Here is a 72,089-nt window from a genome sequence, read left to right on the forward strand (position 1 = left end):
CTTCTCGGAAGCCTTCTACTTAGCTTCCCAAGAACCCGCCGCCTTCTTCGCCACCGCCGCCTGGTTCACAGAGTTGGTAAGCTCATCGCACAGCAGAGAACACTGCCTATGCACGGCCAAAGCGGCCTGAGACGCCTGAAAAAATAAACATGTCATAAGACAACTAATGACACACGACCAACATACAAATATCACGCACTAAATAAAATAACACGCAAAGCAAATAAACGTACCCGCAGACTAAGTTCAGCAGCGTCCGACGCGACAGAGAGAGGCACGACCTCGTGATAGCGCTGATACGTCGAAGGCAAAATCAATCGATCAGCATACGGCCAGACGACGGCACCTTCGCCATCGCCCAAGAAGTTTGGGGGCAGAGTGACAACCGTATCCTCGAAAAAGCTCTTGTCCGCATGACACTTCTTGGCCGACGCAGCAGGAGGCCTAGTAGCAGCGACAACTGTCGACGACACCTTAAACGGCTTCGGAGGCGACGACAAAGCAAGAGGATGAAAACCTTCACCCCCTATGACAACAAGCGTCTCAAACGACGCACCTATCTGAGAGTAACGAGGCACAAGAGGCATCGCCTGACTACTAGACGCAGCCGACGAACCTTGCCCACCAACAGCACTGTTCGACCTCAACCGTTTCCTCGCCCGTTCCATCATCTCGCTTTGCGACATCCTCGCCACCGGCTTGGACGAAAGCGTATGTTCTTCGACAAACAAAAATCGAAACCATTAGGAACCTACCCCAAACATTAAAAATCCCAAACTCAGATACCAAAAAAATAAAACAAAACAAAATACTTGAAGTGTCAGCCATGTCACCCTCTTCCTCCTCTGCAGACGACGAATTCGCGACTACCTCCTCAAACAAGTCCAACTTCCTCCGACGACCAACTAAACCAACTGTCTCTTCCTCAGCCTCTTCCTCGTCAACGTCACCAGCCTGGCTCCCCTCCTGACTTTCCAAGCGACCTCCGTCACGACTAAACGACCTATCCTCAACAGAGTAACCCAAAAACCTTAAATACTTGTCGCGAGAATCCGAGTTCAAACCAGCCTACGATGTGTCGACAACTGCAAAAACAAAGCCAAGTAAGACAACGTTCAGTAAAATATCAGAAGCCTAGAAACAAAAAACATAAATTACCTTCCGTCGTCCACCCTTCAACTAAGAAACTCCCTACTTCTCCCAAAGACGCCTTGTTAACATAAACAAAATGACTCTGCCAGCCTCTATCATTCACAGCCAACCCAATACCCAAGTTCTTTTTCCCTTTCTTTGTCACCAAAGTATAGTGACTACAATCTTTCAACGATAAATCATAAGTATGCATCAGATCGGCCAAATCGAACGGCACTCGCCAACCCGAAGTAACCTTATGCACCACAGTGAAAATACGCCAGATCTGAGGCATCAAATGACCTGGACTCAAATGGAACACCTCAACAAAAGACCTAGCTAAAGGCGTAAAAGGAAACAAAAATCCCAGTGTAAACGGGTACTCATACATAACTACATAGCCTTTTGGGAAATTCAAGGCTTCGTCTTCCGGGCCGGGAATTCTTACTTCGGCCGACGGCGACATACCGGCAAGAGTGATGAAAGCCATCGGATCTTCCACAGTAGAGTAGATCGGGTTGAGCGACTTAACCCGATCAACTCCAGTCTCCCCCTTATCCTTCACCGCAACCGACTTCGCTTTGACCATCGTTCTACTTATTTCTACAAGAAAATCGAAGAAAATAATCGGAAATTACCTGGGTTTGGCTAACTCGAAGCAAAGGAAACGATTCTTCTCCCTTTTCCCTCTCTTATGCTCTAGATCTGAAAAGTTTATTTTGAAAAATTCTTGTGGAAATTTATTGCATGTCTCTAACTTCTATTTATTGCCTTTAGATTTCCGCAGTGGTTTTCCCACGATCGAGGTGGTTACCGTCAGTTTATTTTTTGAAATTTAAATTGCTTCTTTTCCTCAGCACGACTTCGCAAAATCACAATTGGGGGAAACTGTTATCCCACTTTCCGTACTAACAACATAACTACTTCGTCGTTTTTCTATGTCGTGTCAATCAGGTACATTTATGTCGCAGGTAATGCCGCGTCGGATGAGTGAGTCGAGAGTTATGTCGTGCAACAAGGGATAGGCGACGAGAGACTGACGATGGCGAACGGACGATGGAGGAATGGCCACGACAAACAGGTTGGCAGCGATAGGTCTAGAATCTAAGCCCAAAGTCCAAGTTGGGCCGCGCCGTCACATCATTAGAACAAGTCCAAAGGATGGTAGAAGATTAGGGAAACGGTTGAAGACTGAAGGAACGTGTAGTAGGAAACTCCTACCTTCTAGGGATTCTCTCAACAAACACGACCGTTAGAATTTATCTTATAAAAGGGGAAGACGATAACCCTAGAAGACACAAGTTAACAGAAGCTCTCAATACTCAAGCATTATTTACATTCATATTCAAAAGGAATTCCTTGTATTAGTTATTTCGATTAAGCATAAACACTCATAGAAAATTGCAAGACATACTTAGTGGATTGATAGCCTCATAGCTATCCGCGGTTTTTTACCTTATTCCTGGGTTTTCCGCGTCAACACTTCTCTGTGTCGTGTCTCCTTTAATTGCTTTATTAGTTCATTGCTTAGTTAGTGTCGACCCTAGCCGAAAGTCGCCCCTAGACGAAATTTGGCATAAACACAAACCCCCCCAATTAATGTAATGGAGTGATTTATTAGGAGGATCTGGAGGAACCTGAATGTGGATAAGGTTGTAATGGTGAAAAAGGGTGTGTTCTTAGTTCGATTCCTATCTTTGGATTCAAGGGATAAGGTGATGTCAGGCCATTATTTCTTTGACAGTAAACCTTTGGTATTGAAGGCTTCGGATGTTGATTTGGATATGGAGAAGGAAGATGTGAAATCAATCCCCATATGGGTTCAACTTAAGCTGAACTTTAAATACTGGGGGGAAAAGTCTCTGTTTAAGATAGTCAGTCAGTTGGGTAAACCTATTAAGAGGGATAATACAACCTGCTGTAGGGAAAAACTCCAGTATGCTAGAGTCATGGTAGATGTGTCCTTATCACAGGAACTTCCTGAGATGATCACATTTAGAAATGAACTTGGGAATATGATTCAGGTTGTAGTCCACTATGAATGGAGACCAATTGTTTGTGGGAAATTGTAGACACCTAATTTGTGTCTCCCCTCTAAGATGATGACGATACCATTATCCTTACTAGGCGGTTGGAATAACTCCGTGCGGAAATCCCAATTGCTAAGAACATCTCCAAAATACAAGGTCCAAACTCCAATCCCCGAGACCGTTCCCCTCCCGGAACTCGGTACAACATACAATTCTCAAAAACCAATTTCAAAATCCAAGTACAATCTCATCTAGTAGACCATTCCATTGGTTTTACTAGGCCTTTTCCACTCAAAATCATATAAGGCAAATCAAATTCGGGCGCCGACCCACAAAACCGAGCAAGCCGGGCCCAGTCCCGTACAGCCGGAATTCAAAACCCGCGACGGCTTTTTTTTTTACGCAAAATCAAGTCTTAACCTCCAAGAAAGCACTACGTGACAAGCATCGTACTATTCGTACGAAGGTACATCAATACAAGACAAATCAAGGACTGAGCCCGCGTCCTTGATTATGGCAGCACGCATGCCACGTCACCAGCGCCCAACGCTAGTTTGGCGTGATGCGCTGGCAATGGCTGGAAGTTTCCAGCCATTTTTCCTATAAATACCCCCTAATTTTCAGCATTTAGGGAGGTAACTTCAATATACAACGTCGTAATACAAAAATTACGCCTCAAATTTAAAGTCCAAAAATCCTTCAAAAACACATACAAACTTCAAGTTCTAAGCAATTGGGAGCTCTAAAAGGAATTCTTGCCTAAACCTAAATAGGTAATTCCGAATCCCACAATATCCAATCATGTTTCTTTGATTTTCCTACTTCAAAAATGATTAGATAGTTGGCATTTTTATTACTAAAAATGTCACTTGCAACAATCATACATCTTTTCAAAATCCAAACTTTTCAAAATACAAAAATGCAAACTTTCAAGATTCAAGGATGTTCAAAGTTGTTTCCAATCACTTCTTTGAACTAGAATCACTTTCAAGTATGGAGTAATCAAAGATGACACCTTTCTAGCTTTAAAGGTTTAGTCTTTTGAGATTCAAGACTTCATTTTTCAATATACAAGTTCAAGTTATCAAATTTCAAGATCCCACAATGTTTAGGGTTGCTCATGACTACTTCCCTAAACTAGGATCCTTTCAAAGTAAGAGCACATCAAAGATCTAACCTTTTCAACATTAAAAGGCCCGATCTTTGAGATTCAAGTCTCTTAAGTTTCAATTTTTCAAGTACAAGTTCAATATTTCAAGTTCAAGTTCAATTACTTCAAGTTCAATAATTCAAGATTCAAACTTTCAAGTTCAAGTTCTATATGCAAAATCTAGGATACTTTAGGGTGAGCAACTTCTCCCAAGTTGAGATTTTTGGCTTTGAATTCGTGTCGGGCGCACTTATTTTTAAGGAGCCGCTCGGCGTTCAAATCTCATGTGCCCAAGTACAAATTTCAATATCGCAATTTCGATTATGCACCTTTCAATATTGCAATTTCAACATCGCACTTTCAATTCCGCAATTTCAATATCGCACTTTCAATTCCGCAATTTCAATATCACACTTTCATTTCCGCATTTCAATTCCGCATCTTTACTTGCCTAGTCCTTCTAGGCAATGTGGACCTACTCCCTAGTCCTTTTCTAGGGGTTCTTGTATTTACTAATTCCGCACTCATTTACAATTGTGATGTTTCTTTATTTGCTTTATTGCTTTCATCGCCATACATGCTAAATACAACAAAATGCAATGTCACATCACACTTAACGAAGATAATTTCTTGGACAAACCGGCCTTAGGTTCCTTTAAATTACCTTTAAAGCAAAGTGACCACCATACAATTAGAAGTTCTATTCGCTCTAAATTTCAAACCCACATAGTCTAATCTAGGGTATATTTTCGAAAATGCTATGTCACGTACTCGAATAATTTCTAAAGCTCGCGAAATAAGCATCTCGTTCCCGTGCCCGGATCTCACCCATCCGTTTCGAGGATTCAAAGCCTTATCCAAAATAGAGTCACTTGCGGTCTTTCCAAACGAGACTTTAAATAATGTTTGGTGGCGACTCCTTCGAGGTACAAAAATACAATGGTTTTCTAAAAAACCGCCCCTTGTAGGGAATTGCAATACATACGCAAAAATACAATGGTTTTCTAAAAAACCGCCCCTTGAATCTGGAAGCACGCTCCCAAACCTCGTGAACGAATGTCGAAAAACGAGCTTTACAAATACAAATTCGAGTACGATTTCAAATTTCAATTTCTAGGCATTTCATGCATTTTTCGAAAAACCATATTGTGCAAAATGAATTTCTACCTTGCCCAAACGGATGTGTTCTACATTCGGGCTAGCCCCGGGGGCAACGAAATGGTGACTCTCCATACGGTTCCCGACCAAAGTGTGTGACCATTTCCGCGCCTACCAAAACTTGACATTTGCTTGACATTCCCAACGTCAAGTATGGAGGCCGTCTGCCGACACATACGTCCCTTAGGCGGATGTGCAAGTTGTCGTCGGATCCGTCTCTTAGTCAAGTACCTTTTTGACACCCTAAGCCGACCACTTGCATCATTCAAAACTTAGACCGACCTTAGGTTGAGAACTTTGCATGTCGCATTCATATTCATGTTAGTGTGACAACGTGTTATTTGTGCATTTTGTGGGCGTCTTTGCACGCGTGAATGGCTAACCTCGAGTTCTAGCTTGCCAAAACCAATTAGCCTCCAACTAGGAAAACCAAACCCCTAGGAGCATCATTCAAACCTCATGCATCTAAAATTGCCTATTTAAGGTCTTTTAGGAGTGACACTCCATTTGATTCAAAACCCTTAAACACGCCTCACGTACAAATGCTAAATTCAAAATTCAATCCAACGGCGTCATAATGCCGGATTTTCGAGTCCAAATTCCAAGTTCCAAATTCAAAATGCAAATCCAACGGCGTCATAATGCCGGATTTTCCATTTCAAATCTCAAATTTCAAATTCAAGTTCAAATCCAACGGCGTCATAATGCCGGATTTTCCATTTCAAACCTCAAGTTTCAAATTCAAACTCAAATCCAACGGCGTCATAATGCCGAATTTTCTAGTCCAAATTTCGAGTTTCAAGTCCAAGTTTTCTAATCCAAACCTCAATTTTCAAGTCTAAATCCAACGGCGTCATAATGCCGGATTTTCCAATTCAAAATTTCAAGCTTCGAGTTTCAAGTCAAGACCCAATCCAACGGCACCATAATGCCGGATTTTCTAATCAAAACTCCTATTTCAAGTTCAAAACTCAAATTCAACGGCGTCATAATGCCGGATTTTCTAGTCAAAATTTCAAATTCCAAGTTCAAAACTCAAATCCAACGGCGTCATAATGCCGGATTTTCTAGTCAAAATTTCAAATTCCAAGTTCAAAACTCAAATCCAACGGCGTCATGCCGGATTTTATAGTCCAAATATCCAAGTCTTCAAACCTCAAGTTCGAGTTGCCAATGCCAATCTCAAAACCTCAAGTTCAAATTCCAAATTCATACCGTCGTAATGCCGACTTTTCCATTCCACATTTCAAACCTGAAGTTCGAAGTTCAAAAATTCCAAACCCTCAAATCTCAAGTCCTATGTGCGAAAATTTCCGATTCCAAATCCATGATGGCATAATCTCCCTCATTCAATCTCCTTTTCAAACACTTCAAAATTCCAAGTCGACAGCGACATAATGCCGCACTTTCAAATTCCCAAATTCAATGTCTCAAATTCATGGCGGCATAATGCCGGATTTTCCATATTCAAAGCCTCACATTCTATATACAAAAGTGCGTCCTTTCCAGTTCAAAGTTCAAACTTCGAATCAAATTCCAACTTCAAACTCATTTTCGAGCTGCAAATACTGGCCTTCCATTGCTCTCAAATTCAAAATTCTAAAACATTTCCAATGGGTTGAAAATCCCCTGAAATAGTACAAATTCAAATTCCTATTCAATGGGTTGAAAATCCCCTGAAATATTACAAATTCAAGTTCCACCTTCTATCAATGGGTTGAAAATCCCCTAAAATAATACAAGTCCAATTGTCCAATGGGTTGAAACTCCCCTGAAATAATACAAATTCGACCCCTCAAAATACTTCCAATGGGTTGAAAATCCCCTGAAATAGTACAAGTTCAAAACCCTCTTTTCCAATGGGTTGAAAATCCCCTGAAATAGTAAAAATTCAAGTTCCAATGGGTTGAAAATCCCCTGAAATAGTACAAGCTCAAATTTCGCATCTTATTCTCGGGTAGAAATTCCCTTCAAATTTTCCAAATCCTATCAACGGGTTGAAATTCCCCTAAAATATTGACGGGTTGAAATTCCCTTTAAATAATACAAAATCAACTCCCTTTCAATCGGGTTGAAATTCCCTTCAAATATTCCAAGTCCGATGGGTTGAAATTCCCCTAAAATATTGACGGGTTGAAATTCGCTTGAAATAATACAAAATTCAATCTCCTAGTACAAGTCCAATTTTGAAATTCTCAATGGGTTGAAATTCCCCTAAAATAGTCCAAGGTCCAATAGGTCGAAATATTCTTTCGACATTCCAAGTTCTAGTACAAAGAGTCAACTTCCACAAAAGAATGAAGGCTCCTCTCAAACACTTCCAACGGGTTGCAAATCCCGAGTACAAATACAAAATCCAAAATCCCGAATCTTCGGAGTGGCACTTAGAGTCAAGTCTAGGTCTCATTCATTGCATGCATATCATATCATGTGTCGGGAAGTCCAAGTTCTAAACCATGTGGTGTGTCCTAAATAGGAGTCCGAGGATCCTGTGGGTTCGCCGAAGAGGAGAGAGGTTGAAAAGAAATCCATCAGCCCTAGCCTCCCTCATAGCCGGCATCGAACGAGCAGCCAGTTCATCTCCTATAAATCAAACTTCCAGTCCCTTTCAAGAATCATTCCAAATGTCTGCCTCCGATCAACTCACTCAACTCCTAGCAGCTTTCACTAGCCTCAGCGCCAATGTAGAAAACATAAGCAACCGACTGGGTGTTGTGGAACAGGGCGCGCCTACTGATGACTTAACCAAGAAGATCGAGAGTCTGGTCAGTAAGGTCACTAATCAAGAGAACTACTTTGACACCTCAATAGAAGATAACCTCAAGGCGAAGGCAAATCTGCCAGACAAATTCTCCGTCAATGATATTCCAAAGTTCAAGTCCACCGACAATCCTAAATACCACCTCAAGAACTTCAGAGCTACAATGGCCATCAAGGGGGTCAAACTTGAGCTATACCCTGTGGTATTCCCCATGTCTCTGGAACCAGTCTGCCAGAAATGGTACTATTCACTCAAGGAACATCAAACATGTACATGGGAAGCAGTCGCTCGAGCATTCATGGAGCAATATCAACCCAACATTCAACTTCAAACCACTCTAAGGGAGTTAGAGGTTCTCAGGAAGGCTTCACTACTTACCTCAACCGGTGGAGAGAAATGGCATCCCAGATGGTGACTCGACCTTCCGAGAGGGAGCTAGTCAAGATCTTTATACTGGTCTTCTTCCGAAATACAATACTCACATGAAGTACCTAGGCTTGGAAAGCTTCAAGAGAACTTACGACATCGGGGTCGACATAGAAGATGACCTGATGAAAACACCAGAAGCCCCGGCTCCACAAGCCGAAAAGTGGAAGGGCAAGAGACCTGAAGCAACACACAGAGTTCATGAGGTCAACGCACTAGAGGCTCCTCAAGGTCCAAAGTCAAACAACTTCAAGAGCTGCTAACCAACGCAACTATCAAGGCAGACCACAAAGGGTCTTTACAAACCTCGGGATGTCCTACATCGAGGCATTCGATCGGTTGGTTGAGAAACAAGTCATAACACCAATCGGCCCAACACCTGATCCTCTAGTCGACAAGAGGTCGAAAAGCTGGGATCCGGCAGCCCATTGCAAGTACCATCAAGGGAAGGGTCATAACATTGAAGACTCCTACAAGTTTAAGCACTTGATCCAGAACATGGTCGACAACAAGACCTTACCCCTACCTCCCGGAGCCAAACAAAATCCTTCGGTCCAAGCCATCTCCTGTGGCTGTGAAGATGAAGAGGAGGAATTTCCATGCAATTTGATCTCTATAATATACAAGCAAGGTTACGAATTGATGGTCTCAAGCTTTTGCCATCTCCTTCCAAGTGCTCAAAACTGGGTGATCCCCGAACCTAGGGTAACCACCGACATTCAAGAGAACATCTGCCCTCTCGCTACCTTGAAGGCTTTGGGGTTCTCCGGGTACGATCTCATGCTAAGTGCTCAACGAACTGTCAAACTCCAGGAGGTCACATACAAGGTCCTGGGAGTCCTCGAGCTAGTCTACTCCTCCGACACTTATCATAGCAATGCTGAATTCCTAGTTGTCGATGTATCTGCCAACTTCGACCTACTATCCGGACAACCGTGGTTTGAGGAAATATTAGATGGCCCTGCCTGCCTCACTCTCAAAGGTTCCAGCTTCCGAGACACTCTCATCAAACAAAAGCCGGCTGTACGCCAGGAAAAAGATGAGTGCATTCAAGAATACTACTACAGATGGGCAACCTTCGCTCGTACAATGAAGCCCGGGCTACCAGAGGGAAAGATGGTGAGAATGTTCCTTCTAGGGCTCAACACTTCATGCAAGGGCAGCTTCGCCGCATTTTCTTACAGCACGTGGGACCAGGTCTGGGTTCAAGCCTTGAAGATCTGTGCATGTAGCCCCGTCTACGATGATTATGACAATGATGTGGATGTCTGGGAATACCCTGAGAACTATCTTTACGATTAGTGTCTTTGTCCAAGTCCAGAGTCTGTCTTTCAATTTTCGAGTCTAGCAATGAGTCTAAGAGTCTAGAACTAGAGTCTTGCATCAATCAAGAGCCTCTAAAGGCCGAGCTTCAAGTCAAAACAGTCGATGTAATGATTGCTGATTTCAATAACACTTTAATTTCTACTTACTCTTTGAGTTCTAATTCAAAACACAATCCTAATCCAAATAACTTTGCTTCACAAGAAACTTACTTTGAAATTCTAAAAGCTATCGAAAATCATGAAAACAGGACGCCCATAATTGAGGAAACAGAAAAAATCAACCTTTCTAACAACAGTGATTCAAAACTAGTTCATATTGGTTTGACTCTATCTCAAGCAGAGCGGGATGATCTTATCAAGCTACTTTCAGAGTACATAGACGTCTTCGCATGGTCCTATCACGAAATTCCAGGGGTTGATCCAGGCATCGGTCAGCATACAATTCCCCTTATTCCAGGTTCAAAGCCCATCAAGCAGAAACTTCGTCGCATGAAACCGGACATTTCCCTCAAAATTCAAGAAGAGGTTTCCAAGCAGCTAGAGGTCGGGTTTATTCGAGAAGCAAAGTATCCAGAATGGATTGAAAATGTCGCCCCAGTTCCAAAGAAGGATGGCAAAGTACGAATGTGTGTGGACTACAAAGATCTTAACAGGGCCAGCCCTAAAGACGGTTTTCCATTACCCCACATTGACATCCTGGTCGACAACACCGCAAATCATGCATTACTCTCTTTTATGGACGGGTATGCTGGCTACAATCAAATTCCCATGGCAGAGGAGGACATGGAGAAGACAACCTTCATCACTCAGTGGGGTACATATTGCTATACAGTTATGCCGTTCGGAATGAAGAACGCAGGAGCAACCTATCAAAGAACAGCCACACCCATCATGAGCGATATGATTCACAGGGAAATTGAGGTATATGTCGACGACATGATCGTCAAATCCAAAGAGCGACACGAGCATACCTCAGTACTTCAAAAGTTTTTCAACAGGCTCAGGCAATACAACATGAGGCTCAATCCGCAAAAGTGTGCATTCGGGGTAACGTCAGGCAAGTTGCTCGGATATGTTATCAGCTCTCGGGGCATAGAGGCTGATCCTTCGAAAATCAAAGCAATACTCGAGATGCAACCACCAGCGAATGAAAAGGAAATTCGGGGTTTTCTCAGCAGACTACAATATATCAGTAGGTTCATTTCAAGACTCACAATGATCTGTGAACCGGTATTTCGAAAGCTCCGAAAAAGCGAGCCCAAAGTGTGGGATGACGACTGTCAGCGTGCATTTGACGCTATCAAGGATTACCTTTCCAACCCACCAGTACTAAAGCCAGCCATGCCAGGGATTCCCCTCAGGCTCTACCTCACAACCATAGATTCAGCAGTAGGGGCTATGCTCGCCCAGGAAGTTGAAGGCAAGGAGAACGCCGTATACTACATAAGCAAAAAACTGATTAAGTACGAGGCCAAGTACACTCAGCTCGAGAAACTCAGCATCGCCTTGGTTTGGACCACAAAGAAACTACGGCACTACATGCTCTCCCATACAGTACATGTGATCAGCAAAGCGAATCCTCTAAAGTACCTACTCGAAAAACCAGCTCTTAACGGACGGCTATATCCAGGTGGTTGGTCATGTTAGCAGAATTCGATCTCAAATACATCCCGCAGAAGTCTATCAAGGGTTCAGCAGTCTCAGACTTCCTAGCCGACTGTCCCGTCGAGGCAGAAGAGGAGGATTACGACTTACCCGACGAGCAAATCCTAATGACCAGTGATGACAGTTGGTCAATGCATTTCGACGGTGCTTCGAATCAGAACGGGTGTGGTGTTGGAGTAATTCTAGTAGCCCCAGACGGCACTCACATTCCTATATCAGCAAAACTGCAATTCAACGTCACAAACAATGCGGCAGAATATGAAGCATGCATCATGGGCCTGGAAGCCGCCTTAGCATTGGGTGTTCAGAAACTTCGAGTGTACGGGGATTCTTCCCTAATCATCAATCAAATTTCCGGCAAATGGAAAGTAAGGGGCGAGATCTTGGCCCCATACCAGTCCTACCTTGAGCAGCTGTCTGAGCAAATAGAAGAGCTTCGCTATACATACCTCCTGAGAGAGGAAAACCAATTCGCCGATGCACTGGCAAGCTGGTCTCAATGATCAACATCCCAAATGGCATGGCTGAAATGCCACTTACAATTGAAACACGTCAAGAAGCAGCATATGTCCATGCTATTGACAACGTCGAGCAAGACGGGGATGAACCTTGGTTTACAGACATTCAAAGGTATCTACAAAATTCAGAGTATCCCCCGCACTTTTCAAGCAAAAATCAAAGGACTCTATGACTACAATCAGCCAATTTCGTCATAGAAGGCGACATTCTATACAAAAGGTCCCTTGGCGGTCCTAACCTCCGATGCGTTTACAAGCACGAAGCTCAAAGAGTCATGGACAACATACATGCTGGAGTCTGTGGCACCCACATGAACGGGAAGATGCTAGCCCTCAAGATCATCAGGGCTCAATACTACTGCACTACCCTCGAACGGGATTGTTACTTCTTTGTCAAGAAATGTCCTACCTGCCAAAGGTGTGCGAATCTAAAGCACGTTCCTTCATCATTGCTATACTCTCAATCATCATCGTGGCCATTCTCAGCCTGGGGTATCGACGTAATCGGCAAAGTCACACCAACGGGCACCGGGGGTCATGAGTTCATACTAGTTGCTATCGACTACTTCACCAAATGGGTCGAGGCCAGATCATTCAAAGTGTTGGGTTCCAAGCAAGTGGCCCAGTTCATACAAGAAAACATCATATGTAGATACGGCGTTCCTCACGAGTTCATCAGTGACCAGGGAACCCATTTTCAAGGAGAGTGTGAAGATCTATTCACCGAGTACAAGATTCAACATCATAGATCTTCGCCTTATCGCCCACAAACCAATGGGGCAGTCGATGCAGCCAACAAGAATGTCAAGACCATCATCATGAAAATGACTACCAATTACAAGGACTGGCCCCAGAAGCTGCATTTCGCATTGTGGGGGTATCAAACCTCAATTCGCACTTCAACTGGTGCAACTCCATTTTCATTAGTCTATGGAATGGAAGCAGTACAACCTATCGAGCTGGAGATACCTTCTCTAAGGATAGTCCTCGAACGCAAAATCCCAGAAGCTGCATGGGTAAAAGCAAGATATGACAAGCTAGTCATGCTCGATGAGGGCCGGCTTCAAGCCGCTCACCATGTACAAGTCTATCAGCGCCGAGTGGCCAGACATTTCAACAAAAGGGTCAGAACCCGAAACATCAAGGAAGGCGAGCTTGTCCTGAAAGCCCTCATCAAAAGCACCATGGACCCAAGGGGAAAATTCAAACCCAACTGGGTAGGCCCATACATTGTCAAGAAGATCCTCTCCGGGGGAGCAGTCGAACTAACAGACGTCGATGGAACACAATTCAGATCTCTGACCAACCTCGATCAACTCAAGAAGTTCTATGTCTAAGTTCCATGTTCAAATTCAAGAATCCAATTCAAAGTCCTGTAAGGTAGTCAGAACTACGTCCGGCCTGATTCCCTAACGGGACACGTAGGCAACCTCATTTCGAGGCCCGGCCACTTTAATACAAAAAAAATTGAAAATTTCCTCAATTAAGGGCATCCTAAAAATCAAATCAAGTTTCAAAACTCAATTGTTGTTGTCTTTATTCCAAATGTGTTAATTCAAAGCAAAGCATGTTCAAGTGGAATTTAACACAATAACTCTTTATTTGGCTCTAAGGCCTTCAAAGCTAATACAAAAGTTAGGATCAAGTGAAGCAAAGTTCAAAGCCTTTTCACTTGCTAAACACATTTTCTAAACACATCTTCCAAACACATTCTAAACACAATTCTTTCCAATACAATTTCAAACACATTTAGCCTACAAAGATCTAGGGTCGGGCGACTATGCTCTCGAGTCTTGGCACCTTGATTACTATCCACTAACTCCCCCCGCAATCAATCATCAATCTTCCCCTTGCCCAAGCGTCGGGAGAAGGAACTTGCTAGCCTTCCAAGGCGGGAGGACGACGAACCTCCTTTGGACTCTGAACGGTCAAGCACCGGACGGACCACACTCCCGTCACCTTCTTCATACAATGTACCTCGGACTCTAGCTGGTCCGGAGAGAGAAATGTCCCTCTGGCTTAGGCCTCTCATCCATACAATGTACCCCGTAGACAGAGTAACTGACTCAGGTGGGAACTGGATACTCATGAATGGTTTGGCGACCCAATACCGCCTCCAAACTTCAAGTCGATTGGCATTCAGCGCAACAGGTTTCGGGTTCTCTTCAGCACAGTCCGGTATCTCCTGTTTCAAGCCATACTGTCTCATCACTCTAGCAGGCGAGTAGAAGACCATCGTTGTGAGGCTTGGCAACCTCAGAGCAGTAGAATCAGGGGCATGTCTCATGGCAGCAATTCCCCACCAAGGAACTACCCACATTATACAAGATTCAATTCCAGAGAGTGCACGTCGCCACTCATCCAATGAAAGTCGGCCATACATCATGGGCCGCACCGTGAACCCTTTCCTATTATAGCTCTCCATGTTCTCCGGTGGTGCCACCAGCATGAGCCTCTCCATAAGCCAAACCTTGGGGAGTATACAAGAACAAATTTCAAAATTCAACATTTAAAATTCAAATAAAATTACAAATTCAACATACAAGAAAGCTCCAGATCCTTACTTGGAGTAACACCAGACTTCCTGATGGCAAAGAAGGGGGATTCGACTTCAGCAAGTCAAGGCCCAACAATGTTTCGCTAATCACAAGCGGCATTGGGTCCCGACCATTAGCAAACTTCTCTACAATTTCTATTGGGGAGGCATCACCATTGCAAAATCCCTGCATCGAAAAGAGGAAGCGAGCAAAGATACAAAAACTCAAGGCCCTCAAGCGGAAAACTTTGGGAACATCAAGCCCAGCAAAGTAGGCGACAAGGAGGGACAAATCCACCCCTCTGCCATATACAACAGCACTCTAAAGTGGGGGCTTCAAGCCCAAATATCTTTCAAAACACAAGAAAAAGTGTTCTTCAACACTGGGTATGCACGGCTCCGGCATAATGGGCCACCCCAATATGGCACTAAACTCTTCAGGGAGGGGACATACCTCATTATTCCCAAAGCGGAAGCCTCCAAAGCAGCAAGAATGAAGTGCACATCCATTTTTACAAACCGGAAGGAGGCGAGCACCCCAAGATGCATCCCGTCAAGCTCCCTTTTCTCCAATTTGCCTAGCGAACCAAGCCACGAGTTCAAGGCATTTTCAAAGGACATAGCCATTTTCTCTCTTTTTTTTCGTGAGGAAGCAATATACAAGGAATAGCAGGGAAGGATTGATGCAAGAAATGATCCGAAATACTCCCTATTTATACAAGAGTCGTCTTGCACGACAGCATACTGGCGCCAGGCGCCATGTCCTGCGCTAGGCGCAGGGGCCTGCAGCAAAGGACGAGGCCACCATCCTCTTTTATGACTCCGAGTACACACTCTTTAGTGTTTCGGACAGCAAAGTACAAACCTCCATTATTCAAGATTCCAAAGCCGCAAGCCGCGCAAAATTCAAGCAGTCCGGATCAACGCTTCGGGCAGTTTTCGGGTCAACTATTCAAAATTCGAGCATTCTAGTCCTAGATCGGCGTCCTAAGTCGAGTCTGCATATGCATAGCAAAAGTTGAATATACTTTGACTTGCGCTTTTCCTAACCAAAAAACCTCAGTCAAAGTGGGGGCTTATTGTGGGTATATACACCCGAGAAAAAATGGGCAAATTTTTTTCAAATTTTTTGCAAAATTATCATGCATGCATACAGCTACAAGTTTCAAGGCACACACAACGCATACAATTCCAAGCCTTCAAACATACAAAAGTCAATCTTCCAAAAATTTCAAAGCCATACAAAAATTCAAGTTCCAAACCATACAAATCCATACAAATACAAACCAGCCTATTAAAAATCAACCCAGACAAGCTGGAACTCGCTACCATGCAGGGTCAGTCTGAGTCATCATCAGCGGTGACGTCCACCACAGGCTCCTTGTCCCTGTTTCTCCTCCTGAGGCCCTCTAGATCCCGATCCATCTCTGTCCCAGGGGTACTAGAATCCTGCTCCGAGATACGAAGTGTGCCAGGAGAGGGATGGACTCCCTGCTGAGGAGAGGGATGCTGATAAGGCGGCGGCATCTCCATGTACTGGTACGACCCAAACATCTGATCTTGACGCATCTTCTCCATCTCCGCATAGTAAGCCCAGGAATCTGCACCCCAAGGCTGAGGACCACTCCCTCCGAAGTAGTAACCGGGAGGAGAAACAAAGGGCCTCGAACTGCTTGCACCTCCAAACGAATGCCTAGTAGGATCAACATGTACAAAAGAGGCATCCCTCTGATTAGCATCCGAATGCCTCTGATGAGCTCCAGCACCGGACCCCTGTCCTAGGTCCAAGCTCGGTCCCTCCTGCCTCAAGGACATCTCCGCCTGGGGATCCCTATCAACGGAATCTCTGCGGTCTCGACGGCGCTCCTATACAAAATACAATTTCAAGAATCAACATTCAAAGTTCAAATTTCCAGAATACAAATTTCAAGATCAAGTAAAGCACCTCTCTGTCCCGGCCAGAAAGCTTCCGGGTCAGCTTGGCATAATGCCTCTTCCAGGAATCAATCAAGAGCATCCAGCGACGCACTCTCGCCCGAGGCGCCTGCATACAAAATTCAAGATCAAGTTTCCAGATACAAGGTTACAATCAGTTTCAATAAAATACAACAGTACTTACAGCGGCATAATGCTCAGGTACAACATCATACGATCTCCGGTGCGGAGGAGAAGCTACAGGAATGGTCACCTCCACCTGTTCCCCGTCCGAGTTCTCTTAGCGGAGGATCCTATCAGCATGAGGAATATCCTCAGGGTCAACCTCCTCCTCCTACATACAATCATACAATCATACAATCATACAAGAATACAAGATACAAAGTTCAAAGCTCACCGGCAGTACAAAGCGTACTGGTGGAGCCAGCCTCCTCGGGAAGTCGTCATAGCTACCCTTCCTCTGTACAAAATCCCTCCAAGAGCGGCAAACCGCATCGCCCCTAGCATTCACATAGAGCCGGGCAAGATCTTCATCCGGCGCCAGCATGGACTCCGGTGGGTCCTTGGGGACAAGCCTGTCCCCCGAATGGTGCTGAAGGGACACACGCTCCCCCAAATACCACATATGGCGGTACACCCCTGGAAGCAAAACCCGCCGTCCAGACAAGAAATGGGCGCGAGCAGCCGAGGCAGGTACAGGCACGTTGGCAAAAGGACGCCACACCACCTACAAAGCAGACGACTCAGGCGTTCGACTCCCAACGGACCCAAGCTCTAAGAAAGCCATCCGAAATGTCAAAATCTTAAGAGCCTGTAAAAAGCTCTTATCCCTAGCAAAGCACATCCCCAACGGATCAACTCCGGGTATTCAAAATTCAAAAATTCAAAAATTCAAGATTCAAAAATTCAAAATTCAAGATTCAAGATTCAAAATTCAAAATTTTCGATGCCAAGCTCCGTCCGAACCGATGGCGGAAGAACAATACAAGTACAAACCAGAGTCGTCACAACCGAACAGAGGTAGACTCTATCCTTTTTTTCTAACGCCTGTTTTGTGCAGGTACCGGCGTACAAACAATGGTCTTGATTGCAGAAAATCTTGATCATTCTCCGTCCCTTTCGAAATACTTTGACTTGCGCTTTCCTAACCGAACGCTCAGTCAAAGTGGGGGCTTCTGTAAACACCTAATTTGTGCCTCCCCTCTGGGATGATGACGATACCATTATCCTTACTAGACGGTTGGAATAACTCCGTGCGGAAATCTCAATTGCTAAGAACATCTCCAAAATACAAGGTCCAAAATCCAATCCCCGAGACCGTTCCCCTCCCGGAACTCGGTCCAAAATACAATTCTCAAAAACCAATTTCAAAATCCAAGTACAATCTCATCTTGTAGACCATTCCATTGGTTTTAAGAGGCCTTTTCCACTCAAAATCATATAAGGCAAGTCAAATTCGGGCGCCGAAACACAAAACCGAGCAAGCTGGGCCCCTTCCCGTACAACCGAAATTCAAAACCCGCGACGGCTTGTTTTTTAATGCAAAATCAAGTCTTAACCTCCAAGAAAGCACTACGTGCCAAGCATCGTACTATTCGTACGAAGGTACATCAATACAAGACAAATCAAGGACGGAGCCCGCGTCCTTGATTTTGGCAGCACGCATGCCACGTCACCAGCGCCCAGTGCAAGTTTGGCGTGATGTGCTGGCAATGGCTGGAATTTTCCAGCCATTTTTCCTATAAATACCCCCTAATTTTCAGCATTTAGGGAGGCAACTTCAATATACAACGTCGTAATACAAAAATTACGCCTCAAATTCAAAGTCCAAAAATCCTTCAAAAACACCTACAAACTTCAAGTTCTAAGCAATTGGGAGCTCTAAAAGGAATTCTTGCCTAAATCTAAATAGGTAATTCCGAATCCCATAATATCCAATCACGTTTCTTTGAATTCCCTACTTCAAAAATGATTAGCAAGTTGGCATTTTTATTACTAAAAATGTCACTTGCAACAATCATACATCTTTTCAAAATCCAAACTTTTCAAAATACAAAAATGCAAACTTTCAAGATTCAAGGATGTTCAAAGTTTTTTGCAATCACTTCTTTGAACTAGAATCACTTTCAAGTATGGAGTAATCAAAGATGACACCTTTCTAGCTTTAAAGGTTTAGTCTTTTGAGATTCAAGACTCCATTTTTCAATATTCAAGTTCAAGTTTTCAAATTTCAAGATCCCACATGTTTAGGGTTGCTCATGACTACTTCCCTAAACTAGGATCCTTTCAAAGTAAGAGCACATCAAAGATCTAACCTTTTCAACATTAAAAGGCCCGATCTTTGAGATTCAAGTCTCTTAAGTTTCAATATTTCAAGTACAAGTTCAATATTTCAAGTTCAAGTTCAATTACTTCAAGTTCAATATTTCAAGATTCAAACTTTCAAGTTCAAGTTCTATATGCAAAATCTAGGATACTTTGGGGTGAGCAACTTCTCCCAAGTTGAGATTTTTGGCTTTGAATTCGTGTCGGGCGCACTTATTTTTAAGGAGCCGCTTGGCGTTCGATTCTCATGTGCCCAAGTAAAAATTTCAATATCGCAATTTCGATTATGCACCTTTCAATTGCAATTTCAGCATCGCACTTTCAATTCCGCAATTTCAATACCGCACTTTCAATTCCGCAATTTCAATATCGCACTTTCAATTCCGCATCTTTACTTGCCTAGTCCTTCTAGGCAATGTGGACCTACTCCCTAGTCCTTTTCTAGGGGGTCTTGTATTTACTAATTCCGCACTCATTTACAATTGTGATGTTTCTTTATTTGCTTTATTGCTTTCATCACCATACATGCTAAATACAACAAAATGCAAGGTCACATCACGCTTAACGAAGATAATTTCTTGGACAAACCGGCCTTAGGTTCCTTTAAATTACCTTTAAAGCAAAGTGACCACCATACAATTAGAAGTTCTATTCGCTCTAAATTTCAAACCCACATAGTCTAATCTAGGGTATATTTTCGAAAATGCTATGTCACGTACTCGAATAATTTCTAAAGCTCGCGGAATAAGCATCTCGTTCCCGTGCCCGGTTCTCACCCATACGTTTCGAGGATTCAAAGCCTTATCCAAAATAGAGTCACTTGCGGTATTTCCAAACGAGACTTTAAATAATGTTTGGTGGCTATTCCTTCGAGGTACAAAAATACAATGGTTTTCTAAAAATTTGCCCCTTGTAGGGAATTGCAATACATACGCAAAAAACACCCCCTACAGAAATGTAAACTCATTGGTCATGGCGAGGAGAAGTGTAGGAGAGGTAAATCCAAGAGGATCTTGGTTAGGAAGACTGCACCAGCAACTGAGGTGATTGAAAGAAGTATAGTTGTGGTGAATGAACCAGTTGTAGATCCTCATGGATTCCAAAGAGCTCTTAGACCAATAAGAGTTAGGAATACACTTGTGCAGCCAACTCAAATCACTAATGGTTTTCATGTTTTGGAGACTGGTGTGCAGATTGAGGTGGAGAACACTGTGGGTGATTCTGATGTGAACCAGGGGAATGAACAGGGGAGGGAAGTAATTGGAAGGGGGGACCCTTCCTCTTCTCAAGGATAGAATTCTAGCATGGAATGTCAGGGGACTTAACATATCTCATAAGCAGGGGGAAGTCAAAAGATTCATTCAAAAGTATGAGGTGGGCTTGGTTGGTCTCCTGGAGCATAAGGTAAAAAAGCCTAATCTAGGTAAGCTTTACCAAAAAGTGTTTCAAAATTTGTGTTTTAGAAGTAATGCTAGCTATCATAATGGTGGTAGAATTGTAGTTGCTATCATAAGTCTGGAAGTTTCAATGTCAATATTACAGCTGCATCTAGTCAGTTTGTGCACTGTCATATTACTCCTATGAGTGGTTTTTCCTCTTTTCATTGTACTTTCGTTTATGATTTTAATGAGAATACTATGAGGAAGGATTTGTGGAGAGATGTACAGCTGCTGAATATTCAAGGGCCTTGGGTTTTATGTGGTGATTTTAATTGTGTTATGGCTATTGAGGAGAAAATAGGTATGCCTGTTAGACAAGCTGATATTGTTGATATCAGTAACTGTATGCATGTGTGTGGCATGGAGGATATAAAGAGTGTAGGGAATATTTTTACTTGGAATAATAAGAAACAAGGTAGTGGTAGTCTTTTCAAAATTAGATAGATTCCTAGCAAATCAGGCTTGGAAAAGAGAGTATTCAGATGTTGAAGTTTTCTTTATGCCTGAAGGACAGTTTGATCATTCTCCTGGATTGCTCACTTTCTATCCCATAAGTGATGGAGGAAGGAAACCATTTAAATATTTCACTATGTGGAAGTCATCTCCAGTCTTCCTTGAAATTCTCACATTTCTTGTAGCAAAATATTTGTTTTGGCCACAAAATTGAAGAAAGTTAAGGCTTCTCTCAAGGAGTTGAATAGAGTTGGGTTCACTAATATCCAAGCAGCTGATTTGAAGGCATATTATGGTATGGTGTCAGCTTAGGAGGCCATGCATCTGAATCCTAATGATAAAGAGTTAGCAGATCTAGAGTTGCAAGCAATTCAGGATTATAAAATCACTCATAAGGCTTATTTAGATTTTCTCAAGAAGAAAGCCAAAGTGGATTGGATTAAGGCTGGTGATGAGAACACAACATTATTACATCAAAGTATCAAAAGCGGGAAGTTGCAGAATCAGGTATACAATATCTTTGATAAAGAAGGTGTTTGGAAAGACAAGCCTTCTGAGGTGTCAGAAGCTTTCCTAGCTTACTATATAGAGTTATTGGGGAGGGTTCAAGATAATAGAACACAGGTTATTAAGAAGATAGTTCAAGCTGGTCCTATTTTCCAAGATCATCACAAAGCCATTCTCAATGCTCCTTACACAGTTGATGAGGTCTAGTCTGCTTTGTTTTCTATTCCAAGTGTCAAATATCCAGGTCCTGGTGGTTTTGGCTCTTGCTTTTACAAGGATGCTTGGTCTATATTAGGGGATGAAGTCATATCAGCTGTTCTGGATGTGCTTCACCATGGTAAGTTATTAAAGGAGATTAATCACACTGTGATTACCTTGATCTCTAAAGTTTAAAATGTGGGTGAGTTCAGACCTATTTCTTGCTATAACACCTTGTATAAATGTATTACTAAGGTGTTGTGTGGAAGACTTAGACAAATTCTGCCTGATTTGATTCTTGAGAATTAAGGGGGATTTGTCTATGGGAGATACATTGTGCATAATATCATGGTTGTTCAAGATCTTGTGAGACAGTATGGGAGAAAAGGGGTGAAACCTAGTTGTTTGATGAGATTGACCTTCAAAAGGCATATGATACTATTGATTGGGCTTTTCTGAAGGACATGTTGAATAATCTGGAATTTCCTACACACTTTGTTGATCTAGTCATGGAGTGTCTGTCTACTCCAATGTTTTCTCTCATGCTTAATGGCTCAATGCATGGTTTCTTCAAATCTCAGAGGGGTCTAAGACAAGGGGATCCAATCTCTCCTCTCCTTTTTGTTATTTGTATGGAGTACTTGTCAAGAGTTCTTCACAAAATGAGTGATATGAGTCAGTTTCAGTTTCATCCAAGGTGCAAAGAGCTTTGGCTTACACATTTTTGTTTTGCTGATGATATGATTTTATGTTGTAAAGGTGATTTCCCTTCTTCTTATCTTCTTCTACAAGCTATTAAATTGTTTTCCACAACCTCTGGACTAAAGGCTAATCAGCAAAAGTCTTCTATTTACTGCCATGGAATGAATAATGATGTCATTCAGAGAATCATTGATGTTTTTGGCTTTACTAGGAGTAACTTGCCTTTGAAGTATCTTGGTATTCCTATCTGTTCCAAGAGAATTTTGGTTGCTCAATGTGGTATTCTGCTGGATAAAATGACAGCTAGAATTAAGATATAGAGTTCTAGGAACCTCTCTTATGTAACTAAAATGCAGCTTATTAATTCTGTGCTTTTGAGATTGCACATGTATTGGGCTCAAATTTACATTCTCCCTAAGAATGTATTGTAGGAGATCACTAAGATCTGCAGGGCTTTTCTATGGAGTGTTTATGCTTACAGCTCAAAGCCTAGTAGTGTAGCTTGGAATAAAACTTGCAGCAGTAAGCAAACAAGTGGTCTAGGCTTTAGAGATGTTGTTCTCTGGAATACTGCAAACATGGGTAAGTATGTGTGGGCATTGGCCACTAAGCAAGACAATATTTGGGTTAAATGGGTCACTTCTGTTTATTAAAGAATGGGGAATGGTGAGGATATCAGCCAAGCAATTCTGCCAGCTGGTAATGGAAGAAGATTTGTGAGATAAAAGAGTTGCTGAAGCAACCCTATTTTGAGGTTGAATTCTGTACTATGCCTCATTATTCTGTGAAACATGTGTATGAGAAGTTAGTTGAGAATAGACCTAAAGTGCACTGGGATAGACTAGTATGGAATAGACTTAACACTCTAAAGCACATATTCATTTCTTGGCTTGCAATTCAAGCTAGACTTCAAACTGCAGCGAAACTTGCAAAATTAGGGATCAGTAATTCTGCTAGATGTCTGATTTCTGGTCAAGGTGATGAGGATCATGACAATTTATTTTTCTGGTGCCCTTATAGCAACAGGTGTTTGTTAGAAATGAAGAACTGGATGGGATTGCAGTGTACTGGTAATAATCTGCATCATCTATCCAGATGTATCAGCCAGAGTAGAAGTACTAAGTTCAGAAAGCAAGTGTATTTTACAGAACTGGTAGCACTTGTCTACTTGATTTGGAAATGCAGGAATACTAGCTACTGGGATCAGACTATACCCACTGTTAAGAACACCATCAAAAACATAAAGCATTTTGTAAAGAGTAGAATACAAGCAGTGTTGCCTAAGAATGTTAGCAGGTCTGATAGCCATTGGTTTTTGGCTTTATAAGTTGTTTGTAGGTTGTTTGTAAGCCTGATGGCCAATTGTTTGTCCTAGTTCCTTGATGAAAGGGTCCAACCAGAGGTGGAGATAGGGGGGCGGGTGGGGGTGACCGCCCCCCCAACAATTTTAAAAATTCCTAATATATAGTAATAAATACTAAAATATATCACTAAATACTACTTGTCTCAATGGTTATATCTACTTTAATAAGTCATTTATACTCTTTGATCTAGGGTTCAAATCTTTATACCTTATTATTTCTTTTTAGTTTTATTTTTTTCCTCGCCCCCCCTTATTTTAAGTCCCATTTTTTTCTCGCCCCCCCCCAACATTGAATTCCTGGCTCCGCCACTGGGTCCAACCTAGTTGGTTCGTTTCTCTTGGAGCTAGTTTAGCTTGTATTTGGTTTTGAGTTTAATAACATTATTCTCACTTGCTTAGCAAAAAAAAAGTGATTTTGAATTAATAATATTTTAAGATTAATTACTTTTGTATCATGATAAAGTGTAGAGTCGTGTAGAATAACAAATCGAATCGTACACTACAAGAAATTATACCATTAATGACGGGAAATTCCGTCGCTAATGGCCAATAATCTTTGATTAATTATGGGATTCCCGGTAGAGCACCCGTCGTAAAAGAAGGTCGTCGTTAATGAATAATCCCGTCGTTAACCCGTCCACTACTACAAAATAGGGCTATAGCAACGCCCTTTTATGCAACGGATTTACTAACGTTGTTATATCATAGCTTTTGCAACAGTTAAACAACTATACATTTGAGTAAATTTTGAGTTTCATAAAGTGTTGCCATAGAAAAACTATAGCAACGATTGTATATTTCTATTATTCTATTACAATAGTTTTTATGTTTTTTATTTTTTGATAAGTTATAGCAACGATTTTGGTAAAGCATATGAAATATGTTTAGAATAAAATAACATAATTTCTGATGTAAAAAAAATAAATAATTAAGGTACTAAGAATTTCAATAGACCACATTATTTTGGGTTTCCCTCTCTTCAGAAGTTTTCACTATCATGTTTTGCTCTCCCAAACCCTTATTCCTTAAACACTATCTACAGTTCTACCTCTCTTCGTTCGTATTCCTCTTTGTCGTTCTCTTTCATCCTTTCCTTCATTGTTCTTTGGAGATTTGTGTGAGGGGGTCGAAAAAGCGCGAGGCTAATGCGTGACCTTGTCCCTCGTGGGTGTGACGATTCTTTTTATTCAATCAAGTGTAATTGGATTTCCTGTGAGTATACACTCAATTGACTAGTAATGTAGGAGTCGCCATTCAGTTTTTAACGATAATGAGAAAAACTGACAAAACCCGGTTATCGTTACATAAAGGGAGTGCAATTATGTTTGACCACGACGGCCGTAGGTTTCCTTGTGATCCCTGGTGTGGGGATCTCTCAATATACAGGGGGACTGTAACTACCGTGAGGAGTAATTCGTTCGTCGATAACTCCAGAGGCAGGATATCCTTACTAGCTCAGCATAAATAATTGAAGGGACATGCGTCAACTATTAAACTAATCTGAATTGATTTTAGCAATATGCAGCATATAATACTAATTCGATCGTGATTATCTGATTTAAATAGCATTAAGGGACCTAGCATGATAATCCGATTTCCCAAAAATATTATATTTATTAGGCGTGATAGAACATTCAAATTAGGTTAGTTTAACAGTTCATAAAAAGGGCGAGGAAAGCAGTTAAATCATTGAAAAGGGACACATTACGACGCACCCTTGAGAGGTGCGTCACGGTTCTCAGAAAACTAACCACTTTGACTTTGATATTTCTCCTTTTTATTTAACGAATCTCGATTATGGGACAGGATACGTTCTGTTCGATTTATGGATCGATTGCGACAGAACGCGTGAACAGTTTCGCAGCGAGAGGCTTAGGCTAAGGGGTTTAGAGTCAATACTCAGAATATATTATGTGTTGTTGTGTGTCGTTTCACGTCGAAACTAGGGGCCTATTTATAGGTAAAAGTTCGTGGAAAGATAGAATTGCAGAGTTCTAATCGACAAAGAATTAGGAAAAGAAACGTACCCAGGTATTTTCAGCGCCCAGGCCTGGGCGCCGAAGATTTCGGCGCCCAGAGCCAGGCGTTGAAAATAGGGTCTGGGCAGTTTTTGTTTAGTCAGATTCGGATTCTCAAATCCGTAGAGTTTGAGATTAATTTGAGTCTTTTAGCGCGTATCAATTTGTGACGGAATGCGTCTGGGCCCGTTACGAACTCTAGGTTCGTTAGGATTTAAATTAATACGTAACTCTTATTTCCGAATCCTATTAGGAATAGGATTCTCGCAGTTTTCTATCTCATTTAGGATTTATGTTGGAATGCAACACCTAATTCTGACAGGTTTCTATCTTTTATGATTTGCCACTTTTAGACGCTACCTTTTACGGTAGTTACTATTTTTAGCAGGTTTCCATAAATAGCAGGTTTTGGGTAAAATGAAATGGGGAATCGAGATTCGTTTATTTTATAGGAGATGCGTTGTCAAGTGGAGTTTTTATGCTTTCATCATCGAACCTTTCCCTTGCGGGAATGGGGACAAAAGTAGGTGTCTACAGTTAGCCCCCACTTTGACTGAGTCTTGGAGTAAGACGATGGTCAAAGTATTGGACGGAGTGCGTCACACAAGCCATGGTGTATGTGACCTGTTTTGAGAGGGTCTCACAAGCCCCCGAGTGATAACATTTGACTTAAGGGTCATCACTTGAAGTGTCGACATATCCCTCACGTGTCATTGGGATTTGTCAACTGATAGTATAGAAACTTCCTCACTTTGTCATTGGAAGGATCTAAAGATGCGTAGAAACTCCCTCACTTTGTCATTGGGAGTAGCTACAAATGTTTTCGAAATTAAAGCTGTAAAGTGTAATTGGGCCTGGCCAAGCCCAATCACGAGGTAAAACGTTTTTTTTTTTTTAAAGATTCTCATTTTCAGGGCTAGCTAAACGAGAAAACCCCCTTGTTTTTATAGGATGTAAAACGAAGGAAAATCCAACAAACCAATCCTTTAATTTTTGGAAAAAGGGAAAACCAATAAAAGTTATCGCTGCAGCGACTAAGGACCTGCGCTGTTAGTGACGCAGACCCCGCCCGCTGAAGGTGGCGAGCTTGTCCTCTGAGGGGGACCCCCCGTCCGATAGAAGTAGACGAATCTGTTTGATGTTTTTGAAAATAAGGACCTACGCGGTTTGTGACGTAGACCCCGCCCGCTGAAGGTGGCGAACCTTGTCCTCTGAGGGTGGACACCCCGTCCGCTGAAGTGGACGAATCTGTTTGATTTTTTTTGAAAATAAGGACCTACGCGGTTTGTGACGTAGACCCCGCCCGCTGAAGGTGGCGAACCTTGTCCTCTGAGGGTGGACACCCCGTCCGCTGAAGTGGACGAATCTGTTTGATTTTTTTTTAAAATAAGGACCTACGCGGTTTGTGACGTAGACCCCGCCCGCTGAAGGTGGCGAACCTATTTTAAATTTGAAGACTTTATTTTTCGAAAAACTGAGGACCTGCGCGGCTAGTAACGCAGACCCCGCCCGCTGAGGGTGGGCGAGCCCATTTTGAATTTCTTATTTTGCCTATGTAGAAGGGCTTTTGTGAATACAACCTGTTGGTGGTTCGTAATATTTCCTGATTAGATGTGTCCTATAAGTGGGTCCACATTGTGTATATTTTTGTTTAACAATATTTTTTTGAGATATCCAAACATGTTATGGTGCGTGGCGCAGTCTGGGTATGTGATTTTGATTGGCGCTCCCTGTTGGAGTCCACTTTTCGCGAGCCCCCAAGTGTTGGGGCTCGTCGGTTGTTTTTCGCGTCTTGTAATCATGTTTGGGTTCACGTTCGTATGTGCGAGCGACCTCCTATAGTAGTGTGCTATTTTAGTGAAGCCGTGGAGTGCGACTTTAGGCGACATCCGGTTTTGGCTTGGCCCGGATTATCCCTTTGACGTACAGACATTTTCTATTTGGAAAACCAATGACTTGACGACACATATTTTTGGTGTTTTGAAGAATGACCATGATATTCAACTTGCTTTTTTTTTTAAAGTGTACATGAGCGTTTTCTGAGATGAGTCTAAGTTTCGACCAAGTTTTATTATTATTATTTTTTTTTGCTTATTTGGGAGCTAAAGGTGCTTTGGGCTTGATCTTACTTGTAATAGGGCCTCGTGTTTTAGCAACACGGTCTTGAGTCCTTTCCTATTCCGTATTTTTGTGAAATCTGGGCCTTGGGCTGCATTTTCAGCGCCCAAGCTCAGGCGTTAAAAATTTCGGCGCCCAGAGGTGGGCGCTGAAACTTCTTTCCTGGTGATATTTGATTTTCGGATTTCTAAGCACGTCTCCGAATGGGATCAGGATGTTTATTGGGTGCGTTCAGCTATATATAGGGGCTAGGTACGTCCTTATTTTCCACCACTCTCAAATTCTTTCTCTCTTTTTTGCTGTGCTCTAATTATTTACTGCTTTTGTCATGTCGATCCCTACTTTCTCACTCCAACGGACTGTTAGGCGTTGGCTACGATCCCTTACTCCTACAGAAAAAGCTTTGTTAAAAGAATACCACTTATAGGCACTTTTAGGCTTACAACAAATTAATATTGATTATAATTTTCTGCATGCTGCCCTAAACTTTTGGGACTCCGATCATCACGTTTTTTTCTTTCGGGGCAATGAAATATGTGCTTTGCCTGATGAATTTGCTGCGATCCTTGGTTATCCTACTAATGCTACTCCTGTTACTCCTGGCATTATTGAAGAGGGTAAAACAACCATAAGGGCTTTCTTAGGGCTAGATGATAACATGTTTGCTGAACTTGTTGTAGACGATAAGGTTAACTTGGCAAAACTCGTAAAACATCATTTTAGGCCTAGTAAGAATATGACCGAACAAAAATTGAACATTCGAGCCCTTGTATTTTGCTTGTTGAATCATCATTATTTGCTGTCGAATAATAATGGTGAGTTCGGTGACATAAGGCTGATCCCCTTGATTAGCCAGATGGAAAGTTGCTATTCTATTATGCCGTTGGTTGTTGCTGAGACTTTGCTGAGTGCGGATGAGCTGAAGAAGGATGCCAAATCCGAAATTTTTAAGGGAAGCCCCCTATTACTGCAGGTAATCTATTTTTTTCTTTGCGCACACATACGCCACTTTTATATATTTCTTTTTGCCTGGGGCTGAGTTTCAGCGCCCAGGGCTGGGCGTTGGAATATTCGGCGCCTGGTCCTGGGCGTTGAAACTGCGCCCCAGGAACCTTTTTTTTCTTTCTTTTCATTCTTTTGATTCGATCGTACCTGTTTTTGCAGATTTGGCTTGCGGAACGGCTTAGACTTTTGGAAGCTCCTGCCGATCCTAAACATTATCGCCCTATAGCTTTGGGTAACCGAAAATACTTGCACCAAGGCCAGGACGAGGCCGAATGGACCTCCCTTTTTACTTATGGCATTTGTTCTATTAAGTGGGTGGTACCATGGTGGGGTTTGACTACTATGACAGGGGGATCTGATGTATCGGTTTATATTTCTTTGTTGGGGCTATCTTGTCCCATTTATATTTTCCCTTACCGAGTCATGCGTCAATATGGTTTAAGGCAGACTATCCCCTTTTCTGATACGATACCACCTAAGGTAGCGACCTTTGCACAAACACGGGTCTTAGCGTGGGCTAGGTATTAATTATGATGGTCTCCCGCGTTGGGCTGTAGCTACAAATGGGTTTGTGGGTCTTTCTGAAAACTATAAGTTATGGATGAGTTCCGATGACAAGGATGTGAGGACCGAGGCTCGTAATGGGGAGCCGGCTGAGCTTTTGATACCTCGTATTAGTGTTAAGTACGAGGGTCCTGATTCTGCCAGACCTCGTACCTATAGTTTTAAGACTGTGAAAGCTCGTCCTGATCGAAAGCGAAAGGAAGTTCTTCCCCGTTCCAGTGTAAGGACTAAAAAGGTGCCTAACATGAAGGGGCCTGCTGTTGTTAAAAGAAATGCAATCTCTCGCGGAGATCGTCGCCGGAACAATGTATGGGTTAGGAAGGCTCAGCCGCCTGTAGAAACAGTGGCTAGTCCAGTTGATGATAGTAATCATTCTCCCATCATTTCCTGTGCCTTCGAGGCTGAGCGGGCTCTAACTGAGAATGTTTCTGAAGCCTTGACATCTTTGGAAGTTAGTGTCCAAGAGCCGGTTCTTATGGAGATTGATATTGGGGCAGCGTAGAAGACTGTGGGGGTGGATCCTGCGAACATTGCTCTCTACAAGACTTTATTTGATGATCCGGAAGAACTAGAGTAGTGTAGTTCTTGCTAGGGTGTAGGTGCCCTTTATTTATTTCAGTTGTGTTTGTTTTTTTATTTCTAGCACTTTGTTTTCCTTCTTATTATATTTTGGTAAAGGTGTATTTTTAGTTCCCATTCAATTTTGTTTATATGTCTAACACTTTTTACACAAAGAATATAATTTTTTATTATTATTTGGACCGAACCCTTGGTAAGGATTGCCTACGTATCTTGTCAGAATCAGGTCGCGCGTAGTTCTTAGCTTTTAGAATAAGTTCTAGTATGCCGGATTTCGGTAGATATGTCCTGAAGTGGAAACATATTACTTAATCGGTCAAATGAGTGAAGTATTTGCCATTATTTTCATCTGCCGTTTTCCATAGGCTGCGTAAAATTCGACCAATTTGTTGGTAAACCTATTTGGATACGTACTGTACCCCCCAAGTGTTCGTTATTTTTCCGTTGTGTGCGGATAAAATGACGGGCACTTTTTGAAAACAAGGAAAACTTTTGGCAGGCAGAGAGTTTCAACGCCCAGGCTGGGGCGTCAGAAATTTCGGCGCCCAGCCCTGGGCGCTGAAAATAGCTTGGGCGGTCAATTTTGACGTTTTTTCTTCACATGTTCTTGCGTTTATTTCCAATTCGTTTTTTTTGTGCCTTGATATTTTGCTTCGTAGTTAAAGTTAATTTTGAGGCTATTTTGGAGGCTTTTTTGACTGTTAGCGTGAAACGCATTTTCGTCCAGATTAATTTTTTCTATTGGTGACTCAAAAGCAGTTTTGAAAATGGAGTTAGGGTGCGGAACTTATGAAGATCTTTTGTGGAGGGTATGATGGAATCTATGTGAAAGCTGTTGGTGGATTCTACGTTTTATGAATTTATTTTTTGGTAACATTTGCATTTGTTTTAAATTTTTGATTTCCTTTTGATTTTGGGTTGCATGGATTGGCTCTTATGATGGTTGGCTTTTTGAGGATGGGATAGTGTGGTTTATTTTGTGGGTTTCGGGAACTGGTTCACATGGCATTATTTCAAAACCGAGTGGGCTTTGTTTGTTGGGCCTATAGTGGGCCGCTTTTATTATTATTATTTTTTTTATTTTGCAAGTACATTTGGTGTTTATTTAGTGTTAGAATAAAATTTTTAGGAGAAATATTACGCCTTTATTGATTCGGAAAGTATGGAAAACACACTGAAATAAAACTGACCCATATTCTAAAGGGCCTTAGGACCATCTAAAGTCTCTATTATTCTTTTCTATCAATCTAAAGAACTACTAGGCGCTTTTTACTAATGGTGCTCTATGTGGCTCAAGCCTGGGGTTTAGTCTCATACAACTTTGGTCCTTCATCGGTACTCATCTTGAATTCCATTCCTTTCGCGTTGACCCACTGATATGTCTTCACCCATCCGTTCCCGACCTCTTCTAGTGTTGATGCAGGAGAGATTAACCGGGTTGGATCGAAGCCTTCATCTTGTAAAGTTAGGGTAGTCATCACAGTCTCATTCTCCATAGGCCTCGATTCGTTAAACAATGTCCATAGAGCCTGGTTGTCCAATATTTCAGTTGTTTTAGTCTTGGTGAGGTGGGGTGCCTCATCCAAGGTGTGGCAGTCATGGAAAATTTCAAATTCGGGTTTTAGCAAGCCATCCTGAACGAAGGGTTCGGGGAAATCACAGCATGGGTGTTCTTCTCCTTCCCGAACAAACATCCCGTTAAGGGTCCTTTGATATGGTGGAAGGAGGGTGGTTTGTTTGGCTTTGTTAAGGCGTAGCCTAGATAGGCGGTCAGCAATATCTTCCTCCGTTGGTTCATAACCTAAGCCAAAGGGAGTAGATTTGTCGGGAAAAGGATGGAATGTGCATTCCTTCTTCCTTATGCCCAATGGGGTTCCTGGGAAATAACCTTGAGCCAACAGCATTCTAAGGATGACTCGGGATGCATGCGGGTCTAGGAATGCTGGATCATAATCTTCGATGAACTGGATTGCTTCTTCCATTTGAAACCCATAAAGGTCATCTGCAGTTTCGACAGTTCCAACCATAGTACAACTGACGTCGAGAGGAGGGGCGCGGATTTCTAGTATTACCCCGTTATGGTTAAGTTTAACCATTTGGTGCAAGGTTGAAGCCACACCTCCTAAGTCATGGAGCCAAGGTCGCCCCAAGAGGAGGTTGAAAGTGGGCTTGATGTCGATTATTTGAAACTCCGTGGTGCGTGCCACATGCCCAGTTTGTATGGTAAGGTTGATTTTTCCCAACATAGGCCTTCGGGAGTTATCATAAGCTCGTACCCCTTGTGAGGAGGTTTGGAAGTCGTCGCTTCCTAGCCCCAAGCAATGGGCGGTTCGCAATGGGCAGACATTAACCGCTGAACCATTATCTACGAGCGCTAGGGGGATGTTTTGTCCTTTGCATCCAACCACTAAGTAAAGGGCTTTATTGTGAGCACCCCCCTCTTTGGGTAAGTCTTTATCAGTGAAAACTATGGCCTTTTCTCCGGCATCTCTCGTGACATGGCTAACCAATGAGTCAGGTGTGATATCTGTGGGTACTGAGATGAGGTCAAGTGAGCGAATAAGCTTTTCGCGATGTTCCTTTGAAGTACACATGAGATCCCAGATGGTAATCTCAGCCTTGGTTCTTTTCAGTTGTTTCAGGAGAGGATTTTCAATGACTTCCGCGACGGTGGCGTGCCGTCCGTTCTCAGGAGTTTGCCTAACCGAGATGTCGTCCACAGGAGGTGGGTGAATATCTGGTTGGTATATCCTTCCGGATTGGGTGAGGTTGTCGACCTCGGGCTCCTGAGGGGTGGTGTCAATCAGAGCATACCCGGGCCAAGTTTCAGTGAAGAGGTCATGGCCCGAGACTTGAGATAGGTAAATATCTTCAGCATCATCGTTCCACACACCGTACACTTCCCCCTCGATTCGATCCATAGGTACCACAGCGAGCGGTGCACCTTGAGGTGTAATATACACCGTGGGGTCGAAATTCTCTGGTTGGTCGAGAGAGATGTGACAAGAGCCGAGTGGGCTCTTGTTGTTGTTGGGTATGCCAACGTTAGGGAGAGGTATTACTTCGTCCTCTATCATGTCCTGGATCGTATGTTTTAGATGCCAGCAGTTTTCATTGTCATGCCCATTTCCTTGATGGAATTTGCAGTAAGTACCTTCGACCCAATATTTGTTTTTGACAGGAGGATCACGGGTGGGGCCCATAGGTCTCAACTTTCCTTGATTGGTTAGTCTTTCAAAGGCTTGTACCAAAGTTGACCCGAGTGGGGCAAACTTTCGGTCTCGGACCCATCTTACAGGGTATCTTCGGGCGGGAGCCTCTTCTACAGCATGGACTTCTTGGGCTTAAGGTGTGTTACCCCGATTATAGGTGTTGGTCTTATATGCAGGTTTTCTCTGTATGGTTTTGGCGAGGTCGTCCTCGATTTTTATTCCCACATCATAAACCCTTTTGAAAGTGTCGAGTCCCAGGTACCTAAGGTGTTGTCTGTAAGCCGGGTCCAAGTTGTCAATGAATTTTTGGACCAATTCTGTTTCAGGAGGCCTATTGGTTAGCTGGGCCGCTTGGTCCCTCCATCTAGCAAAGTAGGTTGTGAAACCCTCATTTTTCTTTTGGAAGAGAACTTCCAACTCGCGCATGGTGACTTGAAAATCCATGTTCGACGAGTATTGCTTGATGAAGACATTGACAAAGTCTTCCCAAGTGGGGAAGAGCTTAGGGTCCTGGTGATAGTACCATTTGAGCGGCACAGGTTCCAAGGACATAGGAAAGGCAGGTAGGTACATGGACTTGTCCACGCCTTTCAAGTTCATGGTATTCACAAAGCTCAGTAGATGATCACGGGGGTTGTCCGTGGCCTTGAACTTTGGTAAGTCAGATGAACTGAACTTTTCTGGTAATTTGCCAGAAAAAGGTTCAGGCTCGAGGGAGAAGTATTTGCTCCCCATGGTTTGCTGTAGGACCATTTTTTCGATCCTCTTCTCGTTTTCGAGGTCATTTTTGGCTTGCGCAGCCGCTAAGGCTTCGTTTTCCATTTTCAGTTGGCCCATGAGTCGGGTAATTTGGACCATATGGTCTCGCAAATCTTCGATGGACATCTTTGGAGGTGCGAATTGAGGTTGGGGAAGTGGAGATCCTTGAAATGAGGGACGACGGACGGAGCTTGGAGTTGCTAGACCTGGTGATGTATCTTCGAGACGCACTAGCCGTTGATTCTCTGATCGGCACCAAGTGGCAGGACCAGTCCTAGGCATAAGATAAGCTAAATTTTAGGTTCCCAAAGTTTCAAGCATTACTTAGTCTAGACTTCGACTCTCTAAATTGGTTTTTTTTTCACTTTTTCGCTCTTTCTTCTGTCGGTACACTTTTTTTTTTTTGGGGTTTTTTTTTATTTTGGTCATTCTTGGATTTTCGAAACACTTGCCCGTGTGACATTCATAGTCGTTAGCATGTTCGGTTTTGGTGCCGAGCATTGCCGTCGTAGGGGGCCTAACGACGACACAAAGAGTTATTAATTTTTCGCGAGTCGCCCTTTTGAAATCGAGTGCTTTTCTTACGCCCCCGTAGCAATTCTTTTGATGAACACTTTTTGTGCTACCTACTTTCTTTTTTGCTTGGGCACCGAGGCTGCTGCGCCTGACCAGAGAGTCAAGCAGCAACTTCAGCGCCCAGCAGTAGGCGTGAGAAATTTTGGCGCCCAGCCAGGGGCGTTGAAAATGCGTCCCTGGCTGGTTCTCGTTTTCTGTTTTCTGTTTATGCGACTTCGATTTGCGTGCTTGCCTAATAACGTCCTTTACGCGTAACAGCGTTCGTGGGATTCGTTACAGGCCATCCCGAGCGTCGCTTATTTTGTGGCGATCATTCAGGTTTGCGGAACACGTGTTTCGGTATAACTCTTTGGCAAATTAGTCTATGAATGTTTGGGAAATTTTTAAGGTCATTGGTTTTCTAGGATAGTTTGTCACACACAATCACATATTTCGCTACACATAACTACAATACAAACATGGATTTGAAAATTAAATATGCCACGTAGTTTATGATAGGCTTCTATGGGTAGTATTTGCGCCTGGCTTGGTACCGCTTCTATCGTAGATCCAACATATGCCCCGGTCGAGGTAGTGTCTTCAACAGACGAATTTCGCTCAAGAGGCCAACTCGCAAGTGCAAGCCAAGGGGGCAGGCAGGCGAGAGGGACCTAATGGGCGAGCGATTGGGTTCGGGATAGGTGTACTACCTGCACAAGTACCGAGTGGGAAACATGCGCGGCATATGCACCCCCCTATTGGCGAAAAAGTTATCCTTAGGCCCAACTCCCGAGGGAGCCGAGATTCGTTATGATGTTCTGCCCGTTCACATTAATATGCTGATTTTCAGGTCATCCCAACTTGATGGGGAAATAAACGCGGGGTAGGATCGTTTCACCCTTCGGCTATTTTGATTACCTACCAGCACGAGTATTTCCTTCACTATCCCCAGTGCAGTCGCCACTGTGAGGGGGTCGAAAAAGCGCGAGGCTAATGCGTGACCTTGTCCCTCGTGGGTGTGACGATTCTTTTTATTCAATCAAGTGTAATTGGATTTCCTGTGAGTATACACTCAATTGACTAGTAATATAGGAGTCGCCATTCAGTTTTTAACGATAATGAGAAAAACTGACAAAACCCGGTTATCGTGACATAAAGGGAGTGCAATTATGTTTGACCACGACGGCCGTAGGTTCCCTTGTGATCCCTGGTGTGGGGATCTCTCAATATACACCCGCAAGGTAGAGATTGAGGGTTCGGGGGACTGTAACTACCGAGAGGAGTAATTCGCTCGTCGATAACTCCAGAGGCAGGATATCCTTACTAGCTCAGCATAAATAATTGAAGGGACATGCGTCAACTATTAAACTAATCTGAATTGATTTTAGCAATATGTAGCATATAATACTAATTCGATCGTGATTATCTGATTTAAATAGCATTAAGGGACCTAGCATGATAATCCGATTTCCCAAAAATATTATATTTATTAGGCGTGATAGAACATTCAAATTAGGTTAGTTTAACAGTTCATAAAAAGGGCGAGGAAAGCAGTTAAATCATTGAAAAGGGACACATTATGACGCACCCTTGAGAGGTGCGTCACGGTTCTCAGAAAACTAACCACTTTGACTTTGCTATTTCTCCTTTTTATTTAACGAATCTCGATTATGGGACAGGATACGTTCTGTTCGATTTATGGATCGATTGCGACAGAACGCGTGAAAAGTTTCGCAGCGAGAGGCTTAGGCTAAGGGGTTTAGAGTCAATACTCAGAATATATTATGTGTTGTTGTGTGTCGTTTCACGTCGAAACTAGAGGCCTATTTATAGGGAAGAGTTCGTGGAAAGATAGAATTGCAGAGTTCTAATCCACAAAGAATTAGGAAAAGAAACGTACCCCGGTATTTTCAGCGCCCAGGCCTGGGCGCCGAAGATTTCGGCGCCCAGGCCTGGGCGCCGAAGATTTCGGCGCCCAGAGCCAGGCGTTGAAAATAGGGTCTGGGCAGTTTTTGTTTAGTCAGATTCGGATTCTAAAATCCGTAGAGTTTGAGATTAATTTGAGTCTTTTAGCGCGTATCAATTTGTGACGGAATGCGTCTGGGCCCGTTACGAACTCTAGGTTCGTTAGGATTTAAATTAATACGTAACTCTTATTTCCGAATCCTATTAGGAATAGGATTCTCGTAGTTTTCTATCTCATTTAGGATTTATGTTGGAATGCAACACCTAATTCTGACAGGTTTCTATCTTTTATGATTTGCCACTTTTAGACGCTACCTTTTACGGCAGTTACTATTTTTAGCAGGTTTCCATAAATAGCAGGTTTCGGGTAAAATGAAATGGGGAATCGAGATTCATTTATTTTATAGGAGATGCGTTGTCAAGTGGAGTTTTTATGCTTTCATAATCGAACCTTTCCCTTGCGGGAATAGGGACAAAAGTAGGTGTCTACAAATTGCGTTTCTGAATTGTTGATTGGGTCTTTGAATTGGAGATAAGAGAAGTTGGTGAATCGTGTTTCTAAATTGGCGAGAAGAACGAGGTTATTTGTACGTTTCTGATGTGGGGTTTTGAATTGATTTCAGTTCTTGTGTAGCCAAATTGAATTTGTTTGGTGGGTTAGACTGCCCCCTCTGCAAAATATCCTATTTTGAACAAGGTAATTAACCTAACTTTATTCTCCTGATTTTATTTATTTGATTTACATATATTGATTCTTGTTGCATTTAGATGCGAAGTTGGGGTAGAATTAATCCGAATGTTTAATTTTCTTCTTGAAACATTATCTTTTCGCAAAATTAGGGAAGTTGTAATTGCTGAATAGTTTTTTGTTCATGCAGTAAGTTGGTTTGTTTAAGGAAAAAAGGTGTTCATTTCTAATTTTATCAGCTTGCCCTTATTTTCAATGTTCTATCTTTAAACTTGGTTGAAATCGTTAACATTAATTGTAGATTTGAGGCAAGAGCATTTTGTACAAAATGTGGTGAACATCTACAGCAATATGAAGGCATCTACTCATATGCTTAATCCATGTTCTTTTTTGGCTAACTTGATCATATTTTCAAATTCTGAGGTTTATTTTTTAACTTCTCCACACATTAAAGGTTACCTTTTTCCTTTGTGATTGAATGGGTTTAGATCTTGGAAGAGGCAAATATGAAATTCCTAATCAAATAGCCAAGAAACAGACTGATTGCTCTCACCCGGAAACTCGAATAGTGGGACACGTGGGAATGTGGAGCAACATGAGGCTGTTGACGTGGATGTGAACCAGATGGAGTCTTCATCTCCAGACTCCATCCTCCGGAGTTAGCAAGGGTGTCGATGTTGATAGTCGTGATCCAGGAAGCAGCTATGATCTAAGAATCTAATATAACCTGTTAATTTAAAGTTCCTTGACCTGTTGCACTTTGTGTATCATAATTGCTTGAAGTAGGCTCTTGTTAGGCATGGGTGGATTACAACCCATGCAATCAAAATTATTTAAGCCGTCCTGCATTGACATTGTATAACTGTGACAATATCATTTCTGCTGTGTGCGGGTGCTGCTGGTCTGCTATGTGCAGGTGGGTTTTCAGTTGCAGTTTAGGTTGTTGCCACTGTCTACAAGCTTCTAATCTGCTGTTGCAGGTGTTGTTGTTGTGTAGATGTTTTGCAGTCTGCTCCTGGTAAAGTTTGATGGCCTAACTGCTTCTCCACAGAGGTTATGTTCTTTTTTGCACTACTAGGTATCTTGCAGCGTTCTTCTCTGTGGTTTTAGTGCTGCGTTGTGTTATGTGGGTGCTTGCAGCTGTTTTTGTTTATGTTATGTTGTCGTTGTTGTCTCTGCTTGTGTGTGAGATGTTGTAGCATGTGCCCTGTTCTACTGGTTTTTTTGGTAGTTGTGCTTTTGTGCTTGTCTTTCAGGGTTGCGGATTTTTTTCTTCGCTTGGTTTTTTTTCTTATATTACTTCCTTTTGGTAATAAAATTTCTCTATTTTACCCAAAAAAATAAAACACTTCTGTTGGTAGTCTTCATGCTTTCAGATGTATAATTTTCTGCATTTTAACATATACACTACATTTAAAATTAGCAAATTCTGATAAAGACAACTAACCCAAATCCATTGGTGTAGTTTAATGGTAGAAACTAGTAATTTTTACCATTTTCAGTTTTATTTTCAAATCCTGCAAACCATCACAAAGTAGTTGCTCCTCTCAGGTATAAGAATCCTGGGCTGTGAGTGGCACACTAATTGTTGTAATCAGCAAACTTTTTGTTTTTGTTGAAGCCAGCTTATGCTATTATCTTGTCTTATTTCATTTTGTACTTTCAATTAATTATTCTTCAAGGTATTAGTTATTAACCCAAAAGACACCTAAGGATATCACATTGTTATATTTATCATTTATCTCTGGGGAGTGCGCCTAGGTGTTTATACCCTAACCAAATACTTTTGCTTATTTTCTGACTTTATATTGTTGCTTCGATAAATTATGCTTGTAGACTGCGGGTAAACTTCCATCCAAGAAGTCTTCCAAGAGAACTAAAATCAAGGATAAAAGTCATGATCAATCTGGCAAGAAGCAAAAGCAGTTTCTAAGACAATGTCTGCTATAGCTTCGCCAGGGTAGTACATCATCACTAGCTACCGATATGCAAAATGCTACTTCTGCAGGTTCTGAAATGGCTAATACTGTGAATGGTTCTGGAACCAACAAGCAGTTGAATCTGATACTGCAAGTTTAGTAAACTTCTTTTGTACATTCTGTCAAAGTTGAAAGATAACAAAGGTAACCCATTTTGATACATGATCATTTTCAGGTTATTTAAATATATGGTTGCCTCATTGTAGTTTTTTGTGTAGCATTGTGTCATTGTGTAAACAGTAGGGATCATCACTCTTCTCTTATACACTTTTACCTTCTTTTCCTATAAAAGGTAGTGGACCAATGCAACATTTTGATAAGAGAAAACAAGTTTTTGGCATTGAGGCTGGTCGTTCTTCTATCTTGCATGTGCATCAAAGTTGCATAGAATGGTGGGTGATCTCTTTACACTACTTTATTTGTGATTATGTGTATCTTAAGAGATCTGATTTATCGAGTCCAACAATCTTAAATGAACCATGCTTTTGTTCTAGTGGATCGGTATGAAGATAATCTGAGTGTACAATCTACAATGTCACCTTGTTGGATGTCTTAGATAATTAGTTTGTATGACCATCAGATCAATCTTAATTTTGATATTAACTAACATTACAGATTTGGAAGACACAATTTATTAGCAAGAGGGCTGAATAACCCTCCTTAATTTACAATGTGCTTAAATTTCCCAGAAGCCTACTAAAACATAAAGGAAAAATTGATACTGACAGTCTCAACTATAGTCACTTCACTTTAAAAGGTCCTCACTTTTGATTATTCTAGAGTGGTCTCAACTTTGAGGTGTGTTTTCCCAGAATGGTCCTTTGGCTTAATTAAACTGTTAATTAAGTTGATTTAAGCATATCATACTATTCCATTAACTTAATTTAATTAAAAATATGATTATTGCATGAGAGATATGAGTCTTAATTAAGTTTTATAGCACCTAATTTTAACTAAGGGGCCATATTTGGAAAGGACTCTCTATAGTTGGGACCACACAGAGATAATCAAAAGTTTGGGCCTTTTAAAGTAAATCGTCCATAATTGGGACCGATAATATCAATTTTTCCAAACATAAATATGTACTGAATGACACTTCATAACAGTCACACAATAAATATGTAACCTTAGCAGCTGAGTTCTCGAAATAATTAATGTGTGACTAAGTCGTAGACTAATTAACCATTACTCTAGGGATGAGGTTGCGGTACCCATCCTTTCCAGGATAGGGAGACACTAGTAACGTATTTCTCCTCCAGATTTACAATTGACTTGGCAGAACATTTAACCTCAACAGATGCAACTTTTTTTATGGACTTAGTTTTTTCTTCACTAACAACCCTTCCTGCTATTTCATTCGTCTGAGTGATGTTTATAGTGTCATTTCTGATAATTTCTTTAGCCGATCCTCCACTATATCTCGGTCTCAATTGTATGGACACACCAGTTTAGTGAAACTGCGTTCCAAAGTTTTACTTCCCAGGCTTACTCCACGTGGGTGTCCCCTAAACGACAAGACATACCAAAGTAGCTTCTCATTATAATGTTTTTTTGTTACAAATTGTTGGTTTGTTTGATTGTTTTGGATAATGCGACATGTAAAGCACTATAAATGACTTCACTGGTACATTGTTGTTGTCAACTTGTCAATTTTTCCCAGTTAAGAAAATAACCTAATACTGTTCATTTTGGAGTTATTTGTTATGGTTGTGAGTCCGCAACAATTTTTCTGGTTCCGTTGGAGTTGTTTGTTTTGGTTGTGAGTCTGCAGTGTGTTTCCTGTTACCAGATTCTGATATGCTAGTAGTTATTCATTTTCGCAAGGGTGGCTAGTAGTTGTTCAGTTTCGCAAGGGTGGCTATTCAGTTTTAGTTAGAAGATTATGATCTGCCAGTAGCTGCCCAGATTCTGATATCTGGTTGTTGTTCAGTTCTGTAAGGCTCTAATCTGCCAGAGTTGTGTGTTGTGGGTGTCAGTCTAGTACAATCTTCCGATGGAAGCTGTGCTACTCGTTTTGGTTTCTTCTTCTGCAACTTTGCTGTGTGGTTTTAAGCATATTGTTTTAATTTGCAGGATTGCATCAAAGTTTTTTGCTCCCTGGAATTCATTTGTTTTGTTCAGGTGGGGGGGGGGGGTGTTAGGTTTCTGTCCTTCATGTGTAGTTGTGCGACTCATTTGTGTTTCTTCATGTGAAGCTGTGTTGTGTGGTTTTCAGCTGTTGTTTTGCATAATTGATCATATTATTACATTTAATTACATGCACTAATTTTCCTATTTTATTGACTTTTTTTTACAAGATGGTAGATAGAAGGAGAATGGTAGATTAAAGGATGACAAGAAGGGCATATAAGTTCTTTTGGACTGATTTTGGACAAATAAATTAAATACTAGATTTTTGTTATTAGAATGATTGTTATGAATATTTTATTATAGTAATAAGTAAAACTTAATTTGAAATAAATGTTTTCTTTTGTAGTAGTTGGATCTTTTGGTATAATATTTTCATTTTAACAAGCTATTAAATAAACGTGTATGAAACTGTTGCTATAAGCTCAAATCAAAGTGCCGCAATAGTTGTATCAAGAAACGTTTCTATAGACTCACATAAAAATGTTGCAATAGTGTAGCAAGAAACGTTGCTAAAGATTCATGTAAAAGTGTCGCAATAGCTGTAACAAGAAACTTTGCTACAGACTCGTGTAAAAGTGTTGCAATAGCGGTATCAATAAATGTTGCTATAGACACAAAAATGTTGCAATATTAGATCAATAAACCTTGCCATAGAGTGTTGATAGTGTTGCTTTAGATAATAAAAGTGTTAGCTTAAACACTAAAAATGTTGCTTGAAATTCTAACTCATTGTTACTAAAACTTGATAAATGTCGCCTTAGATATAATAAAACTGTTGGCAAAGGTTAACAATTGTTGCCTTTGCTAATGATAACTATAGTAGCGGTTTCATAAAGTTGTTGCCTAAGGCATCATAACTGTTGCCTTAGAGTTATAGCAGCGCCACCTATTGGCAACGCCATATAAACTGTTGCTATAGGTCTATGGAAACATTTATTGGATCTTTACCAACACATTTAGGTCGTTACTATAGCCCTATTTTGTAGTAGTGGTCGTAAAAAGACATTTGCGACGGTTGTAGGTTGTTAGCCCCGTCGCAAAAGGCTTTTGCGACGGGACTTTTGACCCGTAGTAATTAGGTTTTTGTTAAACATACAAATTCTTGTAATGGTAAGACATGTTTGAAGGGTTAAATCACAAGATTCAACGACTTAAACCGCAATTTTAGTAACCATCGGGTAACGATTTTCGAAATACCACACGGGACGATCGTCAAATATCAAAATACGTACTTTGTAAGATGTGCCTATATTTAAAGTAAGACTATGTGAAACAAAATCAATCATTCATGACACAATAATTAAATGCATTCAAATTTATGAAGTTTTGCAAAATTGTACTATGTTCTACACTAATAGTATGTTTTATCTAAACGTAGTATGCCCTATGATAATATCTTCTATGACTTAAGTGTTATACTCCTGTCAATAATTTATATTAGTATGATTTAGGCTATTTCTTCTATCTCGACGGATCCGTCAAGTGTACATTCAAAGATCAAAATGTGCTTGCATTGGGAATAGGTAAAAAAAATTAATAAATACAGCCGACCTTTATTAGATGGATGTTGTATGACATTTATTTTATTTTCGGTAAATTTTACTTTTAATCAGAAGTTAAAAAGATTAAATATATTTTTTTCCAAAATTAAATTTAACTTGAAGGTCCTTATTTTGCAGGCATACATTTATCATAGATAAATTCTACAAACCATGACACGCAAGCAACAACATATTCAAAATAAAAGTGGTTTTTAATTAATAATATTTTAAGATTAATTACTTTTGTATCATGATAAATTATAGAGTCATGTAGAATAACAAAGCAAATCGTACACTACAAGAAATTGTATGATTAATGACGGGAAATTCCGTCACGCTAATGACCAATAATCTTTGATTAATGATGGGATTCCCGGTAGCGCACCCGTCGTAATAGGGGGCCGTCGTTAATGAATAATCCCGTCATAAAAGACATTTGCGACGGTTGTAGGTTGCTAGCCCCGTCGCAAAAGGCTTTTGCGATGGGACTTTTGACCCTTAGTAATTAGGTTTTTGTTAAAGATACAAATTCTTGTAGTGGTAAGACATATTTGAAGGGTTAATCACAAGATTCAACGACTTAAACCGAGATTTTAATAACGATCGGGTAACGATTTTTGAAATACCACACGGGGCGATCAAAATACGTACTTTGTACGACGTGCCTATATTTAAAGTAACACTATGTGAAACAAACAAATCATTCATGACACAATAATTAAATGCATGCAAATTTATGAAGTTTAGCAAAATTGTTGTATGTTCTACACTAATAGTATGTTTTATCTAAACGTAGTACGCCCTATTATAATATCTTCTGTAACTTAAGAGCTATACTCTTGTCAATACTTTATATTAGTATGATTTAGGCTATTTCTCCTATCTCGACGGATCTGTCAAGTGTGCATGCAAAGATCAAAATGTGCTTGCATTGGGAATAGGTAAAAAAAAATAAAAAATTACAGCGACATTAATTAGATGGATGTTGTATGAAATTTATTTTATTTTTAGTAAATTTTACTTTGAATGAGAAGTTCAAAAGATTAAATATATTTTTTTCCAAAGATAATTTAATTTGAAGGTCCATATTTTTAAGCTGTACATTTATTACACTTGCAAATGACATTGTTTTAAAACTTAGTATTATGAAACAACATGAATAAACATACATTTGTACGTCCAACAAAACCCATGTTTTCATCTTAAAAAAAACACTACCCAAACTTGCAAACCTATATTTTCTTCTAAAAAATAAAACAAGCCATACTCAATATTTCTATTTATGTTGGTTCGGGCGCAAGTATTAACATCTTACGTGGTTGTAAAGGAGCACCCTCTCGTACAAACCTTATCCCGAAGTAACTTATTAAGCGAATAACTATTTACGCGTTCATTTTTTAAGATTTTACACGTTTATTTTTAAAATTTTATAGAATAACAATGTTTAATAAGTTATTATTGAAAATCATCAAATGTATGAGGTAGGTTAAACTTTTAGTTTGATTTTGTATTATCTATTAACGTATAAGATTAACTACGTAACACACGCAACCCGAAGAGTCACGTCCTTTACTCCCTTACAAATATAAATGGGGGATATTTCAACTTTGGAACACCCAACATAACAATTATTTTTTTCTCTAATCATTTCATCTCATTTCAATCACTCTCTCTCTCCTTTTACAAATTCTGGAAAAGACACTTTCCCACCATCAACTACACAACTATGGCATGCAACCAACAAAATCGTCAAATTATCCATGAAATTGTAGGTGAAAACAACCGTTCGAACAACGAAATCACCGTTGTTCATAATATCCGGTACAACCATGAACTCCCTACTACCGACAGCGAAGTTCCAGCTTCCAGCCCCATTCTGCCGGAGGAAAACCTCTGTCCTGCTGCGTTGTCCCTTCTTCAAGTGTTGGAAGACTTGGAGCGCGATGAGAGGATGGAGCGCTGTCGAGAGAGGAGAAGAATAATTAGGAGGCAAGCAAGGTTAGAGGAAAGACATAGACAGAGGAGGAATAGAAGGTACGAGAGGGTGCACTCTTATAACTGCATAAGGTGTAAGGAGGAGGGCGATACTGAGTCAGGGGATAGCGACCCCGATGCTCATTCCGGGGATTATAGGGACGAACCTTAGTACTAAAGTTGGTGTTGTGAAATAATATGGAATTTCTCATATCCTTTAGTTTATGTTTTTTATTTTGTAGTTTGTATCATCATCTTGGGTAAAAAATCAGTTATTTCTCATCTAAATATGTCTTTTTATTTTGCATCTAAATATGTCTTTTTTATTTCCTACAATGATGGGATGAATTTCATGTTTTTATTTCCTACAATGATGGGATGAATTTCATAGTAATATGTAGTTAAGTCTTTTGGATTACATTTTGTTAAGATATTAAATTTGGATTCCCATCTAATATAACAATAGTCGTTTACACCTTGTATTTTATGTTTGATTGTAATTTATTTCACAAAACATTGTACTTGTAACCTACTGGTTACACACACAGTTCAAATTTTCAAAAGTTGACCTTGTTTGATTTTAACCAACCAATTTCTTTTGAAATGTAATATTGTTTATTATTAGTATGAAACAAAATATAATGTTTAAAAAGGTATTAAACAACAAACACTGTGAATCCGATGGTCATTGGAGCGATACTTATTAGCTACCAAATTATCTAACGCCTTCCCCCCTCCATTGTTTTATTTTATTGACTTATAACCCATACCAAAAACCCCTCAGTTGACTAATGTTATCTAACGTTGATAAATGACCCGACTGTTGACCCAAAATTAATATTTTAAATAAATTAGTGCAATTTAGAACTCGTTAATGAAATCTGCCCTGTTAATACACAAGAAGATCATAAAACGTTCAATAACACAAACTCTCTTAAACAAATGTTCAATAACATGTTTTTAAGTTCTAATTTCATTGTTGTGTTTCAATGAAATCTATGATCTACTATAGTTGTACAATCATAAAGAACAAATTTTTTTTAATTCCAAGTAGAATCAAACATACATAATCCCGATACACTACCAATTGTCCTTGTGTTTCAAACATCGAATGATACCACCCCCTCTACATGAGTAACTTATGATTAAAACCCCCAATCTTTATCTATAAAACGATAAAATGTTCAGAACTATGATAGTACGAGTAATTTGCGAAACAATTTTTGTATTTTGTAGTTTCATTTAAGCTCCACTGAATAAAAAATTAGTATGAAACAATAATTACTTTAACACAAAATTTATACTTAAATAATTTACAAGTTTACTATAAGCAATGGCTACAGCCTCACGTCACATTGGTCACTGCAAGTACATGTGAATCCTATGGTCACGAGTTCGAATCTTCCTACACTCTAGCGCGCAGAATAGTTACCATTACCAGCCCTTCAATCTCCCCCCTCACCCCCCACCTCTTTTTTAATTTGTTTTTATCACATTAACCACCTTTATAATCTGTGTGACACAAACATAAAACGTAATAATAATATTAGGAAAACTACATTAAAAGGTCCAACCAATTGCATAAAGAGATTGAATACACCAATATAATATCATATATTGGTTATTTTCACTTCAACAAAATTACCAAAAATAAAATAGCTAGCATAAAAATAATTACACAACTCTGGACCCTTATCTTCTTCTTCTACTCGGATGCCTCTTCCTCCAGCTCTTTGTTCCTCTTAATCATGTTCACCATCTCAATACCGAGCTCAATAGGATGTGGGTTATCAATCCACTCGTAAAAATCACAGCCATTAGGCTTCTTGTAATTCAGGCATATCAAGAACCTCATGAACGGATGATGTACAGTCTTTGACACCCTCTTCAAGACCCGACGCTGACATTCACAGTAATTCATCTAGAATTGTAAATGGTTTTACTAGTAGAATTAAGAAAAATAAAGATAATAGAACGGAAATTGGAGGTGAGCAAATTATTGTTACTAAAGGGTTATATATACAAGCACATTGTTCTAACGGCTAATTTTTTTATATGACTATTTTTTAATGAAGTTAAATTATCATACTAAACATTTTTCGACTCAGACTAATAGTAACATCATATACCTGACACACTCCCGTGCATGAAACAAACTAATACTAAAAGGGATAACAAAATAACATATGTCGTTCCAAATTTTTATACAACTACAACGTTAGTCAAGAGGTGTACTCCAATCACAACCACTATAATCAAATTGTTGCGACATATCTTGTGACGTGTTGAGCCGGGAGCTTCTTCGCAAGAATTCCTCAAACCCATTAGGCGGGTTATCCTGCGACATGTTCACCCGAGACCTTTCTCTCATAAATTCATCAAACCCATTTACTGGGTTCTCTTGAGACATGTTCACCTAGGAGCTTCCTGCAACGTTACCCCCATACTCACAACTTGGGATATTTTGAAACAGGTTCAATCCGGAACTACTAGGATTGTTCGCCATACTTTGCCGGTACTAAGAAGTCGATCCGAACGTCGTACGTATTAAGGCGTGCACATTTTACATTCATAATCAAGGTGTAAAATAACAATATATTGATTATCTAATCTTATACTATTACATACCTCCCTTGTAGCTATTTCCTCGGCCACAACCGCGTCTGGCACCTTCTTACGCTTATCACATAAAACCGTTGTTCATCTAGTCTCCCCCCTACCCGTTCGTCGCTTATCCATAGAGGTTTTTATGCATTCTTCACCTTCATCAGCAGGTTGTGCATTTCGTACAAGTTCTCGTTCATTGTTCTCCCTTGGCCTTAATCTACGACGCCCAAAAACACTACGCGATACAGGATCCTACCACGGTTGTAATTCATCCCCACGCTCCCCAGTCTTTCGTGTTCCAGCTACATCCTCCAGAGTCAGCCGAATTTTATCCGTGGCTTCATTGTACAATGCAAACGTAACGTCATTGTGCATAGCTAGAGTACTCAAATAGTTGTGCCTTTGAGCTAGATCTTTTGCCTTCATCGCCATTGCGGATTCTTCTGGATCATAGTAGGACACCTTTATGTTCTCATACGACCTCACGTCTTTCTTCCAGCGTTCTAGGATGTACTTTTCTGGGATAAATTCCATATCTTCAGTCGACATGGCACGGATTATGTGTCTACATAATATACCTCTAAACTCAAACAATTTGCACGAGCAACAAAATTCACCCTTACGCTTATCACATATCACGTCATAGGTCTTGAATCTTTTCCGCCAAATTACAGTGGGAAACCTTTCAACAGCTATGTAGAATACTGTTGACCCCAATGCGTAGTTCTTCGTAACATTTGTGTGAAGAAAACTTTCACACTCTTTCTTCACCTCCGCAAACATAGCATTTGTGTACAATTTTTGAAAAACATACTCCGCTAGTATTGTCTTGTTAAACTTTAGAGGTTTTTCCCTTGTTTTTAAATTATTATCTGCTTCATGCGCGGCTTTATTCTTCAATGCATGCTCGTACCGTTTCACAAATGTAACCAAGCCACATCGTAAATTAACTTGAGTTTTAAAAAACCTATTCATACCTTCACTCTCTACGTGGAAGACATCCCAGCCCAAAATGTGCCTCTACAATAAGCGGGCGCCCATTGACTCCTTGTTTCATATTACTCTTTCATCCAACCTGCTTCCCTTAGACCATATTTGTCCATTATTATACACCAAGCTTCATCAAATTTTTCCTGATCCATCATATCATGGACAGCTGTACGTATTAAACAATCAATATCTTTCCAATTAGCATTGCTTCCCAAGTTCTTCGACGCATTCTGGAGGAGATGCCATAGAAAAAATCTGTGCGGGACACCGATGAACACAAGCTCCACTGCTTTACCAATTGCCCTACACTGATCTGTAAAAATCCCTTTTGGTTTCGTACCCATGCACTTCAGAAATTGCTCAAACACCCATACAAAAGTTTATGCGTCTTCGTGCGTAATTAAGGCAGCCCCAAATATTATAGATGATCCGTGATGGTTGATACCGATAAAGGGTGCAAAGGGCATACGGAACCTGCATGGGGAAACAACATTTTAGCACCAAAAATTTCATTCATTCACGTTATTTGTTTAAACAAGTTAATTTAGAACAGCACCTGTTCACAGAGAAGGTTGTGTCGAATGTTATTACATCTCCAAAATATTTATAGGAATCTCTGCTTCGGGCATCAGACCAAAATGCATTCAACAACGTCCCACCGTCATCAACTTGAAGACACCTATAATAGTCATTATTCAGTTCATGTTGCTTCTTCAAGTAATCTTGTAGTTCCTTTGCATCTCCCAAACACCTTGACATACCTTGATCTAAATTAATTGCATTCCTCAAGTCTCGATTGTTGAAGGTCATATTATCGAATCCACCACGCTCAAGAACTAGTGCACTAAAGTTCCTATTTATACTAATTCCCGCATTATCATTGATGATCTCTCTCTCAAACGTTCCTTGATCAATACTTCTATAATTAACCATTAAATAACTACAAGAAGGATTGAGTTCATTGTTATGCTTCAGGTCACACTTGATAATCTCAAATTTTCCACCCCTCAAAATCCCATACACATACATTTTGCAACCAGGGACATTACAACCTTCAGTTTTTGCCCCAACCCCCCTCTTACATTTCAAGTTGATACGTTTCATCATATCTGCCATCGCCTCTTTTTCTCCTACGCCACTTCTACAAACTCCAACATCCTTAAACTCTTTCAGCAAGTCACTGCTTTTTATAAAAAAAAAAGCTCGAACCCTTCCCTGTAAGCATATTCATGGAAAAATCTACTAAAGTCGGCTCCTGATACAAAGCACAACCCTTCTCTAGGTGTATCTCCTTCTTCTAGTTCACCACTTTCATTCAGGTCTATGGGTAGCCTAGGATGCTCTTTTATGTTATCCATCACGCTGCCAATACACAAATATAATTTAAAATGCATATTAATTTATTCATGTAAATCTTATATATTCAATTTATCATTACATACATGCAGATACGTCATACTAAATGTTATCTTCAGAAATTAATTGATCATACAAAAATAAAGCACGTTGTCCCCTCTACTTTGCTATCAATGGCTTCAACAACTCCGCCACCCAAATTACAGACATTTGTTATTCCACATTAACCTAATAAGTAATAACCACCCTTGATAATTATTACAAAAATATCGAATTACCTCATACTTTAATTTGATAATAAATAAATAAATAAAACCTAAAAGTTGTTAGGTTATGATACATATGAACAACATAAATCATGCGAAAAAACCTATATGCCAGGTTTCAAATTAATTGCACATAACAATTAGCAAAATTTAGATGCATACACTTTGTAGCGTGCCCTCCCTTGCTGCGCCCGAACCGAACAAGAACAAGTCTTTAGGACTCCAAGTGTCGTCCCTCCGTAGATAGTCCACAGCACGTCCGGATCCGCCTTAAGATTGACTAACTAGAATCTCCCTCAAGGTACTAGAATATTCGGCTATTATGGGGCAATTATTTGACTGAATTTTTGCTCTCAAAAACTCACTTTGAATACTTGAAACTTGTGTATAAATTGTGAACTAGGATCACATATTTATAGGGGTATGGAAAACAAATCGGAATCCTATTAGAATTCTAATTAGTTAATTAGAATTTAATTAAAACTCTATTTAACTAATTTATCCTATTAGGATTAGGAAATACATCATTAATCGAATCCTATTTGACTTAGGATTTGTGTGGAAGCACAAACACACACACACGAGCATGGCCCGCATGCGCGCAGGCCATGCCCGCGCACAGCCCTTGCAGGCGCTCAGCCCACGCAATACTTGCAGCCCACGCAAGCCTCGCAGCCCACGCGAGCAGCTATGCTCACAGCCCATTGCGCGCGCAGCCATGGTGGCAGCATTGGCCTGCTGGGCCTAGCCTTGCGCTGGGCCTGGCGTGGCCTTGGTTGACTTGTGTGGCGCGCTGGCTTGCTGGACGCGGGCCTGGCTTCGTGCACGGCCTTCGTCTAGCAAGTCTCGTCCGATGCTAATTCGTACGACGCGCTTCCGATTAATTTCCCGATTCCGGAATTCATTTCCGATACGAACAATATTTAACATTTCCGATTCCGGAATTAATTTCTGTTTCGAACAAAATACTTAATATTTCCGTTTCCGAAATTATTTTCCGATTCCAATAATATTTCCGATTCCGACAATATTTCCGTTTCCGGCAATATTTCAGATTCCGACAATATTTCCATTTCCGATAATATTTTCCGATACATACCATGTTTCCGTTTCCGGCAACATCTACGACTTGGACAATATTTATATTTCCGATACGATCCATATTTCCGTTTCCGGTAATATCATCGTTTCCGGTGTATTTACTTTTTGCCTTTGACGATCTTAGCTCCCACTGAAACCAAGATCCGTCGATTCTGAATATCCATAGATGGAGTATTTAATGCCATTAAATACGTTATCCGTTTACGTACTATTTGTGTGACCCTACGGGTTCAGTCAAGAGTAAGCTGTGGATTAATATCATTAATTCCACTTGAACTGAACCGTCCTCTAGCTAGGCATACAGTTCACTTGATCTCACTGAATTATTAACTTGTTAATTAATACTGAACCACATTTATTAGACTTACCATTAAATGCATACTTGGACCAAGGGCATTATTTCCTTCAGTCTCCCACTTGTTCTTAGGGACAAGTGTGCATTTCCTAATTCCTTTGTCTCTCGATGCTTGCTCTTGAACATAAGGTAAGAGTTGTCATCCTTATTATGTCCAGAGGTGTTTCTCGGTTTCAGAGTTCAACTGATCAAATAAACAGATAATCATAGCCTATGATTCATCTGAGCACGGCCATGCATTTTACAGTTTCTAGCTCTCCGAGTGGCCTTGTACAACTTTTCAGCATCTCATCCCGATTTATGGGAGGACAATCCCAATCTTGTGATCTTGAGATTAGACTTCGTTTAATAGGTGATTACCCGAGCGTTGCCTTTATAGCCTCCTTTTACGGTGCGACGGTTGACAACGTCAAAGTAACCAGTTCTCAAACAAGTAATTTCAAATCACTCAGGTATTGAGGATTAGTGTCTAATAATTTTAATGAAATTTACTTATGACAGATTTTCATCTCTTACAGTAAAGTTTCATAGGTCTGTCCGATACTAGTTTTCCCAAAGTAAGTATCTATGCAAATTATTACGACATTGCCATGTCCACATAGTTCAAGAAACAGAACTACTAGTCATCTTTCATTCTAGTCGTCTAACGTTTTCTATGCGTCCATCTTTATAAAAAACTCCGACCAGGGACCATTTTCAATCTTTGACATTCAAGTTCACTTGATAGACATTTCTTAGTCACAGGACTGGTCCTGACAGTCTATCTTGAATATATCGTCAAATTGAAGGGACTCATCATTTAATAAACCACAATTTAAATGGAAAAATGATTTCAATTCATTTATGTGAATGGTAAAACATTAAACTAGGACATCAAAGCCAATCTCCAATATGCTTGATTCCCATTGACGCAGTGTGCGAGTTGTGCTTCGCTTGTGGCAGAGGTTTAGTCAATGGATCTGAGATGTTATCATCAGTTCCAATCTTGCTTATCTCGACTTCCTTTCTTTCAACGAACTCTCGTAGAAGGTGAAATCTACGAAGTACATGCTTGACTCTTTGGTGGTGTCTAGGCTCCTTTTCCTGTGCAATAGCTCCGTTATTATCACAATATAGAGCTATTGGTCCTTTAATGGAGGGGACTACACCAAGTTCACCTATGAACTTCCTTAGCCATATAGCTTCCTTTGCTGCTTCATGTGCAGCAATGTACTCCGCTTCAGTTGTAGAATCCGCAATGGTGCTTTTCTTAGCACTTTTCCAGCTTACTGCACCTCCGTTGAGGCAGAAGACAAACCCAGACTGTGATCTGAAATCATCCTTGTCGGTTTGGAAACTTGCGTCCGTATAGCCTTTGACAATTAATTCATCATCTCCACCATAGACCAGGAAATCATCTTTGTGCCTTTTCAGGTACTTCAGAATATTCTTGGCAGCAGTCTAATGTTCCTCTCCTGGGTCTGACTGGTATCTGCTCGTAGCACTGAGTGCATACGCAACATCCGGGCGTGTACATATCATAGCATACATTATTTAACCAATCAATGATGCATATGGAATCCCATTCATTCGTCTACGCTCATCAAGTGTTTTTGGGCACTGAGTCTTGCTTACAGTCATTCCATGAGACATGGGTAGGTAGCCTCGCTTTGAGTCTGCCATATTGAACCTTTCAAGCACCTTATTGATATAAGTGCTTTGACTGAGTCCAATCATCCTTTTAGATCTATCTTTGTAAATCTTGATGCCCAGTATGTACTGTGCTTCTCCAAGATCCTTCATCGAAAAACATTTTCCAAGCCAAATCTTGACAGAGTTCAACATAGGAATGTCATTTCCGATAAGTAATATGTCGTCGACATATAAAACTAGAAAAGAAATTTTTCTCCCGCTGACCTTCTTGTATACACAAGATTCGTCTGCGTTCTTGATGAAACCAAAGTCACTGACTGCTTCATCAAAACGTATATTCCAGCTCCTTGATGCCTGCTTCAATCCGTAGATTGATTTCTTAAGCTTGCATACCTTTTTAGCATTCTTTGGATCCTCAAAACCCTCAGGCTGTGTCATAAACACAGTTTCTGTTAAAACGCCGTTTAAGAAAGCGGTTTTGACATCCATCTGCCATATTTCGTAATTGTAATAAGCTGCGATTGCTAACATTATCCGAATAGACTTTAGCATTGCAACTGGTGAAAAGGTTTCATCGTAATCCACACCGTGGTCTTCCCTGTAACCTTTTGTAATCAATCTAGCTTTGAAAACTTCAAGTTTCCCATCCTTGTCCTTTTCCAGTTTGAAAACCCATTTGCTTCCTATGGCTTGGTAGCCATCGGGCAAATCGACCAAATCCCATACTTGGTTTTCAGACATGGAGTCTAATTCAGATTGCATGGCTTCTTGCCATTGCTTGGAGCTAGGGCTCGTCATAGCTTGTTTGTAAGTCGCAGCTTCATCACTTTCAAGTAATAGAAAACTTCATGGCTCTCGCTCGTCAAAAAACATAAGTACCTTTCCAGTTGAGACCTGTATCTCTGCGATCTACGCGGGGTTACATTTCTAGATGGTCATTGAACCTCACCGATTTCTTCTTAAGAACTCTGAGTTTTAACCTGAATGTTATTTTGAGCATTCTCTAGAGTTTTTTGTTCGACTCGAATTTCTTCGAGGTCTACTTTTCTCCCACTTGTCATTTTGGAAATGTGATCTTTTTCCAAAAAGATACCATCTCGAGCAACAAACACCTTGTTCTAAGATGTATTGTAGAAGTAATACCCCTTTGTTTCCTTTGGATAGCCCACAAGGATACATTTGTCAGATTTTGGATGAAGTTTGTCTGAAATTAATCGTTTGACGTATACTTCACATCCCCAAATCTTAAGAAAATACACATTTGGAGGCTTTCCAAACCATAACTCATATGGAGTCTTTTCAACAGCTTTAGACGAAGCTCTATTTATAGTGAGTGCAGTTGTATTTAGTGCATGTCCCCAAAATTCTATTGGAAGTTCGGCCTGACCCATCATTGATCTAACCATGTCTAGCAAGGTTCTATTTCTCCGTTCCGACACACCATTCCATTGTGGTGTTCCAGAAGGAGTCAATTCTGATAGAATTCCACATAATTCTTTCAGATGGTCATCAAATTCATAGCTCAGATATTCACCGCCTCTATCAGACCGTAGTGCCTTAATCTTCTTGCCTAATTGATTCTCTACTTCACTCTGAAATTCCTTGAATTTGTCAAAGGATTCAGACTTATTCTTCATTAGGTAGACATAACCATATCTACTGAAGTCATCAGTGAAAGTGATAAAGTAGCTGAAACCACCGCTAGCATTTGTACTCATTGGTCCACATACATCTGTATGGATTAAACCCAATAGTTCAGTTTCTCTTTCTCCAACTTTAGAGAAAGGTTGATTTGTCATTTTGCCAAGTAAACATGATTCGCACTTACCATAATCCTCTAAGTCAAATGGTTCTAGAATTCCTTTCTTTTGAAGTCTTTCTAGGTGCTTTATGTTTATATGGCCTAATCGACAATGCCACAGATAGGTGATATCTGAATCATTCTTTTTGGCCTTTTTGGTATTTATGTTATAAACTTGTTTGCCGTGATCCAGTAAATAAAGTCCATTGACTAATCTAGCAGATCCATAAAACATCTCTTTAAAATAAAACGAACAACTATTGTCTTTTATTTAAAAGCTAAATCCCTTAGCATCTAAGCAAGAAACAGAAATGATGTTTTTAGTTAAACTTGGAACATGGAAACATTCTTCCAGTTCCAAAACTAGCCAAGAGGGCAACGACAAATAATAGGTTCCTACAGCTAATGCAGCAATCCGTGCTCCATTTCCCACTCGTAGGTCGACTTCACCCTTGCTTAACCTTCTACTTCTTCTTAGTCCCTGTGGATTGGAACATAAGATAAGTGTGAGCCACAACCTGTATCTAATACCCAAGAAGTTGAATTAGCAAGTATACAGTCTATAACGAAAATACCTGAAGATGGAACGACTGTTCCGTTCTTCTGATCTTCCTTAAGCTTCAAGCAATCTCTCTTCCAATGCCACTTCTTCTTACAGTAGAAGCACTCGGACTCAGAAGGTGGGTTGACTGACCTTCCTCTTTTCAGACTTGGTGCCAGTTTTCTTAGTCGGGCTGGCCTTCTTGCCACCTTTCTTAGCATTCCTCTTCTTTCCAGATTTCTTGAACTTGCCCCCACGCACCATAAGCACATCTTGCTTATCACTTTTGAGCGTCTTTTCAGCGGTCTTCAGCATACCGTGAAGCTCAGTGAGTGTTTTGTCCAGACTATTCATACTGTAGTTCAGTTTGAACTGATCATACCCGCTATGAAGAGAATGGAGGATGGTGTCTACAGCCATTTCCTGAGAGAATTGCTGATCCAGCCGACTCATATTCTCAATGAGTCCAATCATTTTGAGAACATGTGGACTTACGGGCTCGCCTTTCTTAAGCTTGGTCTCAAGAATTTGCCTATGAGTCTCGAATCTTTCGACTCGAGCCAGATCTTGGAAAATGTTCTTTAACTCACTGATGATCGTGAAAGCATCTGATTTTATGAACGTTTTCTGTAGATCTGCACTCATGGTTGCAAGCATTAGACATTTCACATCCTTGTTGGCATCAATCCAACGATTGAGGGCTGCCTGAGTGACCTCGTCGCCAGCGGCTTCGGGCATCGCCTCTTCCAGGACATACTCATTTTCTTCCTGCATAAGAACTATTTGTAAGTTCCTTTGCCAGTCAAGGAAGTTTTTCCCGTTCAACTTCTCCTTTTCGAGAATTGATCGGATGTTGAATGAATTGTTGTTTGCCATAGTTAAAACTACAATTGAAAAAATAAGCAAGTAAATAACCTATTCACAGTTTCTCTTAATAAACTCAAATTCTAGCATGCATGCGTAATTCAATGTTCATTAAGCATTTTATTCAAGTTATGTGTTCTGGCAGGTGTGAATAAAATGATTCCAAGACCCTAAAACCATTGAAGAATTAAGCACATTATGTATTTAGACTCAATTCTAAAATCTTTTAGGTAAGCAAAAGCTTTTTGCTAATAGTCTAGAAACTACTCTTGTGAATAGGTACGTCTAAGAACTTATTAGGTAAACCTATCAATTTTGCCATGACATAAAAGGACTCCTTACTTATATCGTTGAGTTTCACCAAAACTAACATGTACTCACAATTATTTTGTGTACCTTGCCCCTTTAGGATCAATAAGTAACACCTCGCTGAGCGTAAAACTATTACTAGATTGATGTAAAGGTTATCCAAGTAAGTGTTATTTTGGCATGGCACCTTTTAACTCAATAAGATAAGCTATAATTAAACTAATTACAACTATTTGATGGTACGCAGACCATATTTAAAAGCAATAAAATTTGGTACTTTAGACCAACATTACATTCAAATTAATGGTACGCAGACCATATTTTCTATCCTATTTGGGCCATACTAGTCACTTTCATTAACCTGCAAAACAGTACATATACAATATATACCGTTCACCCATTCATTATCATGAATGGCCCACATAGCTGGTTAGTAAAACACATGTTATGCATCACATAAATATTTGCAGCAATTAATCAAGTGCACCAATAATCTACCAATTATTCAGTCCTTATTAATTCTAATCAAGTTGTTTTAACCTTAAAGGATTATAGACCTAATCAAGAGTTTATGACTAAAGGCTCCCACTTAAAATAATAACTTTATATGTTTTACTAATTTTAAACATAAAAATGTATTTCTAGTCTAACCGGAAACATACAAGTTTAATTAAAATTTAAAGCTCATATAAAATTATAATTGAATCCCCTTTTAATTTATTTTCAGGTGAATTAAACAATTAAATTTAAATTAATTCAAGGTTCCAATTTTAGTAAAATAATTAGTATAAATTAAAATTTATAACAATTATAATAATCAAAATTAAAATCCAAGAAAACAATTTATATTATTAATTTTAAAGTTAATTAAAATAATTTACGAACTCAAAATCTAAAATTAAAATCAAAACGTATCAATCGTAGCAAGACGAGGCACTTGGGCTTGCGCTCAAGCCCCATCGAGCCACGAGGCTGCTGAGCCCCGCACGACTGATCGTTGCACAAGGCACGAGCAGCAGCGCCACACGCACACGCATCCATCGCAGGCCATGCTTCGCGCAACCCCATTGTTAAGCAATTATTATGGAATTAATTAGAGGCTCGTGATACCACTGTTAGGTTATGATACATATGAACAACATAAATCATGCGTAAAAACCTATATGCCAGTATTCAAATTAATTGCACATAACAATTAGCATAATTTAGATGCATACACTTTGTAGCGTGCCCTCCCTTGCTGCGCCCGAATTGAACAAGAACAAGTCTTTAGGACTCCAAGTGTCGTCCCTCCGTAGATAGTCCACAGCACGTCCGGATCCGCCTTAAGATTGACTAACTAGAATCTCCCTCAAGGTACTAGAATATTCGGCTATTATGGGGAAATTATTTAACTGAATTTTTGCTCTCAAAAACTCACTTTGAATACTTGAAACTTGTGTATAAATTATGAACTAGGATCACATATTTATAGGGGTATGGAAAACAAATTGGAATCCTATTAGAATTCTAATTAGTTAATTAGAATTTAATTAAAACTCTATTTAACTAATTTATCCTATTAGGATTAGGAAATCAATCATTAATCGAATCCTACTTGACTTAGGATTTGTGTGGAAGAACAAACACACACACACGAGCATGGCCCGCATGCGCGCAGGCCATGCCCGCGCACAGCCCTTGCAGGCGCTCAGCCCACGCAAGCCTTGCAGCCTACGCGAGCCTCGCAGCCCACGCGAGCAGTTATGCTCGCAGGCCATTGCGTGCGCAGCCATGCTGGCAGCCTTGGCCTGCTGGGCCTGGCCTTGCGTTGGGCCTGGCGTGGCCTTGGTTGTCTTGTGTTGCGAGATGGCTTGCTGAACGCGGGCCTGGCTTCGTGCGCGGCCTTCGTCTAGTAAGTCTCGTCCGATGCTAATTCGTACGACGCGCTTCCGATTAATTTCCCGATTCCGGAATTCATTTCCGTTACGAACAATATTTAACATTTCCGATTCCGGAATTAATTTCCGTTTCGAACAAAATATTTAATATTTCCATTTCCGGAATTATTTTCCGATTCCAATAATATTTCCGATTCCGACAATATTTCCGTTTCCGACAATATTTCAGATTCCGGCAATATTTCCATTTTCGATAATATTTTCCGATACGTACCATGTTTCCGTTTCCGGCAACATCTACGACTTGGACAATATTTATATTTCCGATACGATCCATATTTCCGTTTCCAGTAATATCATCGTTTCCGGTGTATTCATTTTTTTCCTTTGACGATCTTAGCTCCCTCTGAAACCAAGATCCGTCAATTCCGAATATCCATAGATGGAGTATTTAATTCCATTAAATACTAGATCCGTTTACGTACTATTTGTGTGACCCTATGGGTTCAGTCAAGAGTAAGCTGTGGATTAATATCATTAATTCCACTTCAACTGAAGCGGCCTCTAGCTAGGCATACAGTTCACTTGATCTCACTGAATTATTAACTTGTTAATTAATACTGAACCGCATTTATTAGACTTACCATTAAATGCATACTTGGACCAAGGGCATTATTTCCTTCAAAAGTATCATGTCAATTGCGAAAGAACAAAAATTGCAAAATTGAAGGGAATTTACCAGCTCTCAGTTGTGGTCGCCGGAACTTTTGTTGTCGCCGGAATTTGATTCTTACCAGCTCTCAGTTGTGGTCGCCGGAACTTTTGTTGTCGCCGAAATTTGATTCTCTCTGGTGCCGCTGAATTTCACTTCACAATAATTTCCGTCGATGATGCTGTTGATTTTAATTTCCAATGGCAAGAAGGATTATAATTAATTAGTGTTAAATTCTAGGGTAACTAATTTAGGGAAGATAATTGTGTCTGAAAAAATAAATTTCAATTTTTTTTATTGGAGCAACATTGGCGCCAAAGGGAAGGAGTGTAAAAATGGCACAATTCCCCTAAACCCCCCCCCCCCAATTTACTACCAATTCAATTGCATGGACCCGGTCCACCAATAAATTAGGGTGGACCAGGGTTATTTGATAATTTTAATGCGCTGAATTTCACGTGATTAAAAAAACGCGCGTTCATTTTTTAACCAAACCCAAAACTTTCTCTCTCCTCCAGCAGCATCTCTCTCCTCCAGCAGTTTCTCTCTCTTCAAGCATCAAAAATGGAGGACGGATTAATCGATTTGAATATCGATTTAAATCGCGCAATAGAAGAGGAATTGTATAATTACGAAGGTAATATTTTAATCCTAGTAACTACAAAAAATTATAGTACCTTTTATACTGATTGCGTAATTATTATTTTTTTAGAAAATTTAAAGAATCATAGAGAAGTATACGACGTTGAAGATGAAAGCATATCTCACCAAGTTATGGTTGCAGGTCGACGTATTGAAGAAGGTACGATATAGTATCTCTTATTAAACATATAGTAACTCTTAATTTGATATAGTTATCCTATTATTTAATACAGATACTATAATAGTGTGCAAACATTTAAATATTATAATTGCAGAAGAGTAACTATAACATATAAAGAGGAACTATATTTAAAGTAGAGTAACTATAACATATAAAGAGGACATATATTTTTTTTTGGCAAGCCAGAGAGAGATTTTATAGCTCACAAAAACAGTTTTACAACCAAGGGAGGAAAGCCAAAGCTAGCCAAGCCAAGCAACTAGAAGGCTAGAACACTAGCCAAAAAACAACCAGAAAAGGAATTCACAAACTGTGAACCCAATCTCTATCTCTAGAACAAGCTTTGCTACCTAGGAGACATTGAACTCTATGTTTAACCTCAAACTGGATTTGAGAGACAGTGTGCTTAAGAGCAGGCACCTTAGCCAACCAAACAGCCTGATTCCTAGCTCTCCAAATATTATAGACCAAGCTAGCAGTAGCAGCAAGGGTCACTGCTTTCTTAGCCCTTATTTTGCAGTATCTTTGCACCCAAGTCATCAAGAGAGGAAGAGTGTTTCTACCAGAATGAAATCCCAGCCATTGTAAGACTTGTTTCCTGCATTCAGAACTGAATTGGCATTCAAACAAAAGGTGTTGCATGGTTTCAGTATAAGTACCACAAATGGCACAAAGATCATTGGTGCCTATGCCAAGTTTGTGAAGTTTGGCTTTAGTTTTGAGTCTGTCTTGCATTGCTATCCAAAGAATGAACCTGTTTTGGGGAATAGAGAATCTATTCCACACCCAATGTTGCCAATTGACAGTCTCTCCTTGTGTTCTAAGCAGTTGATACATTCCCTTAATGGAGTACTTGGGGGCATGCATCCACTGAGTAGATTGTAAGTGAGCAGAACAGCAATTCTTGACTTTACAAACAACTTTCACCACCCAACAAGCTGCAGTAGGAGCAGTGAACTGATCCCAAGCCTTTTCTTTCACATATACCGAGTGAATCCATCTAACCCACAGGTTATCTTGCTTGTTAGCTATGGCCCAAGCTTGTTTACCCACAACAACTTGGTTCCATAGAAGCAAATTCCTGAAACCTAACCCCCCTTGAGATTTAGGCTGACAAACAGTATCAAACAATAGCACCTGGTCTACTATCATCAAAGGAGCCATGCCATAGAAAAGATCTGCAGATGGAGTTAATCTTCTTTGTTACTGATTTGGGGAAAATGAATATTTGAGCCCAATAGACACAAATACTCAAAAGCACTGAGTTCACCAGTTGGGATCTGCCAGCAAAGGACAAGTGTCTAGAACTCCACACTTTAACTCTTGCTATCATTTTGTCAACCACCATGTCACAGTCACTAGCTTTTGGCTTCCATGGACTCACAGGAACCCCAAGGTATTTAAAGGGTAAAACACCCACACCAAAACCTGAAATCTGGGAAATTTCCTTAACCAAATCCTCTTTCATACCACAACAATAAATAGAAGACTTGGAAGGGTTAACAGACAGACCAGTGGTGGTGGAGAAGATGTTAAACCCTTCCAGCATTATCTGAACAGCCAGCTTGTCACCTTTACAGAACATTAATAAGTCATCAGCAAAACACAGGTGGTTAAGTTGTAATCCTCTGCATCTAGAGTGGAATTTAAAGGATGGATGCTCCCCAACAATGATCATGGCTCTAGAATAATACTCCATGCAGAGAGTGAACAATAAAGGAGAGAGAGGGTCCCCTTGTCTCAGCCCTCTTCTAGGGTGGATAAGCTTGGTGGGTTCACCATTAATGAGAAGGGAGTATTGAGTTGTTGATAAGCAAGTCATGATGAGTTTAATAAAGTGGCTAGGAAAACCTAGCTCATGCATAATCTCCTCTATGAAGTCCCACTCAACTGTGTCATAGGCCTTTTTGAGGTCCAGTTTCATAAGGCAGTTGGGTTGGTTTTGACTTTTCCTGTACATTTTAACAATATCTTGGCATACCAAGACATTATGAAGAATTGATCTTCCTGAAACAAAGGCACCTTGATTCTGTGAGATAATGTCAGGGAGTACAGCACCAAGCTTTTCACAAAGCAACTTTGAGATACACTTGTATAGTACAGAACAACAGGCTATTGGTCTGAAGTCAGTGACAGATGAAGGAACACTGACTTTGGGGACCATAGTAATGGAGGTGACATTGATTTCCTTGAGCAATTTGCCTGTTTTGAAGAAATCCACCACTGCATCATGGATATCATGTTTGAGAATCTCCCATGTGTTTTTAAAGAAGTAGTTGTTGAAACCATCTAGCCCTGGAGCCTTATTATTGGGAATGGAGTCCATTACCCTTTTAACATCAGCCATATTGAAATTGCAATCAAGAAGGCTTCTATGATGATCAGTTAACCTTTTGCCTCTGTCTATGATTTCAGTTTTAACAGCATTCCTGGTTTGAAGCTTAGTGCCAAATAAGTTATTATAGTAGTCCATGAATGCTTGCTTGATCCCATCTGGAGTGTCAACAAGAGTTCCATTCTCATTCAGAATAGACAAAATCCTGTTCTGTTTCCTCCTTTGCTTTATACTCTGGTAGAAGTATCTAGAGTTTTCATCTCCATGCTCAAGCCAGTGGAGTTTGGCTGTTTGCTGAAGGAAAGAGATGTATCTCTTATGAGCTAGTCTGAATTCCATTGCAGCTGTTTTTTCCTCTGTAGCTAAGGTGGTGTCAAGGGGGTTGGTATGCAGTTTATCCTGGATATCAGACAGCTTCTTCTTAAGTCTCACTTGTTCCACCTTAACATTGCTGAATCCAGCTTTGTTAAGAGTTTTCAATTCAACTTTGATGCTTTTGAGTTTTTGTACCACTCTAAACATGTGACAACCTTGAATATGAGTGCTCCAGTTTCTCTCAACAATTTTTTTTTGCTAAGCAAGTAGAGTGGTATATTTATATCAACAAACACTTTACAACCTACAAATCAAGTGGACAGGCCCACTGAAGAGACAAAACAGGCCCAAACAAGGCCAAACCAGCCAATTATCCCTCTATAAGGGATGTATACCAAGCATGATCTCTATGACTTATATTTCTAGGAAAAATTGCTGAAACTCTACACTATACATGGTGTTTGATGTCCTTACAAACCTTATCAACTCTGCAGACTTGACCATTCCACAAAGCATTGTTTCTTTCCCTCCATATATGATAAACTGTACACATGACAGCAGCATACATGACCTATTTCCTGAATTTAGTAGCTGATCTTTTATGCAACCAGTTGACCAGATCAGGTAAGTATCTGGTGCAACTAATGCCCAACCAAGAGCCAATCTGATGCCAACATCTCACACTGAACGGGCAACCACTGAACAGGTACCTGTGGTCTTCCACTGCAATGCCACACAACAAACATGTGCTATCAGTTGTGACACCAATCTTCATTAGTCTATCTTTGGTTTTCAGCCTGCCAAGCAAAGCAAGCCAGATGATAAATCTATGTTTAGGATGACCCAGTCTCCCCCATACAACATTAGTCCAATAATGAACTGGAGAAGAACCCACCAGTTTCAAATAAGCTCTCTTAATAGAGTACTTACTGATAGCCATCAACTGGTTTTCAGTAATGTGTTGTTTCATCAATTCTTTGATCTGGCAAATGGCCCTCCAGTACCAACTATCATCATTTTTAGGGGAATAATCCCACCAGGATTTGCCTTTCAAGTATATTGAGTGTATCCACTGAACCCATATATTCTCCTTTTTTTTGGCAATCAACCATACATGCTTACCCATAGCAGCAATGTTCCACATCCTCAGATTGGTAAGCCCCAAACCACCCTCCTTTTTTGATTTGCAAACAGTAGACCAAGCAACTTTCCCAGGTACACTTGAATCAGCTGTTCATTTCCACAGAAAACTCCTGCAAATGCTATTTACAACTTTAAAAATACTTTTAGGCAAGATCATGATCTGTGCCCAGTAATTCTGAAGAGCCATAAGCACTGAGCTAACTAAAGTCAATCTACCAGCAAAAGTTAGAAATTTAGCACTCCAACTTTTGATTCTGATGCACATTCTCTCCACAAGTTTATCACATTCAGCAATGGAGATTCTTTTTTAGCAGATAGGAATGCCAAGATACCTGAATGGGAAAGTCCCATGAGCAAAACCAGTCATGTCAAGCACTCTCTTCACTTCCTGATCTGGCATACCAGAACAATACACAGATGTTTTAGCAACACTAGCCTAAAGCCCAGTGGTTGCAGAGAAAAGTTTAAACCCTTGCATCAACAGATTGACTGACTTGAACTCACCTTTATGATGTCATCAGCAAAACACAGGTGTGTCAGCTTAGTCTTTTTACACCTTGGGTGGAAATGAAACCCTTCCTTTTCTCCCACAATTGTTAAAATTCTGGACAGGTATTCCACACATAGGACAAACAAAAGTGGTGACAATGGATCACCTTGCCTGAGTCCCCTTTTCCCTTCAAAAAAACCATGTAAAGAACCATTGATTGAGAGTGAAAATCTGGGTGATCTAACACACTGCATAATTAGGTGAACAAAATGAGAGGGAAACTTCAACCCAACCAGCATTTCCTCCATAAAGTTCCAGTCTACTGTATCATAAGCTTTTTGCATGTCCAATTTAATGAGACACCCTGCAGCACTGTGTTTCCTTTCATAGCCTTTAATAATATCCTGGCACACCATAATATTATGAGCAATAGACCTGCTATGCACAAATGCCCCCTGGTTTTGAGCTATAATGTCAGGCAAAACATCTCTCATTCTGTTGCAAAGCACCTTTGAAATGCATTTGTAAATGACATTACAGCAAGAGATTGGTCTATATTCTTGCACAGTCTCAGGGCATTTCCCTTTTGGAATGAGTGTGATACTTGTTGCATTGATTTCCTTCAAGAGTTTCCCTGTGGAGAGAAAATCCAGAATGGCATTGCTTACATCATCCCCAATATCACCCCAACTACCTTTGAAAAAAGAGCTGCCAGACCCATCAGGTCCTGGTGCTTTGGTGCTATCTATCTCCCACATAGCTTTCTTAACCTCCTCCTTTGTGTAAGGGGAATTCAGCATGGCTTGCATTGCATCAGAAACCACAGGACCTCTATTGATCACAGATTGCTTGACATTGATTCTATTGCCCACAGAGGTGCCCAGCAACCATTTATAATATTCTAAGAATACTTCTGGAACTTGACTAGGATTGGTGGTCCATCTACCATGCATATCCTTGATTGAAAAGATTGAGTTATGAATTTGTCTTTGTTTTATAGATCTGTGAAACATAGCTGTGTTAGCATCACCTTCTTTAATCCAAGCTGCCTTTGCTTTTTGAGCTAGAAAACTCAAGTAAGCAAAATCAGCTGCCATATACTCCTGGTTTGCATCCTTCTCCTGATTGGCCAACTCCTCATTAGAGGGATCCAAATGAAGAGCATTCTGCAGTTGTTGGAGGTTATGAGCAGCTTTGCAATCTAGGATCTCAATATCACAATACCTCTCCTTATTCATAAGCTTCAAAGCAGACTTAACTGATTTTAGCTTCTGAACTATCTGGTACATCTTGGTGCCATGACAAGAAATATTCCAAGCATCTGACACAAGATCTTTATAGTTTGGTGCCTCTTGCCACATTTGGAAAAACTTAAAAGATTTCTTACCAACAGCAATGTGAGAGTAACAGGAAACCACACCATGGAAATGATCAAAGTATCCCTCATTCTTGAAGCAGACCTCAGTATGAGGATACTGATTGCACCAGTTTTGATTTACTAACACTCTATCTAGCTTTGAAAACACCCTGTTCTTACCTAGTTGCTTATTGTTCCAGGTATAGAAGTTACCAGTGAATTTAGCATCCTCAAGACCACAAGAGTTCACACAATTCTGAAAATCTTGCAGTTCACTAAGTCTGACAGCACTACCAATTCTCTCATCTGTGTTTAAAACACAGTTGAAATCCCCCATAAGGATCCAAGGTCCATTGATTTTTCCAACCAAAGAGCAAAGATCATTCCCCAAAGCACACCTCTCATACTGAGAGTTGTGAGCATAGATAAAAGAACAGGCAAACTGATTACCATTCTTTAATCCAATATCACAATGTATTAGTTGACTATAGCAGAAAAAAGGATTCACCTGGAACTCACAAGGATTCCATGCCAAAAATATTCTCCCTCCAGGGTGACACATATTATTAGAGGTGAAAGACCAACCATCAAACAAATTTAGGTACAAAGCACCAAGATTATGAGCTTTGACCTTAGTTTCCAGGAGACAAACAAGGCTGCATTTATTGGAATTCAGAATTGATTTAACATCTCTCTGCTTTGTGCCCCTGTTTATACCCCTGACATTCCAGAATATGATTCTATCCATTAGGGGAAGGAGGGGTTCCACCTCCATTTCCTAATGTCTGTGAGACCCTTGGTTGAACCAGAACCCCATTGGTACCATTATCATCACCTGCTGCAATTACTAAACCATCATGATGCACTTGATCAAGGGCCTGAAAAGAATTAGATTTTACTTCTCTCCTAACATAGGCAGTGTTAGTGGCCAAAGTAAACCCCCCCTCTACAGTTTCATCAACTACACCAGGGGAAGTACTCACTTGCATAACCTCAATGGTTACTTTAGCTTTTGCCACCCATTTCTTCCTCCCTTTTTTCTTCCTGCAATCAGCTTCTAAATGTCCTAGTAACTTGCAATGTGCACATACAGTGGGTTTCCACTCATAAACCACCTTCACAACCTTCAAATCACCATTCTCATCCTGAAATCTCACAGTATCGGGAAGATCCTGTGATAGTGCAACCTCCACTTGCAATCTGGCAAATTGAGGCTTTTCCCTGTGAATGGTAGCTTGATCAGCTTGCACCAGTGTTCCAATTGCACTTACAATTTTGCTCAAACTCTTAGTACCCCAGAATTTGAGGTCTAAATTTTTCAGCTGCAACCAGATTGGAACCACTTTGACCTCATCCTTGAAATCAACAATATCCTTATGCCAGGGTTTGCATATGACTGGTTTCTTATCAAAGGTAGGTCTATTACTGTCAAGAATCTTATCCCTATTTTCCATAGTAAAGAATCTAATAAGATACACACCATGCTCAATCAAAACAACCTTGTCCACCCCAAAATCCTTCCATACCCTCCTAAAGAAACCCTCAATCACAGATAAAGGGGGATTAGCACCCAAAACAGCACAAATCAAAGCTGAATTCCAATAATCCACTTCTTCTTGAATATCATCCAGTTCAATGCATATGACATTATCAGCAACATGATCACAAGCAGAGTGTAAAACTGGAATTGGTGTTACCTGAGGGGTCTAAGCATATCCCGATTTCATGACAGATAGCCATGAGGAAAACGTTCTATGACTCTCTGATCGAGTTTGCATCGCAACTAATGATGATTTGGGGGAGAGAATTTCACCTTCCTCACTACCAGAACTCATCTCATCTTCCGCCGAGTTATGGGTTTCTGATTCCACCTCCAGAATATTCACTCCAAGTAATTCATCCATCGACTTTGTCTTCTTAGCCTGAGAATCCGACGACGGGCCTGCCGGTTTACGGTGGTTCTTTCGAGCTTTCGATCTCCCTGCCATGGCGCCAGCGCAAGATAGAGGGGGAGCCTTAACTTACGCTGAGAGAAAACTTGAGCGCAAAGAAAACTTTTTTTTTTTCTCTCAACAATTGGAACAAAGTCACTGGAAGTGGTCTACATGTTGTAAAATCTAAATGGTTTCTTCTGGGAGGAGTTATTGTAGGTAGTCAAGATCATAGGGCATGTGAGGGGGTCGAAAAAGCACGAGGCTAATGCGTGACCTCGTCCCTCGTGGGTGTGACGATTCTTTTTATTCAATCAAGTGTAATTGGATTTCCTGTGAGTTTACACCCAATTGACTAGTAATATAGGAGTCGCCATTCAGTTTTTAACGACAATGAGAAAAACCGACAAAACCCGGTTATCGTGACATAAAGGGAGTGCAATTATGTTTGACCACGACGGCCATAGGTTTTCTTGTGATCCCTGGTGTGGGGATCTCTCAACATACACCCGCAGGGTAGAGATTGAGGGTTCGGGGGACTGTAACTACCGAGAGGAGTACTCGCTCGTCGATAACTCCAGAGGCAGGATATCCTTACTAGCTCAGCATAAATAATTGAAGGGACATGCGTTAACTATTAAACTAATCTGAGTTGATTTTAGCAATATGCAACATATAATACTAGATCGATCGCGATTATCTGATTTAAATAGCATTAAGGGACCTAGCATGATAATCCAATTTCCCAAAAATATTATATTTGTTATGCGTGGTAGAACAATCAGATTTAGTTAGTTTAACAGTTCGTAAAAAGGGCGAGGAAAGCAATTAAATCATAGAAAAGGGACACATTACGACGCACCCTTGAGAGGTGCGTCACGGTTCTCAGAAAACTAACCACTTTGACTTTGCTATTTCTCCTTTTTATTTAACGAATCTCAAATTATGGGACAGGATACGTTCTGTTCGATTTATGGATCGATTGCGATAGAACGCGTGAACAATTTCGCAGCGTGAGGCTTAGGCTAAGGGTTGGAGTCAATACTCAGAATATGAATTATGTGTTGTGATTTCACGTCGAACTTGGGCTATATTTATAGAGAAGAGTTTGTGGAAAGATAGAATTGCAGAGCTCTAATCCACGAAGAATTAGGAAAAAAACACGTACCCAGGTAATTCCAGCGCCCAGGCCTGGGCACCGAAGATTTCGGCGCCCAGAGCCAGGCGTTGAAAATAGGGTCTGGGCTGTTTTCTTAGTCAGATTCGGATTCCTGAAATCTGTAGTGTTTGAGACTTAATCGAGTCTTTTGGTGCGTATCAATTTCATGACGGAATGCGTCTAGGCCCGTTACGAACTCTAGGCTTGTTAGGATTTTAATTAATACGTAACTCTTATTTCCGAATCATATTAGGAATAGGATTCTCGCAGTTTTCTATCTCATTTAGAATTTATGTTGGAGTGCAACACCTAATTCTGGCAGGTTTCTATCTTTTATGACTTGCCACTTTTAGAAGCTATCCTTTACGGCAGTTACTATTTTTAGCAGGTTTCCATAAATAGCAGGTTTCTATAAATAGCAGGTTTCGGGTGAAACGAGAAGGGTGATTGAGATTCGTTATTTTATAGGAGATGCGTTGTCAAGTGGAGATTTATGTTTTCATCATCAAACCTTTCCCTTTCGGGAATGGGGACAAAAGTAGGTGTCTACAGTTAGCCCCCACTTTGACTGAGTCTTGGAGTAAGACGATGGTCAAAGTATTAGACGAAGTGCGTCACACAAGCCATGGTGACCTGTTTTTTTGCGAGGGTCTCACGAGCCCCCGAGTGATAACATTTGACTTAAGGGTCATCACTTTGAAGTGTCGACATATCCCTCACGTGTCATTGGGATTTGTCAACTGATAGTATAGAAACTTCCTCACTTTGTCATTGGAAGGATCTAAAGGTGCGTAGAAACTCCCTCACTTTGTCATTGGGAGTAGCTACAGATGTTTTTCGAAATCAAAGCTATAAAGTGTAATTGGGCCTGGCCAAGCCCAATCACGAGGTAAAAAAGTTTTTAAAGATTCTCATTTTCAGGGTTAGCTAAACGAGAAAACCCCCTTGTTTTTATAGGAGGTAAAACGAAGGAAAATCCAGCACATCGTTCTTTTTGGAAAAAAAACGGAAAACCAATACTTTAATTTTTGGAAAAAAGGAAAAACTACTCACATCGCTCTTTTTTTGGAAAAAACGGAAAACCAATAACTACTCACATCGCTCTTTTTTGGAAAAAACGGAAAACCCAATAACTACTCACATCGCTCTTTTTTGGAAAAACGGAAAACCAAAAGCTACTCACATCGTTTTTGGGGAAAACGGAAAACCAAAGGCTACTCACATCGTTTTTTGGGAAAAACGGAAAACCAAAGGCTACTCACATCGTTTTTGGGAAAAACGGAAAACCAAAACCTACTCACATCGTTTTTGGGAAAAACGGAAAACCAAAGGCTACTCACATCGTTTTTGGGAAAAACAGAAAACCAAAGAAAGTTATCGCTGCAGCGACTAAGGACCTGCGCGGTTAGTGACGCAGACCCCGCCGGCTAAAGATGGCGAGCCTGTCCGCTAAGGGTGGACGTCCCTGAATTTGTTTTTTTTTCGACTTGGAACTCGCGTGGTTGGTGACGCGGTCTTGCCCGCTGAAGATGGGCAAGTTCCTATTGCTTTTGTTCATCGTGATTTCTTTTGAGAATTTCTTTTCTTATTCATTCTCGCAGGAGCGAATTCTTTCGAGGGATGCTCGGATTTAGTTGTAACCTGAATGTGGGTTGACAACGTGCTTAGACGGACCATTGTTTTGTGGTCATCTTCTTTCGTGGTTTTGAGCTAGTCTTTTCGGCTCAATTTTGCCACTACCTGGGTCCTTGAGTGGGGACCATATATAAGTGTCAACGGCGACCTTTGTCTTGAGGTCGTAAACCGGTTCTTTTTCTTTTGAGATTATCCAAACACGGGACTTTGTACAGCGTAGTCTGGGAATATTGTTTTAACTTTGCATACTTTTTTTTTTGAAATATATATTTTCTTTCGAGCCCCCAAGCATTCGTGCTTGACGGTCATTTCTTGTCAAAGAGGTTCTTTGGGGATACGCATTTTGTAATGTCCTTGATTGTGTTTGGGATCGTGCTCGTAAGTGCGAGCGATCTTCGTAGTGGTGTGCTACTCTTGACAAAGTCGTGAGGTGCGACTTTCAGTAAGGAAATCGGCAATTTTCGAGTCGAAATGGATGCGGTAGGGCCCAATAGAAGTTAGGGCCTTTTTTGAGCCTGGGTTCATTTTCGGCGCCCAGGCCTGGGCGTTGAAATAATTCACCCCCAGGTGGGGCGTTGAAAGTGTTGTTTGGGATGGTCTTTTGATGACACAGGTGGCCTCTTGTTCATTCGTTTATTTTACTTGGAAGTTCTATGTATTCTCTTTTCTTTTGTTTTTTTTTCTTTTGGACGCGTTCGTATATGTTCGATACTTAGAAAGATGATATGTTTGTGCGAACGAGCGTTCATAGAATGGCCGTTGTGTGCGGTCCATTAATCAGTTTGCTTGAATCATATTTTTTTGAGCAATGACTGATTTTGAATAGTTTGCTTAGAAGCTTGATAGGGTTCAGGCTCATTCATGAAGTGGGCTCAAACATCGTACCCTTTCGATTGTTCAAACATTTGCTTCGAGATTTTTTTATTTTGCTATGGTTGTTTCGTAGCTTGGAGCCTCCAAGTATGGATGTTGGGATGCTTCCTTTTGGCATACAATTTTTGTAGGTTCTTTCGAGAAAGGTGCCTTGGGGTTCCGCTCGTGTAGGTGCGAGCTATCCCTTTCGTGGTAGGTAATATTTTGCTACCTTTAATCCCTAATGTAGAAGTCGTGTGGCTTGCATTTTGAATTTGGGCGATAAGTAATCTTTGCCTCTTTTACACATGCTCTTTGGTCGTGCTCGCATTAGTGCAATATGCCTTACTCTCTCTTTTTCAGACTTGTACCGTGGGATGGTTTAACTTATGGTGCGATGTAGGCTTGTGTGGCCTAACAGCGTGTCTTAGACCATTCCTCCAGGTGTTGGGATATCATTATTATTTTTTGCTTTGGAGTACTTCATCATGCCTCGTTCAGGTGCTCAAACAAGTGTAGCACCTTCTGCGTGGGTTCGCACGGCTTATTACTTCGTTCGATGCGAGGATTCATAGGTGTTTCTTTCTTATTTTTTATATCTGGGCAAAACTTGGCTAGCAGAAAGATTCAGCGCCCAGGCTTGGGTGTTAAAGATATCGGCGCCCAGCTCTGGGCGTTGAAAATGATTTCTGGGTATATTTTGGCAGTTCTTATCCTTGATTTTTTCTTTCGCTTTTGCTTTGGAACGAGGTAGACTGTGTAACGGGCGCTTGTACGGCGAGCGTTATGTGCAGTAGTTTGATCGGAGTTTTGGTGACTTGCGATTTTCAGTTACCCTTGTTAGTGGGGTGACTTTATATATTCTAAGTAGCGCTTAGAATTTGGGAGGGGTTGTAGCCATTCTAAGGTTCGTTTTACATGATTAG

At 40.6% G+C, this 72,089-nt stretch overlaps 2 protein-coding genes across 2 annotated transcripts; one reads left to right on the plus strand and one right to left on the minus strand.

Annotated features, from left to right (window-relative positions):
• The first annotated feature begins 22,915 nt into the window (after positions 1-22,915).
• On the plus strand, positions 22,916-39,164 carry LOC110805396 (uncharacterized). Its single transcript, XM_022010991.2, has 8 exons — positions 22,916-22,975; positions 23,065-23,555; positions 37,021-37,094; positions 37,387-37,508; positions 38,083-38,138; positions 38,342-38,366; positions 38,922-39,024; positions 39,094-39,164. Exons 1-8 carry the CDS (start codon positions 22,916-22,918, stop codon positions 39,162-39,164), a joined length of 1,002 nt encoding a protein of 333 aa, XP_021866683.2.
• An 8,404-nt stretch (positions 39,165-47,568) lies between these two features.
• On the minus strand, positions 47,569-49,872 carry LOC110805395 (protein FAR1-RELATED SEQUENCE 5-like). Its single transcript, XM_022010990.2, has 6 exons — positions 49,826-49,872; positions 49,569-49,668; positions 48,863-49,521; positions 48,752-48,780; positions 48,392-48,631; positions 47,569-48,302 (listed from the first exon to the last, which is right to left on the minus strand). The coding sequence occupies exons 1-6, from the start codon at positions 49,870-49,872 to the stop codon at positions 47,569-47,571; spliced, it is 1,809 nt and encodes a 602-aa protein (XP_021866682.2).
• Between the last annotated feature and the right edge of the window lie 22,217 nt (positions 49,873-72,089).

Source organism: Spinacia oleracea, chromosome 1 (assembly GCF_020520425.1).
Source record: "Spinacia oleracea cultivar Varoflay chromosome 1, BTI_SOV_V1, whole genome shotgun sequence".
NCBI lineage: Eukaryota > Viridiplantae > Streptophyta > Magnoliopsida > Caryophyllales > Amaranthaceae > Spinacia > Spinacia oleracea.

What these genes read in the sequence shown, in the direction of transcription:
- LOC110805395 (XM_022010990.2), bottom strand. Translation starts at nt 49,872, where the DNA reads ATGTCTGTAATTTGGGTGGCGGAGTTGTTGAAGCCATTGATAGCAAA. An exon ending in ACAACCTTCTCTGTGAACAG is followed by an intron (nt 48,781 to 48,862) that starts GTGCTGTTCTAA and finishes TTCCCCATGCAG; the next exon opens with GTTCCGTATGCCCTTTGCAC. An exon ending in GCCCTTTGCACCCTTTATCG is followed by an intron (nt 48,632 to 48,751) that starts GTATCAACCATC and finishes CGAAACCAAAAG; the next exon opens with GGATTTTTACAGATCAGTGT.
- LOC110805396 (XM_022010991.2), top strand. Translation starts at nt 22,916, where the DNA reads ATGGGGAATGGTGAGGATATCAGCCAAGCAATTCTGCCAGCTGGTAAT. An exon ending in TTGCCTAAGAATGTTAGCAG is followed by an intron (nt 23,556 to 37,020) that starts GTCTGATAGCCA and finishes AATTGATTTCAG; the next exon opens with TTCTTGTGTAGCCAAATTGA. An exon ending in CTAACTGCTTCTCCACAGAG is followed by an intron (nt 38,139 to 38,341) that starts GTTATGTTCTTT and finishes CTTGTCTTTCAG; the next exon opens with GGTTGCGGATTTTTTTCTTC.